The 72,089-nt window shown below is 32.8% G+C and overlaps 5 protein-coding genes across 5 annotated transcripts; 2 read left to right on the top strand and 3 right to left on the bottom strand.

The window, feature by feature from the left end:
- The first annotated feature begins 25,605 nt into the window (after window positions 1-25,605).
- On the top strand, window positions 25,606-28,996 carry LOC107878738 (scarecrow-like protein 21). Its single transcript, XM_016725842.2, has 2 exons — window positions 25,606-25,867; window positions 27,014-28,996. The coding sequence occupies exon 2, from the start codon at window positions 27,101-27,103 to the stop codon at window positions 28,847-28,849; it is 1,749 nt and encodes a 582-aa protein (XP_016581328.1). The 5' UTR covers window positions 25,606-25,867; window positions 27,014-27,100; the 3' UTR covers window positions 28,850-28,996.
- A 7,384-nt stretch (window positions 28,997-36,380) lies between these two features.
- Window positions 36,381-42,080, top strand: LOC107878736 (organic cation/carnitine transporter 4). Its single transcript, XM_016725841.2, has 2 exons — window positions 36,381-36,968; window positions 40,680-42,080. The coding sequence occupies exons 1-2, from the start codon at window positions 36,542-36,544 to the stop codon at window positions 41,849-41,851; spliced, it is 1,599 nt and encodes a 532-aa protein (XP_016581327.1). The 5' UTR covers window positions 36,381-36,541; the 3' UTR covers window positions 41,852-42,080.
- A 4,955-nt stretch (window positions 42,081-47,035) lies between these two features.
- LOC124900134 (organic cation/carnitine transporter 4-like) lies at window positions 47,036-50,255 on the bottom strand. Its single transcript, XM_047415621.1, has 2 exons — window positions 49,689-50,255; window positions 47,036-48,386 (listed from the first exon to the last, which is right to left on the bottom strand). The coding sequence occupies exons 1-2, from the start codon at window positions 50,113-50,115 to the stop codon at window positions 47,230-47,232; spliced, it is 1,584 nt and encodes a 527-aa protein (XP_047271577.1). The 5' UTR covers window positions 50,116-50,255; the 3' UTR covers window positions 47,036-47,229.
- Window positions 50,256-52,683: 2,428 nt separating this feature from the next.
- LOC107878735 (organic cation/carnitine transporter 4) lies at window positions 52,684-58,124 on the bottom strand. The gene is made up of 2 exons (XM_016725839.2): window positions 57,382-58,124; window positions 52,684-54,015 (listed from the first exon to the last, which is right to left on the bottom strand). The coding sequence occupies exons 1-2, from the start codon at window positions 57,815-57,817 to the stop codon at window positions 52,841-52,843; spliced, it is 1,611 nt and encodes a 536-aa protein (XP_016581325.1). The 5' UTR covers window positions 57,818-58,124; the 3' UTR covers window positions 52,684-52,840.
- A 5,896-nt stretch (window positions 58,125-64,020) lies between these two features.
- LOC107878734 lies at window positions 64,021-68,223 on the bottom strand. The gene is made up of 2 exons (XM_016725838.2): window positions 67,834-68,223; window positions 64,021-64,187 (listed from the first exon to the last, which is right to left on the bottom strand). The coding sequence occupies exons 1-2, from the start codon at window positions 68,118-68,120 to the stop codon at window positions 64,130-64,132; spliced, it is 345 nt and encodes a 114-aa protein (XP_016581324.1). The 5' UTR covers window positions 68,121-68,223; the 3' UTR covers window positions 64,021-64,129.
- Window positions 68,224-72,089: the final 3,866 nt, after the last annotated feature.

The raw sequence follows: 72,089 nt of genomic DNA, 5'->3' as shown, positions 1-72,089 counted from the left end.
TTCATAAACTGTCGTCTCATAATGTCTACGAACTAAAAATGAATTGGCCCTCTTTCAACCCATATTATAAAGACCAAAGGCATCGATAGACACTCAAACTTGCTGTCAAAATTTACTTAGACCCCTCAATTAAGGCATGTTCCTATCAAGCCCCTAAATCCCCCACATTTTGTTTCAATTGGACTTTTTTTGACAATCAACTATAAATTTAAAGTGTGTGAATTACACTCGCGGTAATGTGGCAATTTGACAAATAAAATAATGACACGTGGCTATATGAGTATAAAAATTATTTTAGAATATATTAAATTAAAAAAATTATTTTAAATTTAAAAATTTAACTCTTCTTCTCCATCTTCATTCTTTTCTCCATCTTCACTCTTCTTCCCCATTTTCACTCCATTTTCGGGAATATTATTCCGGCAAGTCTCGTTCTTCCTTCTATAGCTAGCAATATGAACACAGATTCAGTTGGGTAATTTCAAAAATGACCCAAGGCTACATAATCTATCAATCCAAAAAAATCACTTTTAACTGAAATTCGACACGTAAAAGTTAGTGTTTAGGCAAATCAGATTTGCGAAATCCATTGATTTTTAGAGTTAGTTTGTGTCTCCCTTTATCATAGTCAACAGTAGCTTGTTTTTTCTTGTCAAGGATTGTAATTTTTTTTGTTTTTGTTGTTGGATTTTTGTTAGTTTAAGTTGTAATGAAATGGGGTTTGAATGTGGAACTTTGTATGGTGGAAGCCATGAAAAAAAAAAAAGCTGAACTGAATTAAAGAAGCTGAACTTTAAAAAAAAAAATTAGTTCGAAGATTCTTGATTATGAGTTTCATAATTGAAAATTGATGAATTAAAGAAGGGAAATTGATTTGCGTTTTGAATGACTTGTAGTGGGATCAAGAAAACGGAGAGGAAGAAGATAAGAAGAAGATGATGACTTTTTTTAAGAAGACGATGGGGGCGGGTGGGTATGAAGAAGACGACGAAGATGGGGGGTTTTCTTTTTTTTAAAAATAATTAAGAAGTTATAATAATTAAAATTAATAAAATAATTTAAATATAAGTTTTTTAATTAAAAAATATTATTTATTCTATTATTAAAAAAAAATTAAACCGTCAGTGCCACTTGGCACGTTTTTATTTGTTATTTAGGCAAAAAATCATGCTTCACGCGCCTCTAGTGAGTGAAAAACACGTGCAATGCCATGTAGGCAAAAAATACCCAATTGGAACAAAATGCGGGGGGTTTAGGGGCCTGATAGGAACATGCCTTAGTTTAGGTATCTAAGTGAATTTTGGCAACAAGTTTGAGTGTCTATCGATGCTTTTGGCCTATTATAAATTTGGTTTAAAATATCACCACTAGATGTACTATACCATTTCAAAAAGGTCAAACCCATCGACAAACCCTCAAACTTGTCCCGAAAATTCACTTAGACCCCTCAACTAAGGTTTGTACCTATCAAGCACCTCAACTGCTTAAATTGATACCTATCAGACACAAAATGCTGATTTGGTAAGGAGAGTGTACACTCTCCTTGGGCGCGTGAGTTGAAGAAAAAATATTATTTTACTTTTTTTTAATTAAAAAACTTATACTTTTATTACTTTATTAATATAATTTTAATTATTATAATTTTTTAATTTTAAAATAAAAAAGAAAAAGAAAAGAACAAACCCCCATCCCCCTCCGTTCATCGTCTTCACTGCCCCCCGCGAGCGTCATCATCTTCACTGCACCCTGCCCCACCCCAGTTCATCATATTCAATCCCCACCCCGTCATTGTCGTCTTGACACACACCTCGTCGTCTTCTTCATAACAAAGAAAAGCAAGATCTAACAATATTTTCAACTAATCCCATCTCCGGAAAATCAAGAAACCCAGAATTGAGAAAACAGCAACACTGCCAATCACGCGATGGTAACGACAAATTCTTCCTGCTATCCGCAGATAGATTATTAACAAAATTTTGTGTCGAATATCTCAAATAACATCCCGTAATTAAAGCTCTGGCGTCTCTGCTCGAAAAACACCCTTTGAAATTTCTACTTGCTTTGTCCAAACATTCTCTGCAACCTTTATTACTCAAAGTTTTTCAACACTGTGTCAATCCATAAACTCCATTCAAATGCATCGATGCATAACCACTGTTCACCACCGTTATCTCCGTCAATTTGTCAATCAAATTTCCAGCTAATGCGTCAATAATCATCTAATTGATTGTTTGTTTGTTGGAATTGGATAAAAATTTATCATCTTCATCTATTTCTCCATTGAAGGTGTCATCTCCATCATCTAACTCCATTGAAGAACAGCAATTGAGTGCTTTGGTTTACTCGTGGCAGAAATTACTATTGAACAAGAATGAAAATGTCGACATTGTTGCTGCGACTATGTGTGTGTGTGAACTCTGTATGTGTGTGTGAACTGTGTGTGCGCGAGGGGGTGTGAAGATAACGACTGTGGAGGAGTGTTGTTGCTACTCTCTATGTGTGTGTGAATTGTGTATGTGCGAGGAGGAGGGGGTGCGAAGATGACGGCTGTGGAGTGGGGAGGGGGGGTCGAAGATGACGACTGTGGAGGGGGGGTTGCGAAGATGACAACTGTTGAGGGGGCGTGTTTTGTTTTTTTTCCTTTTTTTTAATTAAAAAATTATTATTACATAGATATTTAAATAGAAATATTGCTAAATCAGCAATTTCATCTTTTAATTTTTTTTGCCACATGTTTTTTTTCAATTGGCCCTTTTTGTGTGTTGCACACACTTGAGCCTTTTGCTGATTGGGCAAAAAAATGCTCAATTGGAACCAAATTGGGGGGTTTAGGGATTTAATAGGCACAAACCTTAATTTAAGGGCCTAAGTAAATTTTAGGGACAAGTTTGAGGGGCTATCGATGGGTTTGGCCTTTCAAAAACGTTATTATATAATTAAGTACTAGTTTTGTAGCAAGAATTTTGTTGAGAAATTTAAAATAAAAAAAGTAAACAGATGAAAAAATTAAACAAAATTTAATATATAGCATATATGTATACACACACTTTTATTTAAAAAAGTTTGACCTATTCAATAATTTCTTGATTAATATTGCTTAGTCATAATCTTAAGGGGGCCGACGTTTGATTATAGCAATTTTAATGGTACTATTAGAAGTGATAAGAGTGTTTGGTCTGACTTATCAGGACTCTTAATCTGCATTTGCAATTAATATACCATATATTTTTTAAAATGTTTGGAAATGCAATAGATATAAAATAAATAAATTGTAGATATTGATGGTTAATGAGTTTAGAAGAAATATCAATGGCAGTAATCAACCGTCAACCAAACCAACCAAGTTGAATTTGACAGTATTTCCGTTCATCTTTATTTATCCACTTTACTACTGATACAGAGATTAAAAAATTGTAAATGATAAAGGTAATTTTATCATAATACTCATTGAATATAATAAATTTAAATAAATCTCATTTAATGCTAAAAATAAAAGAAATAGAAAGAGATAAATTATTCATTAATTTTATAAACTAAATAAATATTATTAAATATTTAAAATAAAAAAATAAAGATGGACGAAGACCTAGATTAGAAATGAAAGAAAAAAATTAATTTCAAAGACGACAAGATATGGCATCCATTGGACAGCTTCCACACGTTGGACCATGTTTGAGTACGTCTAAGAAGAAAATTAATACTAATATTATTGGAGACTTTATATTTCTTGGATGTGAAAGCTTCATTATTTATTTATTTTTCTTTTTCCAACTATAGACGTCATGTGTGTGTTTAATGGTTGGTTGGAATTTATCTAATCCTAATTGTCTCAAACTTAATTAGAAGTTGACTAGGAGATTACTTTTTAACCTAGAAAAGAAATCCAGAACCAAACATAAGAACCTTTCCGATTACTACTTCCGTTCATCTTTATTTATCCATTTTTCTAAATGAACAAGTAAAGATGGACGAAGCAGGTATATAACTATATGTCAAAATAAGATATATTACCCCATAATGATGCGGTCTAAGTTCTAACACACTAATAGGATAATTGTCATCAATCAGTGACTTCAAATGTGGTTCGTTTTAATCTTCCGCTACACGAAGAGCCTACGAGTTAATTTTAAATATAAATTTAATGCAAAAAAAAAAAACTTAAAATTTGGAGATGAATATATAGTTTTATATATAGTGAATGCATGTGGAATTGTGTATGGAACTTTTTGTATATCTCTTAATTTTAACAATTAGAGAACTGAAGAAAACGTGCATTCAGCTAGGTATGTGTGTGATTGATAATAAAAATCTCTTTGGATCTAAAATCTTAAGACGTGGAGGAAAGTCTTAGTCACATCAAATAACTCATCAAGATTCATGAATTTAGCATCAAGTTCTAAAATTAAATGTGCAATTACAAAATTGCATAAATAAATATAATAATAAATAAATAAATAATGAAATAGACTAAATAAAGAGGTGGGGTATATCAACGTCAACTAATTAAGGAGAACATGCTACCGAACCAGCAGAATGTTGTGACGGGATGTGTCCCTATAAATATATCGATTTGATTTATCATTAAAGCAACAAAAAGGGTCTTACAAGTGCTAACGATAAAGTTATTGTAATCTGATTAGTAGAGATTAGATTATGAATTCGTGTTGTGAATATATACCGTCTATTATAGTGTTCTTTTTTACAATTAGTGTATAGCGAAAATTTAATGCACCAAGTTATCTTAATTATTATTATAATTATTATTAATTTAAAGAAAAACTTTGAATCGTAAAATAATTATCATGTGGGTCAGAAGATCACGAGTTTAAACTTCAAAAATAGCTTCTTATAGACAATTATGCAAGATAAGATTGCATACGATAGTCCCTTGTGGTCCGATTAAATTATGTTACATAAATTAGGCCGAATGAAGTATTTATTAAAAGGACCAGCAAAGAATGTGATGCAACGAATGGGGCTGCTCCTTCCTTAATCAGAGGTCTTGGGTTCGAGCTCTAGGTATGAAAAAATCCTTGGCAAGAAGCATTTTCCTCGAATGGGGCCCTACCCAGTGCGAATTTAAATTAGTTGAATTTCAATACGGATACTGAACACCGAATGAAAAAAAAAGAAATATTTATTAAAAGGAATGGGGTGGGTGGGGGTGTATTGTCATGACTGTTTGATAAAGAGGGGACCAAAGTGAAAGCCAACTGCCCAAAATTCCGCCGCATGCCTTTAAAAGCCGTAACGCGGATTCTTGAACTATTGCAAATTGCGATAAGCTCTTTAACATTAGCTCAAAAGAGTAATTTGTGGTTCAATTCAACAATCCAGTTTTTGAAAAATTATTTTATTTTAATAAAAAAAATAAAAATTAAAGTGTTTGATCATGAAAATTTCAAATACAATTTGAAATTATATTTTAAAATAAATATTTTTTGAAAGAGATAAATCACAAAAAAAATATAAACTATATCAAAATTATTTTTAAAAAAATGAAATACATATCTAAAACTGTTTCAACAAAAAAAAATAATTAAAGCCACATAATACAATTAGATAAAGTCAACTTTTATATGATGAACTATTATATGTCCTCAAAACACAAGTTTGTATAAAGTGTGACTTTTATTTATTTTTTTACTTTTGATTTGAGTATTTAAATATTTACCAATCATATAAATTAGAGATTTAATAAGAAAAAATCATTTTACTTTTTAAACTTTATAGATTTACGCCTAATTTGCACCTTACATTTAGGAGAGCGCCCCATTGCTTAGGCTTACGCCTCAAATTTTGGGGCATTCGCCTTTCGATATTTTCACCTTATGCATCGAGACTTTTTTGGCTAAACCTAACCTCGAGATGACCCCAAACTGCCTTTTAAATCACTGCTAAATATACAAATCAAATTAGATTAGACATGTTGGCTTTATTAATTTTGGTTATATTTTGTTTGTTTCTTATTCCATCCTTGGATATGAGAGGTTGGGTATTTAATAATTGATTCGTTCCCCTTTTTTGTTAACTATACTAAAAATATATTTATACTTTTAGCAGGAAAAATATAAATTTTTATTATTTTTTTATATTTTATCTTTAACGTTAATTACTTATTCTTCATATTATTTTTTAAGACTACATCAACTAATATGGTCTTGGATAAAATACTCATATTAATCATTATTCTATAAGGAGCGTGTAAAGTTCAAAGTACATAAGTAAAAGTAAACTGGGAAGTGTGTGTTACACTGATAATATATATTTTTTTTGGTTAAAAAGAAGATTCATTGAAATTTAAGGTGGGGGGTATGCCCCTTCTAAGCGAAGGAGTTAAAATAGAATTGTTTGGGGCCACATCCCGGCCCTGTAGGAGAATCGAAGTAGTCTTAATTGTACGATGTGAGGGGGTTTCCTCATTGTCTAGTAGTGCATGACTAGTAGCAAAATGTGGCATATGCCAGAAAAGCATGGGTGACTTGATTCTTCTGCACTTAGTACCTTCCTTGGCTAGTATGTCCGCTACTGTATTCGCCTCCCTGAAGATCTTGAGTATAGTGGCCTGTGTTTCCGCCATTAGCAACCTGCACTCATTGAGTAAATTGTGATAGGAGGGATGATCATTGTTAAGCAATTGGAGTATAACAGCAGAGTCTGTTTCTACACAGAGGTTTTGTACATTGTGAGTTTTGGCAATGGTTAGACCATGCCACAAGGCTAACAATTCAGTCATAACAGGAGTAGTGTGAGAGAAGCGCCTATGGTAACCAAGGATCCATAGTCCATTGTGATCCCTTATCACTCCTCCAATCCCCCTAATGCCAAGATTCCTAAGTGTTGAACCATCGATGTTGAGTTTTAGCTATCCACCTGGGGGAGGGATCCATCTAACAAAGATGGATATGAAAGTGATGGTATTGGTGCGGGCCTTTCTAGAAAGTAAGCTGAATTCAGTGGCCAGGGAGATGGCCAAATCAATAGAGATGTGGTTCGTCTTATTGTTGAAGGTGTTGTCATTTCTATTGAGCTAGATGACCCATAGACAGTAGGGTAAAAGAGTACCCCAAGTAAGCCATTTGTTGAAGGGTTTTCCTCTTAAATTTTGCCAAACAACTTCTCAGTTAGCTGCAAGAATATTGGGCCAAATTTGGGTAGGCTTGAATTGGGCATGATTAGAGAGGGATTTTCAGAAACGCTTTACATCTGGACAAAGGAAAAAAATATGGTCAGCATTTTCCTCTTGGTCTTGACATAGAAGGCATTGAGGGTTGATGAGGATACCAATGTGGCTCAGGTAAGAGTTAGTAGGGAGTCTATTGTGAGTGAGAAGCCAGAAGAAGGTTTTTATTTTGTTAGGGGTATTTGCTTTTCAGACAATGCAGAAAAGTCTATTGGTTTGAAGACAATTCCCCTGCTCTCTAGGGAGGTTATACATGCTACCAGTGCTAAAAAGCCCAGTACTGGTCAGCCCCCAAATGGGTTTATCCTCAGCAGTTGAGGCAGAAGGAATGGGAGTGCTAAGAATAATCTCCTTTATGTGCTGAGGTATCGGAAGAGAAATGAGGGAAAAGTCCCAGCTTCCATTATTGTGTATGGCTTAGACAGTGATGTTGGTGTCAGAAATGGTTAAGGCATCAGATATGAGGCTCCTAATGCTACCAAAGTGAGGGATCCAGCTATCTAAAAGGAACTTCACAGTATTCCCATTGTTAACTCTCCAACTCATCCCCTTGCCACAGTAAGTCCAGCCCTTAAGCATATTTTTTGAGGTTCTTGAGGCCAGAGTGATACAGCTGTTATGGTATTTAGAGGTGAGCACTCTACCCCTCAGGCTTGTGGGGTTGTTATAGAGTCTCCAAGCAAGGTTAGCATGCATAGCCTTATTTCTAGTTTCACTCTTATGAAGTCCTAAACCATCCTTTTTCTTGGTACTAGTAAGGGTATCCTAACTAAGGAGGTGAAGTTTTTTTTTTCTCAACACAGCTACCCCAGACAAAGTCTCTTTGCACTTTGTTGATTTGCTTATGGATTTTGGCTGGAAGCTTGATGTATTGCATGAAGTGGGTGAGGATGTTGCTAAGGGTAGATTTAGCCAACACAGTTCATCCTGTCATGTTTAGAAATTTGGTTTTCCAACCAGCAAGCCTAGATTTCATATTATCAAAGATGAACTGGAAATCGTTGTTCTTAGGCTTGCTGTGAAATATTGGAAATCCAAGGAATTTGCCAAAGGAATGGCTAGGCTGAATATGAAGGATTTGGGCACACAGATCAACATTATTTTGGCTGCAATTGTTAGAAAAGATGACTTTGGACTTTGTATTATTGATTATTTGTTCGGATAGGGAGCAGAAAATCTTTAGAATTCTAACAATGGTGTTGCAGTTGGTAGGGTTGGCTCTGGCAAGAAGGGTGAGGTCATCAGCAAAGAAGAAGTGTGAGATCCTAGGTCCACCATTAGTGATGTTAATAGGGTTCCATCTTTTGGCACTAAACTCAGCTTCAATTTTCCTTGATAACCTCTCCATGCAGAGGATAAATAGATAGGGTGTCATGGGGTCTCCCTGTCTAATGTCTCTAGAAGGGTTAAAGTAGTCAGTTCTGGAGCCATTCACAAGTATTACAATGGAAGAGATGGTCACACAGGACATAATCAGCCCAAATAATAGGGGTGTCTTTAATGAAGGACCATTTAATTTTATCAAAGGCTTTTTCGAGGTCAATTTTGAGAAACATATTAGAATTTTCCCCTTTATCTTATTAAAATGAGAGTTATATTCCTGGATGATTAAAGCATGGTTCGAAGTCAACCTATTAGATAGAAAGCTAGCTTGGTTAGGACCAATTAAGGAGGGTAGGTAGGGCTTGATTCTATTGACAATTATTTTGATAACAAGCTTATAGGAAGTTTTACAGAGGCCTATGGGTCTATAGTTCCTCAGACTGGCAGCATTTTTACATTTAGGAATGAGACATACCAGGGTGATATTATTCTCAGAGGGCATTCTGTTAGATGTCAACACTTCTTTACAGAATTGGATGGTCTTACCACCTACCAAATATTTTTAGAAGAAGACAGGGTGAAGGCCATCAGGGCTAGGGGATTTGAGAGGTTTGAATGACTTGATAGCAAGAATGATTTCAGAGTCTCTTAATGGGGAATCAAAAATGGTTCTATCAATCTCAGAGAGAATGTTGTGGTTGTTGTCAGGGACAAATTGGCTATTAGGGCTACTGGTGTGGCTAAAGGTGAAGATGTCCCTGAAGTGGTTAAAGATATGGCTGTGAATATTTACTTCCCCTTTGATATGGTTTCCAGCCTCATCTTCCAGCTCAGAGATCTTATTCCTCATTCTCCTATTGATGGTGGAGGCATGAAAGAAAGAGGTATCGACATCACCATCTGTCAGCCATGTAATTCTGGACTTAGTTTTCCAGTAGTCCTCCTCACATCTGAGTAGTTCTTTATAATCACTGAGGAGCTCATTCTCAAGATTATGGAGGTAGGAACTAAAGTGGTAGTGAGGGGAATTTTGGAGTCCATCTAATCTAGCAAAGATAGTGTTGAGCTTGACAAAGATATTTCCAAAAACGATTTTGTTCCAGTGAGACACAGTGGTATGGAAAGTGGAGATAGTTTGTCTTAAAGAGTTGGGTCCCATGAAGCATTCTTTAACCAAGCCTTGGAAGGATTGGTGATTGCACCATATGGATTCAAATCTGAAAGGTTTTTTGGTAGTCCCCCTGCAGCGACTGGAAAGGGACAGAAGGATGGGGCAGTGATCAGACTTAGTTCTAGGGAGGTAAGTGATAAAAAAGTTAGGGTGGTGGTTTATCCAGGAGGTATTGGCCACATATCTATCTATTCTCTCCTGGATAAGGCATCTCCTATTTCGGTATCTCTTATTGATTCAGGTGCATTTGCACCCACTAAAACCTAGGTCAACCATGCCACAACAATTTAGGCAGTTCCAAAAATTATTAACCCTATTATTATTAATGGGAGTACCACCTAATTTCTCATTGGCCCCAAGGACTTTATTGAAGTCACCACCCATAAGCCAATCACCAGAAAGGTTTTTGGCTATTTTACATAGATCTTCCCAGAGGAGGAGTCTATTGTTAAGGTCAGGACTAGCATAGATAGTAGAGAAGAGGAAAGGGTTCTGACTACCACTCACCTTGACAGTAGTGTGAAGGCCTTGAGGCGAAGTAGAGAAATGTTGCAGTTGAAAGAGATTTTCTTTCCATATAACAACTATACCCCATTTCATACCGACAGCACTGGACTTTAAATAAGCTTCAAAGTGAAGGGATTCTGCAATATGCTTGTGATTAACCATCTTAGTTTCTAAAAGAGCTACCAGAGAAGGGTTGTGAGCTTTGATGAGAGTGTCATATTGACGAATAAAGGAGGTCCTGTTGGCACTTATGGTGTTCTAAATGATAAATTTCATGGACTCAGATAGGTCTGTTAGGGGGTTGGTCATCAACTGCTTCCCATTGTCCCTTTGGGAATTGTTATTGAGGTCCAACTGAGAGACTAGGGCTAGTGCTGTCACCAACTGGTCCATCCCATTCCTCAGTATTAGACTCAGGACCCTTATCATCTTGGAATATAGTGCAATAATAATTGAGCTTGAAGGCTTTTTGAACTCTTTCCGAAGAGGTTTGTCCAGTATGAAGTTTTCTAAGTCTGGTTCCCCAAGTTCCGTCAGAAGGTGCTCCATCTCTACATTGGATTGCCTTAGTTCCTCTAGCACTGTGGTTATTGCTCCTTTTAGGTCTACGCCCTCTTAGGGTATATGCAGATTGGAGTTGGCATTGACCTCCTCCAGAGGGTTCCATGGAATGAAGTTCAGAGTTTCTATCTCTGAGAGGTATGAAGTTGTTGGGTAAAATGGGAGACTCCTGAACATGTGACTCATGAACGAGTTGAGTTCGTTCGAGTTCAGCATGTTCAATGTTCCCATTCTCTGATCCTGGAGAAGTGTTTGGCACCAAACCTGTTGGCCGAGCTCCGACGCTATTTGGTCTACCCATTCCTTTATGATCTGCGCCAGCTAGGCTGAGTCTTGGACCACTAGGACTATCGGTTGGTCCCCTATTATCACACAGTGTGATATTGTCTTCCCCACTAGTGCTAACTCCGCCCATGACGTTATGAAGATGAGTGGTTCATTTAGGAAGGTGTTGCTGCTTGAAGGGTTCTCCATCTGGGTGTTGTGGAATGTTAGAACTCCCCTCAAAGGCCTTAAGAGTATTCAAGATTATGGAGGAGTTAATGGAGGATTTATTGACATGATTGTAGCAGTCACGTCAATCACTGTATGGTGATGATTTTTCCTAGAGGCGATGGTTTCATTCGCTCCAGAAGGCGTAAAGACGGAGGAGACCGATAGAGCTTCCCCATGGGGGGCGTGGTTAGAAACCCCATGAAGGCGTTGAAGAATTAATGGCGGAGGCCTCGAGACAAGGGAAGTTTGGTGGTTGGGATTTAATGCCTTAGTTGGGGAATTATGGATGTTGACCTGGCTAAGCTCAGGTTTCTCAGTGGGTGGTAGGACATGTGGTCCCAAGTGGTCCACCGTGGACTTTCTTTTACCATTTTTCTTGGGGGTTTTAAGGCTGGTCCCCTCTTTTTTATTATTAGAAGTATTACCAGGAATAGAAAAAGATTTTCCATTATTAACCGGGCTATTAGCAATAGGCGTGAAAGGATTTGAGTTTAGGAATTTACCTGTTGCCGCATCAGACTTTTACTTGTAATTTATCGTTACTTACAGAGATTTTTGCTTCTTTGGGACGTTTGGCGTTGGCTTTCTTCTTTGAAAAAGTGATTGTGCACCATTCTTCCGTCGTAGTATGAGGATTATTGGTTGAAGGTGTATCTATACTGGGATCATTACTGGAATGCTTCATATGTTTGTGTGTTTGAAAAGTGCAGTTTGGGATAGTGTGCCCCAGCCTTCCGTAACCGGTACAGAGAACCCCTTCCCCTTCATAGACAAACCCACGATAATGAAAGTTTTAACTGGTTCGTCTAAGGGTACTTGAATGCATATCCTTGCATATCTCCCTCTTAAAGCTGCACTGGTACAAGTATCGATCTTGAGCAATTTTCCCAGTTTATTCCCAATTATTTCCAAGATAATGCGATCATAGTATTCGATTGGGAGTTGGGGGAGCCTATCCTAAATCGCCGTGTGAGTTTGTGTAGCTTACTTAAGAATGAATGCAGGTTCCAATGTCTTACTGATAGGAAGTTACCAGTGACGAACCACGGTCCACCATGGAGGACCTTTTGCATGTTCTCAGGGTGTAGGAATTTGGCGATGAAGAAATCATTTCCAAGATCTATCAGCGTCAAAGGTTTCGATGGCTTCCATAGATCATTCAATTTAATTCTCAAGTAATTGTGTGCCAATTTTTTTTATACACTTTGACAATTACTGAGTGTTGCCATGGAGCATAGATTCTTGCTTTGTCATCCTCGCTTAGGCTTATCGTTTCCTCCGATTCGTTAGGAATCAGTGGCGATTTGCCATTATTAAGACTGAGGTATTGGTAATTTAGGGAGCTCTCTCTATTGAGAGGGATTGACTTGAATGACTCTTTAGGTTGTTCGGTTGTGGTTGCTTCCATTGGATCTGGTGGATCCGATGGTATCGGGGTCGACAGAGGGGGTTCTGGTACATGGGGGTCGGCCATGGAGAGTAAGAGTTAGGAATACGCTGATAATATGTTACTCTCTTTAACTCAATTTATGTGATGCTTTTTTACTTTTTGACTTGAAACAATATAATTTTTACTAATATTTCATAACTTTTTTTTAATCAAATTGACATTAGAAAATTTACAACCTATAATATTTTTCATAGGAAGGCATGGAGTACGCAAATTAGGTTAGAAGGCTAGTGCATGTGGGTGAGTCCTAACCAGTAGTTAGGAGAGCTTTGGGGTAGCCGGTCTAGTAGTCTTAGGGTTGTTTCCATAGGTCGTTGGAGCTGCTAGTGGGAGTGTATGGGTGTAGTGGGTGTCTTTGATTCGTTAGTGTAGGGTATTGCTTTGTGGGTGTCTTATTTCTGTTATTTCATCTCATTTTATGCTTTATTACGACTCTGTTTACTATTCTTTGTCATGAGCCGAGAGTCTATCGAAAACAGTCTTTCTACTTCTCTAGAGATAGTGGTATGGACTGCGTACATTTTATCCTCCCCAGACCCCACTATATGGGAATACATTAATTTTATTGTTGTTGTATAATATTTTTCATATAATTTTCGTACAAGTTATCATATCAAACTTTCTATAAAGAGTGAACTTAAATTAATCCAATAATATTTACTAAAAAAAGGGAAAATAAATAATATTAGGCACAGCTATGCTTTCCCACAGCTCCCATTTCTCCGAAAAAGAACTTTAGTGATCCAAAAAAACATGTTATGGACACATGCAAACACGTGCAATTTTAATCTCTTTTTCTTTTTTCTTCCTTAGTTATTTTTGCTGTATTTTCTCCTTAATTTTCTTTTCTAAATACTTCTACCTACCCTCCATATATAAAACAGTCAGACCTATCCATATATAGGTAATTTAATGTTGTTTAATCTGTTGTACATTTAAATTATATGGTATATTGATAATGTAAATAATTTTGTTGTTTCCGATTAAGTTTAATTGTTTTTGTAGGCTATCTATCATTTCTTTTTGGATAATATTCACAAAAATACCTGAACTTTAATCGAATTTTCAGATGAATATACTGAACTTTGCGGGGCCCTATTACCCCTAGACTTTGTTTTTCCTATTTTAATGGCATATATCTGCCCACTTGGACACGTGTAAATATGAGGTTGGCGCGTGTATTACACCTCCATCTGCCAAAAGATACAAGTGTAAAAATGAGATTGACACGTGTATTACACTGTCAGCCGCCGAAATTAGGTATAGCGTTTTGGGGAGAATTAAATCCACTTTAAAAAGTTTAGGGGAGTAATAGGACCCCCGGAAAGTTCAATGTGCTCAATTGAAAATTCGGTCAAAATTCACATATTTTTCTAAGTATTTTCCTTTTTTTTTTTTTTTTTTTTTTTTTTTTTCATTTGTAGGTTATCTACTGGGACTCACATCGGACAACAAATTTTGAATGTTTGGTTTTGTGTTGTATTCTAAAGGACACTCGAGCGGAATTAGTGTGTGGGCTTTGCCAATTGATTGTAACTTTTGGACTCAAATTGGGCCTTTTCACTTCACCCAAAGCCCAGTATCTTTATGTTGGGCTAACCTACAACAATACAACAATATACCTAGTGTATTCCCACATAGTGGGGTCTGTGGAGGGTAGAGTGTACGCAGACGGCCATGGGCGGAGCCACCTATATCAAAGTGTGATCAGATGCACACCATTCATCGAAAAATTATGCTGTGTATATAAGCTAAATGTTAGCAATTATGAACTTATTTTTAATTTTGCACACTCTTAACACAAATGAAAAGAAAATTTGCTCGCTCTTCGTTAAATTCCTGGCTCAGACATTGCACAATTCGTACCACAATCTCATAAATGAGATAGAAAGGTTGTTTCAATAGACCTTCGGCTCAAGACCATGTATAAATTTTAGGGAGAAGGACAAAAATATCACTTCCGTATAAAATAATTCCACCGAATTAGCCTCTGAATTTGAAATCCCTCTTTTTAGCCTTTTTAACCTTTTTGGCCTGACAACAAGTCTTTTACCTTTTTGGCTGTTCCTTTTTTATAAAAAAAAAAAAAAAAAAAAAAAAAACTTTTTTATTGAATTATCTTTTAAAACAAAAATCACTAGTCCTTTTCATTTTTTTTTTCTTTTTCGCAACTCTTTTTATAAAAGAAAAAAATGCTTTCTGCCACTAATTTACCTTTTTTTCATCCTTTATTTCAAAGAACAATTGTTTTTTTTTAAAAAAAAAAGTTCTATCAAAACAAAAAATAATCAATAATTATAAAAAATGGTTTATTATTGTATAAAAGATTTTTTTTTTTCAAATACATATTTGATATCAAATACATAAATACATATTTTATATAAATATTTATACAACTTATATACACATGTTAACAATAATTGTATAGTTTCTATACACATTCTATACACTATTTAGGTAAAATGTTTATTTAGATACAAACTCTATACAATATTTATGCAGTTTATATACATCCTATAGATATACATATTCTATACAACAATGATACAAATTCTATACAGATCATATATGGAAAATATATTTTATATAATACAGTTTTTATACACATCATATACAAACCTTAAATATACAGTTTTTATACACCTCATATACAAATCTTAAATATACAGTTTTTATACACATCATATACGAACCTTCATTTCTCTGAAATCTTCATAGATAATCAATCGTATGCAACCTCAAATCATAAAACATATTTTTTTTCAAAAACAGTCCATTTCCTTCAAATTTCTTTGTCACATACCTATCCACTATTACTTTAGCTTCAACTCAATAGCCATTTTCTTCCATCCCGATCAACCTCCAGATTTTGCATATATTTTCTTCTTTCATTCCTCTATCTCATTTTTCACCCACCCACATAATTCACAAACTCAATTCAATTTAGATATCCTAAATAAAAAAATTAAGAATTAGAAGAAAAACAAATATGAGTTTTGTTAGGTTCTTAGTAGAAAAAATTAAAAAACTAGAAGAAAAGAGATATGAGTTTTGTTGGGTTCTTAACTATCACAGATTGGAGAAAGAAGAGAAAGAAGAAAGAAGAATGGTTATGGAATTAGAAAAAATCATCAAAATCATCATCATTAACAATGAAATTAGGATCAAAGGTACATCTTTACCAGCCAATTTTGAATCCATAGAAGTTTTTTCCTTTAATTTCATCACAACTAACTTCGAATGAATTGATTAAAATTTAAAAAAAGGACTATTTCGAATGAGAAATCAAAGAAGAGTCACAAAACCCTATTTGGAAACCAACTTTAAAAACGAAAGTGTACTTACCAGTTAGTTTTTTTTTTTTTGGACAAAGGACAGGCTTTTTTTTCCTTTTAGCCTTTGCTAAAATCGTAAAATAGAAGGAACGGGCCTTATTAGACAAATGGCTAATAAATGGTATTTTAAAAGCCCAAAGTACTATTTTTGTTCAAAACGTGAAAGTTATGCTATTTTTTTTTAAAAAAAGGCTACACAATGTCATTTTCCCTAAATTTTACGAATTAACACTGTGTATTCATTTTATGGGCCTAATTTATTGGTGAAGATATTAAAGCCCATTTTTTTTGCTTATATTTGGAGAATATCGTTTTCGAATATCTTATGGGTCGTTTGGTATGAGATAAGGGATAATGATCTCGAGATAAAATGCAAAATTATTTTCTTTTGAATTTGATAAGAGATATTAGTTAATCTTGAGATTATTTATCTCAGTCTTCGTACTAACCTGTCGGAATTAGTTATCCCATATAAATGAATGAAGCGATAATTAATCCCACGACATATTGCAGTTTATGAAATAATTTTGTCATTTCCATTCCCCATACCAAACAGTTACCTTTCCACTAATTTTGAGTATACTATTGGTAAAACATTACACAAAAATTAGACTTGTATCCATGAAAGTAATCTATATATGAACAAATGAAAATTATAGAAAGTTAAAATAAAATAAAATAAAATAAAATAGAGGAGTATTTTTTTACTGGTTAATCAAAAACAGACAACGAATATCTTATTCGTTTACAATCGTTATTTTAAAATGTAGGTGGGAACATAAAAGTGGAGTCTAAATTCTACTTTTATATCTTAGAGGGGCCATGGTGATGCAAAGTGAGAACACATGGTGCTAATTGTAGTTACCGTCTTCTTGTTTCTCACGTGTTCATTGTGCCTTTTTTCCTTATTATTACAATTACAATATTATAACCTTAAACCAAAAAAAAAACAAAAAAAAACACGTATCTTTGTCTGTTTTATAACGAATATTAATTAATTACATGGTCCTAAATCGAAATATAATAATAATACTAGCATTTTACTATAATCTTTTCTAACGCGTAATTGCGTCACTTTCATATTTTTATCAACTAGCAATTCCTAATTCTCTAAATATCTCATTCATCAAGCCTCCATTATAATAGTACCATCACCATTTTTTCTTAAGTTTTTTCAGATGTCGTTGGTGTCCGTTTTGAAAATTTTGATTAATTCAGATTTATGTTGCATAAAATTATATTTTTTTATCAAGATTATTTGTATTTTCATAATTGAACTTGAGACATTTAGAGAAGAAAGAAAAATTCTAACCACTATAACTTTCGATGGTATAACATCATTTACTTATGAAAATATATCTAGTGGCTTCAATGGATGACCTAAGTGAGGTAAACAATCAACATCATCAGAAAATTATCGTGGACAGTATACATAGGTTAAATGTTAGTTGTTATAATTTAATTTTATAAATTCTTAACGTAATTGAAAAGAAAATTTAATTAATTGCACGCTATTTCGCCAAATTTTCGACTCCGCAAATAAGAGATTCAAAATTTAACTTTCTTTTAAAAATTATATCACAAGCATATGGCAAAATGGGGTCTAGGAGAGGGTGCAATGTAAATATACATTACCCCTTGTGTAAGACAAAGAAGTTATTTCATATAGACCATCGGCTCAAGAACAACATGACATATACTTACAAATATAATCCACTATAAAATTCATCTGAATACACAATTTGATTTTCGAACTAAAGGAATTCAATTCACGATCTTTGAACACATGACTCCATGCATACTCATGATTATGTCATGTATACAACAATAACATATTCGCTGTGTTTTCACAAATAGAATCTGAAAAGGGTAAGATGATGTACACTGACATTGCCGCTATGTGGTGTGTGATTAAAAAACAGTTTTCAAAAAACTCTCAGCTCAAAAAATAACAACAAAAGCATATACATACATATGTAATTCATTATAAAATTCATCGATACAATACAATATAATTTTCTAATGAAGAGCATTTGAACACGTGAATCCGCCCATATTAACACGTACATAATGACACGATCATGCGTAGTTCATGTTATATAGTAGTAACTTGTTATTTGCACATGTATAATTACAAACCTAGGTCACTTTCAATATTCCAAAGTCTTGACTGAGAAAAGTTAATTAATTTGAAGTTTATGGTGACTTTTGGAGATTCGTTTCCATGTATATAAGTTGTTAGAAAGTGACATATCAAAAGGGAAATCCATAACAAAGCTTTTTGTGAATGGATAAGGACTCATCTAGATTTGTCCAAGGTAACACTAGAATTTTGTAATGAGAAATTCAACTCGAATTTGTCCATCTCACATGTGATTAACTCATATTTAATCCCTATGAATAAATTTAGATTAATCATCTTTAACCTATAATATTAAGGGCTGAAAATCCATTTTAACTTTGGAGTTAATTACTTCCTATTCCAATTTTTTAAAAATTACTAAACATCACTGATTCAGTCCACACGGATACATCACATTCTTTCAAATACATCACTTAACTTTACACGAATACATCACATTCTTTCACATACATCATTTAATTTTACACGAAAACATCACATTCTTCAGTAATGTATATATCTAAGCTTTTAGTAAAATCAGAAACCTATGTAATTATTTAAAAGGATTAAGATTTTAAGCAGTTCCGATAATTTAAGTTGTTGTACGAGGTTATAAGTTATATTAAATATAGACGGCTATTATGATTCATTTTAATTTAACTCGTTTTTAGTTCATTCAAATTTAATCTAACCCATCCAATTGTAACTGCTAGACTATATAGACCATTGTTCATGAGATAGAAGTGCAAATGCAGTTGTGGATAGGCTAGCAAAGGAGGGCAATAAGTTAGCGCAGGGTAGTTTTTGTAAAGAATGGGCAGTTCTCCCGGTGTTTGTTCGGAACCAATTGGAATTAGACAAGGAAGGAATTTGTTTTGTAAAATGATGTACACCCGTTCCGTTGGATGTTTGTAATCGTACTAATAGTCATGTTAATGTTTGTAGTACTAACAGTCATGTTAATGTCTGTAGTATTAATAATCATGTTAGTGTCTCTAGCATTAGGGGAAATCCCTCCCAAATTAGCCTTATGGTCTTTATGTGTACTGATATTTTGAACTTTTAGTAGTAATGAATAAAAATCTTTTTCTACCAAAAAAAAATAGGTCATTGTTCATGAGCTTTAATTTTCTTTTCAAAATGATGATTAATATTTAATAGGAAAGGAACTTTGAAAAAAAAACTTGTTATGAGGTGATTGAATTTGAGGTCCCACTCTCAAAATCTCACCTTTGCAACACATAAAATAAAACGAGAAAAAAAAATAAAAATTGAAAGTGACCCAACAAAAAAGAAACATGAAAATATATCCTAAAAATTCTAGTTCTTGTTGTATAAATAGATAATATATACTACAAGCAATTGTATACATATAAAATATTCTAGAAAAATTTATTCCCCTAATGTCATGTCACATAATACTTTATTTTTGATGATGACTAGTTAATTAAGGTTTTTTTATGTGGAAATCCAGCAGAATATTTTATTAGATCAACATTAGGAATAATGAAATGTATTTGGTCATAACCAATCAATAAAAAATGCAGAGAGAAGAAAGGGGATGACATAGGGAAGGAAGTTGCCTAAACAATTACCACATAATTGGCTTCTAGTGTAGCTTTCTAAGAGAATCAGATTTCTTTTTTGGTTTCTCATTCTGTATATTTGAAATTTATTTATACGAGGTTTCGATTAAATTTAGATTCACTTTAATTTTTATATTGTGGGTAAAATATTTTCATATTTTACAAAGGATTTAAATTTGAAATTTCTAATTAAGAATAAAAAGATCTTTGATTGAGAATAAAAAATCTCCAATTAAGAATGAAAGAATACTTTTCATTTCAGTAAGTTATTTTATTTTTCCAAGTTCCTAAAAGGGTCTTATTTTGAACACACATAACAGAAAGTATCTTTTAGGTAGCAGCGGAACCTACAGTCGTTGTCCTTCAGATAGGCTCTGCAAATTTACAGCAAAATAATTAATAATTCGTAAATCACACAAGAGGTGTAAGATTGCATTAATAAATCATTGTGCAACAACCTCAATTGAAAAATGAAGAGAAAAGCATCTAGTAACCCCTGAATTATGATCAAATTTGCTACGACACACTTCAATTTTACGGGGGTTTTATTACCCCTTAAATTAAATTTTAGTGTATTTTTGTCAGTCTTTTTAGCTGATGTGACACCTTTGATGTGGATTTCATTTTATGTTATAAAGGTATCACGTCAGCACAAAAAGGTGATAAAAATACCCTTAATTTGAGTTCGGACGGTAATAAAATTTTTATAAAATTAAAATGTATCGTAACAACTTTGATCAAAATTCGAAGGGGTACTCGATGCTTATCTCAAAAATGAAGGTAGTTGATATTGAATTGATGACCCCTCCCTCTATTTGGGAGATCTTCTACTCGACCATCGCAATTACAAACGAAGTGACCATGACAAAAAGTTAAATCATTTCTTTAAAAATTCACCTATTCCTTCATCATAATTATACCCTTTTTTCTGAGTGGAAATCATCATTCACTAACCAAAATAAATCCACTAATTCCTTAGTTACTCGTATTAGTTTCAAAAGTTCGATTAATTATCTTTCCACAAGTTGATCCAAATGCACTTTTAACTTTGGTTCATACCAATCGCATTCGCTTGAGAACCTCGTTGGTCACGACTGACACCCTTCTTAGGTGCAGGCCATCACTCTGAATGGCGATTCCACGCAGAGGTGTGTAAAAATCGAATCGATCGATAAACCGAACCGATTAAAATATTATTGATTTCTTGTTATTGAGTTATTGAGTTGGTTTCTTGTTATTGAGTTAACGGTTTTTTAATGATTTTATCAAAAAAAATTATTGGGTTATTGATGCGGTTCGATTTTTTCTTATTGGATTATTGGGTAAGCCGATAACCCTATAAGTGTATATATATTAATTTCTCTTAATTTCTACAAATTAACAAACCTATTATTTTAATTATACAAACTCTCACTTTCTCCTAACAACGTTTAGTTCAAACTTGAAGGTTCTTGTAAATTAAAACACATCACGTAGGATTTTTGGTGGCAACTAAGATTCATTTTTTTTTCCATGTTAGTTACTACTATTTCTATTTTATGAATATTTTCTTATCGGTTAAACCGAAAATCGAACCGTTAAGGGTTAAAAATCGATAAATCGATAAAAAATATCTTATTGGTTTAGCTTTAGCATATTTAAAAATCAAAAATCGATAAACCGAACCGATGCACACCCCTAGCTCCACGCGTAGATCGATCCTCGTTGGTCACGGCTGACACCCCCCTCATGGGTCCAAGCCACCACTACTGGTGCACAGGCCACCTCTTTGAGTCACGACCCCACGTATGAAACTCTCAATGAAAGCACCAATGTTATAAACCAAACAGGAGAATCCAACCCAAAAGATTAGTGTAATAGATGGGAGAACCCATTTGATTTATCAACTCATTAGCATTTCTCTATTTTTATAATGTGGGATAATTGGTTCACAACAATCAACTCCATGTTTTATTTCTTTTATTTTTTTTCCTTTAAAAAAAAATAATGAAACTAGAATATCGTTAAACACACCATTTATATGACACACATCTTTTCTATTACTTAAGTTTAGATGAATGCAATTTCTTTCTATGAGCTTGATCGAGCTTAATACTTCGATAAAATTAAAATTCTAAACTCTAATTTGAAAAATTATAATATGCTCATTAAACGTATCAAACCTAAATTTTTAATTAACCATTGCATAACATGCCAGTTAACATAGAAAAAGAGAATGAACATACACCGAAGATTTTTTATTTTATTTTTTATAATAAAAAGATATAGAGATAGTAACAATTTTGTCACCTGGAGTGTGTGGGGTCCTTCACAGTAATACCTTATTAGGCGTTTCCCTCAAGATATAATTTTGCTATATTCATTACTCTCTCCCCTCTATCTGACTAGATACAAAATATCTAAAACAAGAAAAAAAAAAAAGAAATACTTTTAAAAGTTATGATTTAAAACAATAATAATGTTAATTTATTTAAAGTAATTTTGTAAGTAAAGTTTGAAAAAAGTAGAGTGTGTACGTATAAATCTTATTTTTATCTTGAAAAATGAAAATAAATTAATTTCTATCGACTCCTTCACCGAATGAAAAACATTTCAAAGAAAAAAAACATGATAAAAAAAGTTATCATTTAAAATAATGTTTAATACTTATGTGACTATACTTCCTGACATTTGGAAGTCTTTCGAGATCATTATCTTTCATGTGATTTTAGATCTATTCTTTTCTTTTAACATCTTTATCTATCTTAATTTCTTACTTCACATATGTGGATCAATGCACCTATAAGTCGATACAAGATATATTCAAATCACCTCAAGCTATCCTCATATTTAGTCTTTAATGTATGTTATTTATATTTTCTAACTTTTTCAATCTTATATAATCACACATTCATCTTTATATTGGTGTGTGTATATATATATATATATATATATATATATTTTATTTTTTAAGTTTTTTATTCGATGTTCGATATCACATCAGAATTCGATTAATTCAAATTCGCACCACGTAGGACCCATTCAGAGAAAACGCTCCCTACTAACAATTTTTCTATATCCAGGACTCGAACCCAAAATCTCTGATTAAGGGAGGAACAACTCCACCCGCTGTACCACATCTTTTGATGGTATATTGGTGTATATTTTCGCAATACATATCTTGTGGATCTACGTGCTATTTTGTAGCAACACTCATTATCATATGACGCACCCGATCATATAGTTATTTTGTAAAATTTACCTTTCATTTTTGATAAATACTTTCTTACATGGTTGAGTTCGGTTTGAGGGGGATTTTCCATAGTGGAGGTCGCAGGTTCGATTCACCCCGAATGTCTTCTTAATCGAGCTCGTCGCACGGAGTTTACCTAATGCGGTTTACATTTCCTATGTGGTTTGCGAGCTATTGCACAGTGAGGGGTTTATCCAATGCGCACACCGTGCTCACCCGAAAGACAAAGGCTGTGACAGAAGGTGTAGCGGCTGCGAGTCTTTCTGGAATTTCCAGAAAAAAAAAAAACACTTCTATTTTGAGATAACGATTAATGAATGCAATAATAATAAACAAGAAAAAAACCAATTTCACATGGAATAGTGCAGTGCGTAATTTTATCCTCTACAATTTTAATGAATCATGATAAAAATTAGTTTAAGTTAGGAGGATTGTTCGAGCTTTATAAAGAAAATCATTCATCTCATTAATTATTAATGCGAGACTTTTTCATTCTTCAACATTTGAGCTCACAACCAAAGCTCTGGTTCATGGGTAATTTTAATTTGAAGGTTCAATATTAATGAAGTGAATTTAATTAAGTTTTGAATTATCAACTACTAAGTAAAACAAATTGTAACTTCATTAAACAAGCATTGAATTTTACATTCTCAATCACCAAAATTTACACAGTAATCCACTGCAAATGTAGTCCATAATTACCTCTATATTTATAGAGGATTTTACACCGTACCGATTCTATCATAACAATCTCACGTGACAATCACATGCTACTCTAACAACTCTTAATTGCATCTAGCATAAATAACAATTTGTCAGCTTGATATTCTCTGTAAGACTGTAACTCAATAGAATTCTACTCTGATATCATGTAAAATTAATTCTTAAATCAAACTTACATCTCAAAATCTAGTTCAAATTTCAAAATCACAAGTCTTATAGTGAGATTATCTATCTCATTAACTACTAACATGAAGCTTCTTCCTTCTTGAATATTTGAAATATCATCAAAACGACTTTTTATTGTTGATTGATAAGTATTGATCTAATTCATTTATGTCAGTTTGAACTTGCCGTATTGTGTGCGTCCAGAAAGAGGTAGGTAAATAGGTAAAGGGGTGGGGGGGAGGGGTTGTCTGTTTTTTTGTAAAATCAAGTGGGGGATTTTCAGGTTTTTGCTGACCTCTACAGAAAGACCCATAATATGAAAGTCAGTTAAAACGCGTAATTTGGTCAAATGTGTATACAAGTCATGAAACAAAAACAAAAAAATAAAATAAAATATATATATATATATATATATATAGGTGTACCCATTGTATTTTAATTGGTCAGTGTGTGTTGGCTGAATTTAACTCTTGGCGAAATTACTCAGCTACATACAAACACACACGTGGGTGGGTGGGCACACATTGTAATGTTGGGGCACACGTGATTGTCACCTCCTATCATCACAACTTGTACCCCCTCTCCTTAACTTTGTTATTTATCCGATATTTGGTATTTATATTAAAATTTAATTATATTTAAGCTCGTATGAAATAGTTGTCACGCATGTCATCAACATGAGCATACGTGATTTTAACTTGTGAGTTATTGAAATTTAATTAAATTGAAATTTATATAAAAAATTTGTTACGCTTTTCATCAATATGGACATATCTAACTTTCAACTTGTAAGTTTATATAAATCTGATTTGAGAATATTAATTAAAAAAAAGTCAATAATTTAAAAGTACTATCAACATGTGATCAAAGAATTTTTTTTATTTTGCTTAAATATAATATATTTATACTCAAAATATTTAATAAATATATACATATATTTAATTATGATTTCAAGTTTGTATACTTTCTCAGCCATATATATATAAAAAATGTAGAGTAGACGATTTTCTTTTTTAAAAAATTATGTTCTAGAATAATATATATATATATATATATATATATATATATATAAAAGATTAAAATGTAAAATTTAAATTAAATTAGTATTAAATATAAAAAAGTTTGATTCTTTATGGAACTAATTGAAAGGAAACAACGTCACATAAATAATAGGACTATTAACTCAAGATCTTAATACATAAACATATTCATTAATTCAGAGTTAGTCTCAGCTATCATGTGTAGCTTTTAATTTTGGGTGTGCATTGATAGATTCTCAAATTATCATAAAATTAAATAAACAAATATACGTGTCTTACATGATAAATTACGTAAAATTTATAGTATAGGACAAATATATCTAGTATTCAATTACTTCCCCCGTTTCATTTTATTTAATCCTTATTAACTTGACATTATTCTTTAAAAAATATTTATCAGATATTTATTTTACTAAATCAGTCTTATTAATTATATTTTAAAAATATAAATTTAAATATTATAGCATTAAAAGACACGGTAAATTTTGTAAAATTTCATAAATAAGACCCTTGAATTAAAATAACTATTTTTAGCAACAAACACAATTATTTGAAATGAGAGCGATTAGTTAATGTGATATAATTATACACATTAAGCATAATTAAAGCGTTGAAATATTTCGCGGAACATTCTGCAATTGTTGAAATTAATGGTCGGCGAAACCTTCCGTTAAATATAAATATTCCGTCACGCCTTCCGTCAAATTCAACCTTCATTCAACTCCGTACCATAACATCAAAGGGTCAGCTCTCCCCCGTTAAAATTCAAACTTCCGTCTCTGACTCTCTTCCTCCTCCCTTTCTTTACTATATAAATATAACCACCAACTTCACATTTTGCTGCTCAATTACTCTTTCTAAAATTAATTAATAATTCTCAAATATTCATACTAATAGAGTCAGCAGTTATTTTTTTCTTGGTGAACAAGCTGAAGGATTTTGAGTTTTGCCTTTTTTGTGATTTTATTTGCCAGGTATTGTTAATTCTTCATTTTCGACTTTTTTTTCTTGAATAGTGTTGATTTTGTTCTCTCTCTCTTTTCTATAAATTGCTGTGGTTAGTTTGCGTGCAGTTCGATTAGATCAACGATACTAAACTACCTGTAGGCTCCCACGAGTAATACGTATTAACTCTATCCACTAAAACTAGGAGTTATCTTACCTAGTATTTTTACTTAGTACTATTTTTGCCTATATTGGAATTTAAGGTTGACACGTTGTGATTCTATACTCATTTTATTGATCACTTAGCCGAACTTGGGTGCTCTGCTAGTCTGATAATTATACCCCTATTATAAACTCTTTTTGATTAGTTTATGACTTATGAATAGTAATAAACTTGTGAATTTGACATGAAAATTTATGGGTTCGGGATTCTAGTTCTTCTAAGTTATTGTGATGTGAACTAAATAATTTGGACATATTTAACGGTATTTCTTAAGAAAAATACAATTTGAACTAAGCTATTTGTTACCTGATTGTAGCTTAAAAAGGTTTCCCTGCTACAAAGGTTTTCTTTTTTAATAGTTTATCATCTTAAGTCATCAAATGAAAATTTTCAGCTGCTTTCCAGTAGTTGCTACTTCAGATTGACCTAGTTTAGTTATAAGATTTACGAAACTTGTGGCTATATACATGTCATGACTTTAAACATGTCATAATATTTGTGTAGCTATATTGTTATCAGAGGTAAATGCGAAGCTCAAGTTAAACAGTTTATAAATTAATTATTTATGTCTTCAAGGAATATAGATGCCCGTTTGTGGGATTACACTGCATGTTGTTGTTGTTAAACGTATCTGTTATGTTTTGAAAATCCTGAAGATCATGGTTGTCCATATTTAGGTTCTATTTGGTAAATCTGGTTGTGAACTTGTGATTTCAATCTAATTGTTGCTACACATAAAAACTGCATCTTGTTTATTGCAAGTGTTGCATACTATTGTTAATATCACATGATAGAGTATCGTTTTTCGCCTGGTAAAATCGTGCAACGAGCAATAACTATGCTTCGTGTGCTTGAATTTGTATTTTTTGTTTCTCTAATTCATTAGAAAACTGTGTTTTCCTATCAATTAAGGGCTGTCAAATTGATTTATGCTTGTTTGTATCTTCTGCAGGTTGATATTTTAACGAATTCTATCTGTTAAAAGTGTGCGTACTGGGAACAATTTGTCGCTTAGAGGAGCTAATGATAGCCATATAGTATGGAATCACACCATTTGTATGGATATGGTGTGACTGGTGCAAATTTGTCATACGCGTACTCTAAGACTACTACTCCTTCGATACCTAATAGGCTGTTGGGAACGTTGAAATTTGATTCGGGATATTCTCCGAATTCTCCATTTGTAAACTATTTTGATCCTGGTACTCCAACCACTTTAAGTGATAGCCTGGAGCAGCACAGCTCTACTGAAAATATTTCAGGAACTAGTTGTTCCAGTAATTCCTCGCTGGATTATAGTCATTATTTCCGTAGGCCTAGCCCCTCTCCAGATTTCCGCCAGAACAGTCTACTGGTTTGTTCCGGTGAAACTTCCTTACTCCAGTATGCAAATCATAGTCACAACGTGAAACATGCTTTGCTGCAATTGGAGACTGCTTTAATGGGTCCAGAAGAAGCTACAACATCCAGTCCCTCAGCAGGGGAAATTCAGCAGCCACAGACATCAGGTCAGAGTTCAGGGATGTGGAGCCAAGATGGCCAGGTTTTGCGTAGAATTGGTTCACAGCCATCACCTGTTCCCATCTTTGGCATATCAGGCAATAGAATTCAAAGTGAGAAGCGGCACAAAGCAATGGAGGATTTTCCCGTGCAGGGAATTCCTTCTGGCAACCTAAAGCAGCTGCTTATTGCGTGTGCCAGAGCTCTTGCTGAGAATAACTTAAATGATTTTGAGCAATTGATTGCCAAGGCAAGAAATGCTGTGTCCATTACTGGAGATCCAATCGAGCGTCTCGGTGCTTACATAGTAGAAGGGCTAGTAGCAAGAAAAGATGGTTCCGGAACCAATATTTACCGGGCTCTAAGATGTAAGGAACCAGCTGGCAGGGACTTGCTTTCCTACATGCATATCCTATATGAGATATGCCCTTATCTAAAGTTCGGTTACATGGCTGCAAATGGTGCAATAGCAGAAGCATGCAGAAATGAAGATCGCATCCACATTATAGACTTCCAAATTGCACAAGGGACTCAATGGATGACTCTTCTTCAAGCTCTTGCTGCCAGGCCTAGCGGTGCCCCTTATGTACGTATTACAGGTATTGACGATCCAGTTTCAAAATATGCCCGGGGAGATGGATTGACAGCAGTGGGGAAACGTCTTGCAGCAATTTCTGCGAAATTCAACATTCCGATTGAGTTTCATGCGGTGCCAGTTTTCGCTTCTGAAGTTACCAGGGATATGCTTGATGTGAGGCCTGGTGAGGCTCTGGCAGTAAACTTCCCTTTGGCACTTCACCACACACCGGATGAGAGCGTTGACGTGACTAACCCAAGGGATGAACTTCTCAGGATGGTGAAATTTTTTTCTCCCAAGGTTGTTACTTTGGTGGAACAAGAATCAAACACAAACACAGCTCCCTTTTTCCCTCGATTTCTAGAAGCTCTAGACTACTATTCTGCAATGTTCGAGTCCATAGATGTGACGTTAGAAAGGGACAGAAAGGAGAGGATCAATGTGGAGCAGCATTGCTTGGCAAGGGATATAGTTAACGTCATAGCATGCGAGGGCAAGGAAAGAGTGGAACGCCATGAACTATTAGGCAAATGGAAGCTGAGGTTAACAATGGCAGGGTTCCATCAGTATCCTCTGAGCTCTTACGTGAATTCGGTGATAAAGAGCCTATTGAGGTGTTACTCAGAGCATTATACACTGGTGGAGAAAGATGGTGCTATGTTGTTGGGATGGAAGGAGAGGAACCTAATCTCAGCATCTGCTTGGCACTGAAAAATGGTGGAGAGCTAGTTCTAGCAAATCACCAGTTGGGAAACAGATGAAATAGCCTTTTGTCTTATCATATAGTTTTAGTGTTCAATAGATAAATTTCATGTATCACAAACTATTTTTGTTTATACACATCTGTCATTGTGTTCATCTGTTGGTCCCTTGGCTTAGAATTTTTCTTGCACAATATTCAGTGAAGACAGTCAGCACCAAATTTTGAACTGAAACAAAAACAAGGTAAGGGTTGTGATATCCTAACCAAATCCTGCTTCGACAGAACATGAGAGATGTTGGGTATATAAGGCAACTCTAACACCAATTAATCCCATTAGTTTTAATAAAGAGTATTTAGATATTGTTTTTATTTTGACCGAAACAAGGATCTATTAATTTGTTAGGGACATGAATCATGATATCTCTAACATAACGTATTACGTATACTATCACTTTTTACTCAAGAGACATTTTCCGGCAGCAAACTATACAATTTAGGCTTTTTACACTATGGTAAGAAGTCAAAAACACGCTCTTTGACACATCAGCAAAAGGTGTTTAATAAGCACAGTTTAGGGATGTTGAAAAAATTACTAAATAGTACAAATTTTAGTTTGGCAAAATTAAAGTATCTAACAAATTTAGGGGGCCAAAATAATACTACTTGTCTATATGGCAAATTGCTTTATAAGACCAAATCCTTTGTAGGGTCCAATTAGAGTAATTTCATTAAGACTTACCAACTCAAAATCTAAAGGAATTAAGATGCATATTACTTCTATTTAGTAAAATTTTCTCCCTTAATAATGATTTTCCTTATTTGTTTATGTCAGATTCTGTTTTAATCCTTAAAAGGAAATTACATTATATTTAATGTGAATTAATCACTTTTCAGTAGAAAAATGAAAGATTTATATAATTACCTCAATCAACTGCTAGATGAGTGTCCAAATACAAACTCTAATCAATGTCATTGTCACTCTAATCAAGATGAGAGAGTTTCTTTTTTCTTCTTTTTTTGTCTTTCTCATAATGCTTTTGAAAATATACGAAGCTACAATTTGTTATAATAATGTTTTTTTTATCTATCAAGGCTTAAAAGAGATGAAAATTTATCATTTTGTTATAAAATAATAAAGAACAAGAAGAAGGGTAGAGAGAATAGAGAGAGCGATTCTTATTTCTTCTCTTGAGAGAGATTATGAGATTGTCAATACAATGGACAAAATCCCTCTATTTATAGGGAAAATTTACTCCTAATCTGAGTAAAAAACGGATGCTTCAAATCCTAATAGATATATGTAAACACCTAATTTTTGACCCAAACCTAATATTTTTTATACCATTTTAATGTTCAATTATTTTTTTTATTTTACTATTTTTAGGCATTTTAAATTTATCTTATTTTTGAGGTTCGTTAAAAATTTTGAAAACTACAAAAAATAGAGTCACATTTTAAAATAAGTTTCTATTTTATCGTTTATTTATTTAAAAAAATTGTTTTTTTTTTCAACTTTAATAAAAAAGGTGATATTAATATTTCTTAGTCATATTCCTAAGACTAGCTAATTAATTTATTTTGTAGTAGATTTTATTATTTTAATTTTTATATTAATAAAAAGAAAAAAAAGAGAAGAAACCTAAACTACCCAAACCACCCCACAAGTCCCACTTTCACAAAACTTCTCCCCCATTATCTGCCAATCTTCCTGTAACACAAACACACACACACGATATAACACACAATATATATTTAAAAAGATGAAAAGGGGGGGGGGGGGGGGAGGAACTCAAAAAACAAAAAGAAAAGTGAGAAAAGAGAGATAGAGGAGAAAGAAACCAAGGGAAACTTACAAAAACCTGAAAAAAAAAAGAAGAAAAGAAAAACAAGAGAAAAAAAAACATCACTGGAGAAGTTTGAATAGAAAAGAGAAAGAAAAGAAGGAGCGAGTTTGAGTTCGAGGCTTGTCGAGTTTCCGGTAACGTAGTTTTTGCTTCTGTATTTGGTTTAGTTTGTCATACGTAATTTGATCTCATCTTGTACTACTTATTTTACAAATTTAGTTGTGAATCAAAGCATGAACAAAACAAATTGCATGATTTCATGTCGATATGAACTGCATTCCAACATATTTACATACGTCTCTGAGATCATTTTAATCCATTTAGTAAGTATGTACGGACATGAATATTGTGGCTTATAAAATGTTAGCATTGATCAATGATCCAAAAAATTTAACGAGATGCTTAGTTGATACTGTATAATTCTTAAATGTGTCATTAATTTTTCTCCAATTTTTCTTTCTTTTAATTTCATTTCGTTAGCATATTGCGTGAATATTCTTCATCCTATATGTGTGCATGTTTGGAAAGTTGCCATTTTTTTTTTAAATATTTCATAGACGAAAATCAAATGAGAAAATAACAACATTTCAATCACTGTTAATACATTTTGAAATATATTAATACATATAATGTTAGGTTTTCAAATTTTGTTTATTTGTTTAAGTAAAAAAAAAATTAAAATTTTGAAGTTTCATTAGGTTTGTAAATCAGTGAGTTGTACAACAAATGGAATCTTAAGATTATGTATACGGACCTCAGGAGACTACAATTTTTTTATTAATTAATCATTCTAGTTTAGATATGAAAAAATTGGTTGTGATGCTTTCGGTAATGGCTGTGTGTTTAAATTTACAATATTTTTCGTTAATGTTAGTTGTAAAATATATATATATATATATATCACATACTCCAGGATTCTGATCTTTAAGTTGAAATATTTTTTCGAATAATATCTAATTGCCACAAGTACTAGTTCATTATATGACATCGAGTCCTCATATTTCAATAATTTGTTTCTGGGAATGAATGTCTTTAACGTTAAACGAACTTTAGGCACATTTTAAAATGTTCATCTCATTTAAGAATGCGGCCTACGAATCGTTTACGAGACATTGAAAAGTTAAGGATACAGTAATGTACCTTGACAAAAAAATTTTAAACTTAATTTTTCACAAATTTAATACAAGAGTTTTAAATAGTTTTAATATACCAGTGAAAATTGACGATGAAGTTGGAAAGCCCTGCTACCGACCATTCGTTATAATTAAATTAATTTACTATTTGAAGACAACTGAATTGGGTTGGGTAGGTTTTAAACCCATTAGGTGCTTATTTAGATTAGGAAAATAGGGACGACTCATAAATGCCATAAAGGCGCGAGAAACGTACCAAAATTTGTGGTGAGGCCGAAAAGTACTACTATCGGTAAGCCACACGTCAATATAATAAATAATTTCAAAATAAACTAAAAGCGGGAGGCAAACAACTTTTAGGTTAACAAATATTATAAATCCAAAAAAAAAAAAAATAATTTAAGCCAGACGTAAGTCATTAAAGCGACCGTGCTAGAACCACGGGACTCGAGGGGTGCCTAACACCTTCCCTCGGTCAACAGAATTCCTTATCCAGATTTCTAGTTCGCAGACGAAAAAAATAAAAAATTGAAGAGTCATTTCCTTTTGAATAGGGATTCAATAAGGTGACTTGGAACACCCAAACTCAATTCCAAGTGGCGACTCTGTAAGTAAAGTAATCCCTTTTCAAAACGTCACTTTAATCGGAAAAAACCGTTTTCTCTAAAACCAACTCCCTAGCGGGGTCGGATGCGGTGGAAAACAGGGGGGTGTGACAATATCAAAGTAGATCTTGATAGAAATTCACTATAATGTAAATACATTTATAACACTCCCCCTTGAATGTCTAATTAGTAGATAATGTGCCTCGTTAAAACCTTACTAGAAAAAACCAGTAGGAAAAAAAATCTAGTGAAGGAAAAAGAGTACACATCTCTAATAATACGCATTTCGGTTGCCTCATTAAAAACCTTTCAAGGTAAACCCAGTGGAACAAAACCTCGTAAGGGAAAAAGAGTACAACGCATATTAACTCCCTTAATGAGAACATCCTTGAACCTTTGCATCCCGATCTTGTGCACCATCTTCTTAAAAGTTGTAATTGGAGAGGACTTGGTGAATAAATCAGTCACATTGTCAGTTGAACGAATCTGTTGCACGTTAATATCACTATTCTTTTGTAGCTCATATATGTAGAAAAGCTTTGGCAAAATGTGTTTCGTTCTATCTCTATTTATGAATCCTCCCTTAAGATGTGCTATGTATACTGAATTATCTCTGTATAAGATTGTGGGTAGATTGTCATATTTCACAACACATTTTTCTCGAATGAGATGTATCATGGACCTCAACCATACACATTCTCGGCTTGCTTCATGAATAGCTATTATCTCAGCATGATTCGATGAAGTGGGGCTACGATAGTCTGTTTTGTATATCTCCAAGATATGACGGTATCCCCACATGTGAACACATTGTATGTTTGAGACCGAGATTTATGCGGGTTAGATGAGTACCCAACACCAGCATGACCAGTAAGATCGGGACTGCAATCTTTAGAATAAAATAAACTCATGTGTCTTATCCTATTTCGATATCTCCTAGTAGGAGTAGAAATATACCTTGCCAACAAATTAAGCAAAAAGCTATATTGGGTCTTGTAGTTTTTGCAAGGTACATGAGTGCATCAATTGTATTAAGATATGATACTTCATAACCAATTCAATTCGATATATTCGGAATTCAGCAAATAATCTATTGCTTTGAAAACTCTCCAAGAGTTCCAATAATGTTTTAAGCAATAAGCTTATACAATATAAGGATTATAAATAAGTTTCCCAAAAACTTTTATATGCTTCAAGCAGTTTGAATCCTTAAATGTTTTCATATAAGTTTTGTCAAATGACAATATTTAACATTTCATGAGTGACATCTTCAAGTGTCTGGACTGCAAATCAAAATAAGTATTACGCTTACCAAAATGCATTCTCTCATATTACTTGATAAATGTTTCTACGTCAGCATGCTTAAATAAACGTAGAATTCAGATCCTCGTAATCTTTCACAATATTGCACCAATATTGTGTCAAAGATATTGATAATATATCTTTTGTATCGGTTCACAATGCGACATAACATTTGAGATCTCATCACTTCATTATTTTCAGGTACATGAACCTCTCATAAGGTTTCATGAAGTGGTATGTCGTAGGCTATTCAAGAGTTCATTGCCTTCTTATTATGATTATTTGCTCCTTATTTTTCAAGGACTATTTCATTTGGAGCCGATCAGTCTACCACGCTTCACGCATGCATAGATTTTGTCCTTTAGGAACACAAAATAAGAGCACTTGCGCTTAATATGAGATGCTTTCAACATTTGACTTGAATTATCTTTCCGATGAGGATATGATGATAATTTCTAACATATTTCACAGCGCTTATAATCTCCCTCTTATTTAGGAAAACTAACATACATCCTTTACTTCTTTGAGGAATCCATCTTTGTACGTTATGGTATATTCATTAATCGTATACCGCACATCAAAATTATTATATGGAATAATTGGTTCCCGACCTTGAACCAATTTAGAGGGAAGAAATAATTATAATTTATTGGTCTAATGCAGACAAATGCTATTGCAATATATCATATTTTAGACCAATACATGAAGTTTTATTCTCATTAATAATGGTTTAGCTATTTATCGAAGGCATTCAATGCCAAACCATCATCATCAAGATAACTTTCTTGATTGCACAATCTGAAAATTATGTTCTTAACTCAATTTTACTGAGCAAACATGTGATCATCTTATTGATGCATCTTTTCAACATATCACAAGATAGATGAACGGGCCCTTATTCACCTTTTATAATTTTCAGATTTGAAGGGATCCAATCCCAATATTAGTTGATCCAACCAACTTATCATGAGAACAAACGACATAAACAATTCTTGAAGAATCTTCTAGTTCTTCAATACATGCACATCTTTGAGATGTCACAATTGTTCATATCAATTTATGAACTTTTATTCTAGTAAACTACAAATTTACCATGACATGTACTTTTTCTTTAGTAAATTTCAGATTTACAATTACATGAATAAATTTCAGATTTACTAATTTAGAAGTCGATTTCAAAATTATTCAACCTCTTTAGGAGGTGAGTTGTGATACAATCACAATCAAGTACCCGTTTGCATTGATAAGCTTCTCATTTACCAAGAATGGAATATAGCAAATCGAGGCATACATATGATGTAGATATTTTTTTTTCTTTAGCATATCTTATAATCATATAAGCGTGTGAAAATATCATCACTTTTGATGATCATTATCATATTGTCCCTTCACGCGTATATTCCTGCATTCAATCACTTGTCTTCTTTCAGACATATTATGCACTGCTACCACATATACCTCAAGAATGAAGTAGGTTGTCATATTTCAGACTTATAAAATATTGCTACTACATCCACTTCATGGAATGGAGTATATTCAATGGATCGAATTTCATGACTTTTCATCAAACACCCATTATTTTGATGGAACTTGAACCCAACATATTATCATCCCTTTTGATAATATTGTTCTTGAGAAATAAATTTAATATATAAATGGTTCCAAACCAATTATTTTTTCCTTAAATCCAATAATAATTATATTAGTAGTAGCAGAAAAAAGATAATATAAAGAATTACTAACCTTGAAATTCTTCAGATTTATAATCTCACCTTGTTTGACAGAGTCTTGTGTTGATAACGTGTTATAAAATAATAAAAACAAAAAGAAAGTAGAGAGATTGAGAGAGTGATTCTTATTTCTCTGGAGAGAAATCATAAGATTGTCAATACAATGAACAAAACCCTCCTAGTCTTAATAGATATCAAAGTAGATCTTGATAGACATTTATTATAATGTAAATACATTTATAACACATTTCTTTTTTTTTTGTTTTTTGCCGTCTTCTAAAATTTGAATCCAAAATCTTATTATTCTTAATCACTTTGTTACACCCCTAAAGTCACACCCATAAGTGTAATATAAATATGTCAATAATATTTAATCAGCATAATAAGATCCTTAGAAATTTAATTTATAGCATGAGCAATATAAAATAAAGAAAATAAAATCATGACGCTCACAACGGAGAATTAGATAAGGATTAACAAACTTTTAGGCTAACAAGCCTTTAAAGCCAAAAGTTTAATGAGTCATAATACAAAGTCACATGATTTGTGCATTTTTGTACCCAATAATAACATATCTTGAAATAAACAATACATATAATCAATTTAAATGATAATAACAAATTACAACGTTGTGAGCTGTGTTGAAATAAATTTTGTTTTATTGAAATAATCTTGTTTCCATTAAAAAAAAGTTCTTTTTACAACCTTAATTTGCAGTTCTTTTTAATATTTCTCAATTTTCAATAACATCTTAGTAAATTATATTTTATATTAATTTTTATTTTTAATAAACCCATTAAAAAGTAAATATAATAGCATGTCAGCCTAAATAATCGAACTGTCCAATAAATAAATAAATAAATAAAATCTTTTTCACAAAACATCCTTAATTAACACCTAACCCTGTCCGAAACATTTTCATAATCATAGTTGTCCTAATCCTAATCCAAAATCAACGATACTATAAATAAAAAAAGATGGCTGCTCCTCTTTCTCCTTCTCATAAACAAAGTGAGAAAAACTCAACGCATATAAATAGCCACCAATCCCTTCAATAATCCCTAACCAAAAAAAAAATTCAAAAAAATGTCAAATTCATCTACCATGTCTCCTAACGGTGACGTTATGTCACCGTTAATCCATCCGCTGGTGCAGAGAGCACCAGCGGATGGATATTCGAAACCAAAAAAAGTAACAATGGATCAAATGTTAGAAAAATATTGTGGTGAATTTGGGTGGTGGCAATTTAGTCATTTCATATTAACAAGTTTAGCTTGGGCATTAGAAGGTATACATACAATGGTTATGATTTTTGCGGACCGTGAACCGGAGTTTCGTTGTTTAACGAACCGGTGTGATTCAACCGTAAAAACTGTATGTGGACTTGAACCGGGTTCATGGGAATGGACCGGTGGAGTTAAAAGTTCGACCGTTTCAGAATTTGGATTAATTTGTGGACACAAATATAAAGTTGGGCTTGTTCAATCCTTATTTTTCGCTGGCTGCATGATAGGTATGTTGTTAATAAATATTTAGAAATTTTTGGTAGATCTCTAGTAGTATTATTTTGTGGTAGCATTGTTCCATTATGATATGTTATTGTGTTATTTTCTTTTGTATCTCGATTACATCTTTTTTCTGGACTGTGGGTTATCTTCAGTCGAGGGTCTATTGAAAACAGACGCTCTACCTCACTTCTAAAGTCGTTGTTCAGACTGCGTACACTCTACTCATGTTCGTGGGTGGTAGGAGTTGAAAAATAATTAAAATTTGGATTTTGATTAGTTTGATAAATTAATGAAGAAGGTTAAATTAACACAGAGTTTAATCAGAAAATAAGGAATTAGCGATGAATAAAATTTTATAGCTAAACAGTAAAAATCTTGTGCTAATTCTATTTAGCTAAGGATTAATAAAAAAGTTAAATGACTAAGAGCTATTTAGTGGTAGATTAACTGGGGATTACCGATAAATTTGAGTAGCTAATTTAATATTTTCTAGTGCAGAATGGTGCATTTTTTTTCTTAGTAGTGACAGTAGTATATGGAGCTGTAGTAATCCTGAAATTGTCTTTTGGCAATTTGTTTAATACTTACTATAGTTTTTTAAGCTATTCTTATTTGATTAAAACTAATTTAAGCTTCATTTTCTGGAAGGAAAAGCACATGCCATTGAACTTGTGGACAATATAATATGCTTCTCAGTAGAGTTTTAAAGTTAATGTATATTGCATGTAAGTAATGATAGATTAATAAAATTTAATTTGTATATATGTTAAATATATACAAATAATTTATTATGTAAAAAAAATTGTGATTCTAATAAACTAAAATTCTGACTAAATATTTACAGTTTTACTTAAAAGTCATCATCTCAATATATGCTTATTTTTGTGACCACATATTATAGAGCTGTAACTAGTACATGTTCTACACCTTCCACAGACATAACTTATTTATTTTGCTAAAACATTTTGGCATGTCTATTTTTATTTACCACACAAATGCATCCGTATCCTGATAACTTTGTCGTTTATTTTGTCAGTTTGTATGTACAAAGTTGACTAGGATGAATAATATTGCTGCCAAATTTTTGTCTGCTTATAACCTATTGTTAATCATAGGTCAAGCTCAATTATTTTAAATTATGAGAAACAAAAAAAAAAAAAGAAGATGAAGATAGAGGACAATGTAAATCAGAAATGTACAATTATTTGACTAGGTCACATGACTTTATCTAATGCAATCTAACTTTTTTTTATATGATTTATATTTTGAGGGCAAATAAAAAGAAATGTCAGGACTGACAGGACAAGTGAAAAATACTAATGGGATACAGTAGTATATATTTTTAGATTTAGAATATCCTTTTTCTTAATTTCAACTAACCCCCAATATAGATATTTAATATTGAAGAATATGCTACCTCGATCCGAATCTCCCGTCTTTCATTATGTGAAATGGAAAATAATAAATCAAATCTAAAAGTGTATGTAAATAATATAAGATCGGAGCTTAATTATCTTGTAAATTATGAATCAGGATGGCAACAACATGAATCAAGATAAATTCTAATCTAATTATCTTTAGAGGTAGTCCATAAAAAGTGAATTATATAAAAAAGATCAAATAATTCATTGTCCATCGACGTGGGGATTAATTTATAATTTATATAGATTATAGGGGGGGTTTAAATAAGCACATAGGTTAAGAAAGAAAATGATTTGCAAAATTTATAAATAAATTATATTGTTAGTGTAATTACTATAATCCATTTATCTATATTTATACTATATTAAAAGTGTGAAGAACCTTAGAAATATTGTTTGAACTTTTTATCCTTTATTAAAAGTCTCTATTTTAAATAAAATTATCTTTTCATTATTTTTCTAATATTTAAGAGTTAAAAAATTAATTAAATAATTATAATAAATTATATATTTTTTATTAATTTAAGAATTATATGATTTTAAGAAAATTTGAATAATTTAAAAATAAATATGAAATTTAAATTTTTTATACTTCATTAAAAATTTTTGTAATAAGTAAAATTATTTAATTTTAAATAATAAAAAATTACACATACGAAATTCTGCTAAATTATTTTTTAAAAAGTTTAAAACGACAACTCTGGAACATGGAGGATTGGAGGTGTTAGGTGGATGGAGTTTGGTTGAATTATCAAGTACTCAAAATAAAATATAGAAAAGCTTAGTCTTGTCATTTTTATTGGTCAGAATCACTTCATCTTCAACTAGTACAGTAAAAAATTAATAATTAAATAGCACTATTATTATTATTATTATTCCAAGACATGAGCAATCCTTATCAAAATTATGATGACGACAAGCGGCTTCTTTTGACTTGCTGTCAATTTTATTTAGATCTACCCTCACTTGTTATGACACGTTGTATATTTTAACATGCATAATGACACGTGCTTATTGTTGTATGATGCACGCACCACCAAATAGTGCTCTTACTAGTTTTTTTTTTCTTCCACCCGGTGTCTTATACCCATTGAAACTCGACTAATACGAATTCATGTGACAAGCAGAGCGAATTTAGGGGGTTGGGTGGGGGTTTCAGTAACTTTCATGCATGTGGATCTTGCATTTATATTGAGAAATCTGATAAATATGTAAGAACTATATATATTGAGAATCCATAAATAAAGTAGGATGTTGGTTTAGTAATGCAGAGGGACTTGTAAAGGTTTCATTGGCCTCTTAGTTGTAGATTTAAATCCCTTTAAGTACTATTTTTATTTCATTTTTGTTTAATGGAAGAAAACCACAAAATTTAAATCTTGAATTCGCCCTCTACCGACAACTCCCATTTTACTCTTAATGATACGTTCATATAGTTATGTACATATGTACACACTAGCTAGTTCTACGATTATCTTTTTAATCCAAGACTCTTTGTTTCTTGCTAATCAAATTACAACTGTAAAAATTAAACGGATAGCATAATCAGGGACGGATTTACCGTTCGTCATACATGTTCGACAAAACTCAATAACATTGCTCAGGCTTTTATTTTTTTGTTTAAAGTTCACTTAATATATATAAACAATTTATACAGAATGAGTAATATATGTCTTTTTCACACTCATAAACTTGAAATTAGGGTAGCTGTTTCATCCTTGTACTAAAATTTACTTCTCTTTAAAAGAAGTGTAGATCGGTAACATAATTTGGTTTGTTTACTATTTTACTGCTACAAATTTGAAAAATTAATGCAAACACTGAGCAAGATCTCCTCACTTTTGTATTGGTAATTATGCTGTTCGAACTCTTCAAAAGTATTGCCGAGTGCCAGAATCTTCAAATGCACTATTTTTGGAGTATTCAATACAAACCCAGTCAATATTTTCGAAGATTCTGAGCAACATAAGATTAGTGATGGTGTTTGACTTGATATGAATAACTTAGAAATGCTTTAGAAAACTTTGTGACACTTCCAAATTAATGCACTACTTTTGATTACTAGCTAGCTTCATGTATTGATTACTATGTTGCTTGAACTCTCTATAAGTATTGTTGCGCCTGTATCAATATCTTCACAATGCACTACTTTTGAAGTATCTAATATGCACTCACCGATATTTTAGAGAGTCCGAGCAACATAGATGAGTGATTGGTTAGTCTTGATATGACTAACTTAGAAATGTTGAGAAAATTTTGTGACACTGACAACTTGTTTTTTTCTTTTCTTTTCAGGTGCTGGAGTATTTGGACATCTATCAGATTCCAAATTGGGAAGAAAAGGCTCTCTCACTATAGTTTGCATTTTGAATGCAGTCTTTGGTTGTTTAACCGCATTTTCTACGGATTATTGGACATATACCTTAATCCGCCTTCTATCCGGTTTCAGCACGGGCGGGACTGGCCTGTGTGCATTTGTTCTTGCTACTGAACCCGTTGGCCAGTCCTGGCGTGGCGTAGCTGGAATGTCCACTTTCTATTTTTTCTCTGCCGGTATAGCAATGCTATCGGCCATTGCTTATTTCTTCCAATCGTGGCGATCTCTCTACATTGCTTCATCAGTTCCATCTGTTATGCTTGTTATCTTAGTACTTCCTTTCCTCCACGAGTCACCTCGTTGGTGCCTGGTGAGAGGGAAAGTGGATGAAGCCATGAAGATCATGCGCACAATCGCTAAATCCAATGGCAAGCACCTCCCTGATGGTGTTGTTCTTGCCCTCGATAATGAAGTGAATGATGATGACTCTCCTGATACTCAATCCGAGTCCAAGGAAGCGCCAAATGGATCCTTACTAGATGTACTGAGGCTTCCTTTGACGAGATTCCGGTTGTTCTTAGCAGTGGCTATTAACTTCTTTTGTTCAGTTGTCTATTACGGGTTAAGTCTGAATGCTGTCAACCTCGGAACCAACCTTTACCTCAACGTTACCCTTAACGCGGTCGCTGAGATGCCTGCCTATTTGATAACAGCACTAGTGTTGGACCGACTTGGTAGAAAGCCGTTAGCAATATGGACAATGTGGTTCAGCGGGATTTTCTGCCTAGCCGGAGCCTTGATGAAGGGTCATGGGACGTGGAAGGTGGTTCGGATGGTATGCGGAGTTTTAGGGATATTTGGCATGGCTGGGACTTACAATTTGTTATTCGTGTACTCGATGGAGTTGTTCCCAACCGTGGTGAGGAATGCTGCGTTGGGATGTGCAACGCAGGCGTCACAAATGGGGGCGATTTTGGCGCCCCTAGTGGTTGTTTTAGGGGGTGGGATACCATTTGCTGTGTTTGCAGTATGTGGGATTGCTGGAGGCTTACTAGTAGTGTACTTGCCAGAGACTTTAAATAGGCCACTATATGATACGATGGCTGGAATGGAAGAAGCTGAAGCGGAGAAACCAAGCATTCTATCTTAATTTGCTGGTTTCTTGAAAATTCTCTAGTTTATTGTTAGTATGTCAATGTAACTTCGATGTTGGGAGAACTATTTATGAGTTGCCCTTAGAGAATTAATTACTTCGGTGTAATATTTATTAATCATCTTATGTTAGGTAGTTGAACGCCCTTTGCGAACAAAATTATGTAGTATGGTCCAATAAGAATCATTTCACCCGGTTATATAATATCATGTTACTTTCTGTATAATTATTGTCGCGTCTTTCAAACGTAATATAACTTGGATAGAAATCAAAATTCCAAATAAAAATATTATGTATGACAAGGGGGAGTTGCTCGATGATAAGTATTGGCACAAAATGATTAACCCCTGTTTAGTTAGTTCAGTTATTAGTTCATTGTTTAGTTCAGTAAATATTATTGTTTCTGCAATCCTACTTTGTTTAGGATACTGCCTTCAATAGTTAGTAGTGTTTGTCTAGGAGTCTTCTTATTTCCCTTTAACTCTATTTAAAACGCTTTCTGCGTTCTTCAATAACAATTTTATCTAGCATTTACTCTGCATTTATATGATATCAAAGCTCTATACTCTCTAACGAGAACGATCCTATTTTTTTTCCCTTCTCTCTTCCTCACGCAGATAGCAGCAATGGCCACCAACAGTGGCAACAATCCCAGAGTTGTCAATGCTGATAACACAACGGGTGCTAACATTATTATTCAATTCAACCCTGCGTCCCAATTACCCATCAAACTCAATGGTGGACACAACTTTGCCACCTGGAAAGCTCAATTCTCCATGCTTATGTATGGTTACAATCTATTTGGCTATCTCGACGGGAGCACTCCTTCCCCTACTCGCACCCTCACTATTGGTAACAACGTATCTCCTAATCTTGCTTTTTTAACTTGGTTCCGTCAGGAAAAACTCATCCAGAATGCCCTCATGGCATCTGTTGAACTCACAATTGCTCCAACCGTTGTTGCAGCCAACTCATCCAAATCGGCTTGGGATGCTCTGCATACCACTTATGCAAACAGATCACAAACCCGCGTCTTCAGCCTACATGATCAACTTGCTCGCATCACTAAGGAATCTCGCTCCATCACCTAATATCTTCACACTATTCGGTCCCTTTCGGATGATTTAGCCACTGCTGGTTCTCCTGTGTCCAATCCTGAGCTCATCGTCAAGATACTCAGTGGTCTAGGTCCTGAATTTCGTGAAATCTCTGCTGCCATATGTGTATGTGATACGGCTGTCTCATATAGGAATTGTTTGAGAAGCTACCTGACTATGAACTCTTCCTTCGTCACGAAGATGTTAAGAAACTTTCCAGTCCTATAACTGTTGCGGTAGCTACTCCCACCAAATCCAATACCAATAACCATAACAATCGTCGGCAGAATGATAATTCTCAACAATGGCACCAGAATTCACGTCCTAACACTACTCCACAGTGGCCCCAGAATTCACATCCTAACACCAAACCGCAATGGCAGTCAAACTCCAATCAAAACATTGTTACTCGATGCCAACTATGCAATAGGATTGGCCACACCGCCAATGACTGTCGTTCGAAGTCTCATAATCACCTAGAAGCCAAAGCCAACTATGCTACTGGATTTACTGCTGCCACCAATCCATGGATAGTCGACTCCGGAGCCACCCATCACATCACAACGGAGCCACATAACCTATAACCATACCACGGTAGCAGGGATGTATCCATGGGTGACGGTAACAAAATTCCCATCTCTCACACTGGTTCTACTCAATTAAATGCATCAAATAATGTTTTTAAGCTAACTCACACTCTTTGTGCCCAATCTATTAAACGCAAGCTTCTCTCTGTTTCAAAATTTTGTCAAGATAATTCTAAGTCCATTGAATTTTTTCCCTTTGATTTTGTTGTGAAGGATCTGAAAACGCGGAAACCACTGGTGCACGGTCGGACCAACAATGGCTTGTATGAGTGGCCTGTTTCATATCCCCAAGCTTACGTGACTGCCACATCCACTCCTCTTACTACTTGGCATCAACGTTTGGGTCATCCTCATTTTAGAGTTCTTAGGTTTATTTTAAATAAATTCTCGCTACCATTTCATGAGCGAGACAAACCTTTTTATTGTAATTCTTGTTTATCTAATAAAGCTCATCGGCACCTTTTTACTCAATTATCGTTGTGCAGCTCTAAACCACTTCAAATAATCTTTAGTGATTTATGGGGTCCATCACCAGTCTTATCTCTTGACAAGAAGTTGTATTATTGTATTTTTGTTGATCAATATACAAAATATACTTGGCTTTATACATTAAAAAATAAAAGTGAGGTTAAAGAGATCTTTCAAAAATTTCATCCTATGATGGAAAAGCACTTTGACACCAAAATTTTGTCACTGTACACTGATGGTGGAGGAGAATATAAAAGTCTTGACCCTTATCTCTCACTTCAAGGCATTGAACACCTCTCTACTCCGTCATATACGCCTCAACGCGTTGCACTTGCAGAACGACGACATCGCCATATCGTCGAAACTGCAAAAACGCTCTTACATGAGGCGTCCCTTCCTCCCCAATTTTGGTCTTATGCGTGTCATCACACCGTCTACCTCATTAACCGTTTGCCCACCTCTCAACTAGATAACCAATCCCCATTCCAGCGTCTAATTGGAAAATCGCCTGAGTATAGCTCCCTGCGAATATTTGGTTGCTTATGCTATCCAAGGCTTAAACCATACTCCAAAAATAAACTTGAACCAAAATCCACCCCATGTGTCTATCTCGGGTTTTCCTTATCTCATCATTGTCACCAATGTTTTGACCCTATTTCCGCAAAGGTATACCTATCTCGGGATGTGCAATTTATTGAGGATGTTTTCCCTTTCAAAACGTTGTTCTCCAGTATTGCCCTCAACTCACCTCACCTAAAATGGGATAGTATCATGATTTCAAATTCTTCGAATCCCACACCCAAACTTTCCATCACTCCAGAGCTTTCAATTCCATTAGAAACAGACGCCCAAACACCTGTAGAGTCTCGCTCAGTATCTTGTCCTTCTCCAGCACAATTACAGGCCAACTCAAACTCACAATCCGACTCCGACAGTGAACCAGCGGTGGACGCAGCTTCTTCTTTTTCAGGTAAATTTCTATCACCCTCGTCTTCTACAATTCCTATGCTCCCAGAATCCTCTTCTCACCCTATTACCCAGAAGATCACACCACCAGACCTCCCTACAAATATATCAACGCACATACCTACAAACTCAAATTGAAGCCCGCGTCCCCTCCTCGTTTATCATCGTAGGAACAAAATTCTACCTACACCCATGGTCCATCAACCAGCTAGTCCTATTCGTGAACCGGATCTTCCTCTCTCACCGCTTAAATGTCCTTCTCCTCATACCCGTGTTGTCACCCGATCCCAAAACAACATCACTAAACCAAAATAAATTTTTGATTACCTAGCCAAAGTGAAGCCCACCATCACACCCACTACTTTTAAACAAGCACAAAAACATCCTGAGTGGCGTGAAGCTATGAAACAGGAACTTGATGCTTTTATTAAGAACCAAACTTTGGAACTTGTTCCTCCTAACCCAACCAAAAATATTATTTCCTGCAAGTGGCTTTTCAGGATTAAAAGGAATGCGGATGGGTCTATTGATAGATATAAAGCGAGGTTAGTTGCGAAAGGATTCACTCAAAGGCTGGGCATTGACTTCCATGCAACTTTCAGTCCAGTCGTAGAGCCTACCACTGTTCGAATCGTCCTCTATGTGGCACTTCACCATAACTGGCAACTTCGTCAGTTGGACGTCAACAATGCATTCCTTCAAAGCAACCTGGAAGAGGAGGTGTATATGGCACAACCTCCGGGATTCACTAATGATGACAAACCAACTCATATATGTAGGCTGCGCAAGGCAAACTATAGCTTGAAACAAGCCCCACAGGCGTGGTACAATGCTCTCACAGGTTATCTCTCATCTATAGGCTTTGATAAAATGAAATCTGATGCCTCACTACTCGTCAGACAAGGTCTAGGTAAGACAATGTTCGTCCTTGTATATGTAGACGACATTATTATTACTGGGAGCAACACTTCAAGTGTCGATCAGGTCATTGCTTCCCTTGCCTCTCAATTCTCAATTAAAGATTTGGGGAATCTTCACTACTTTCTAAGTGTTGAAGTGATACACAGCTCTTATGGTTTAATTCGCACCCAAGCAAACTATGTGAATGAGATCCTGATGACCGACTGCACAAGTGTTTCCACGCCAATGAGTGCAACTGAGTTGTTCACTTTGTTTGATGGTACTCATTTGACTGATGCGACACGCTATCGTCGAGTCTTAGGTAGGCTTCAATACCTATCTTTCACTAGATTGGACATTGCCTATGCAGTGAATAAGTTGTCCCAGTTTATGCAAGCACCGTCAGACCTTCACTGGAAAGCTGTGAAGCGTGTTCTTCGCTACCTGCGTGGCACCATCCAACTAGGCTTACGTGTAACTCCTATTAAGGACTTCAATCTACATGTATACTCTGATGCAGATTGGGGTGGGGACATTGCAGACAGAGTTTCCACATCTAGGTATATCCTGTTCCTTGGTCACAATCCAATTAGCTTGTCATCGAAGAAACAGAATACTGTCTCTCGCTCCTCCACTGAGTCTGAGTATAGGGCAGTGGACAATGCCTTTTCTGAAACCATATGGGTTACCAATCTCCTCACTGAGTTGCGCTTTCCAGTACATCAATTGCCTACTATTTATTGTGACAATCTTGGAGCCACATTCTTGAGCAAAAATCCAGTTCTTCAAAGTCGTTTGAAGCATGCTGCAGTGGATTTTGACTTTGTTCTCCACCATGTCGAGGCCAAAAAGGTTCGGGTTGTTCATATCCATCGTGCCGATCAACTAGCAGATACTCTCACTAAAGCACTGCCTAAACCTGCTTTTCAGCAAAATCTATCCAAGTTAGGCTTAGTGACCCTTCGTCTAACTTGAGGGGGCGTATTGGCACAAAACGATTAACCCCTGTTTAGTTAGTTCAGTTATCAGTTCATAGTTTAGTTCAGTAAATATTATTGTTTCAGCAATCCTACTTTGTTTAGGATACTGCCTTCATTATGTTAGTAGTGTTTGTCTAGGAGTCTTCTTATTTCTCTGTAACTCTATTTAAAACGCTTTCTGCGTTCTTCAATAACAATTTTACCTAGCATTTACTCTGCATTTATAATAAGTACCAAATAATGTTTTACAACTTTTTTTTTTTTACCAAATACATTTAAGAGCTTATTTTCAATTTCACCATTTATAGCTAAACCCAACTATTTATTTTCATAAAAAGTTCAGTTCAAAACACTTAAACAAATGCTTAAAAGTGTACTTATTTTGCTTCAGCTTCTTGTAGTCCATCCATTGTATCATAAAGTGGCTTGTTCAGTGTCTCTGGTAGATACGTTACCAAAAAACCTCCTGCAATTCCACACGCCCCGAACACAGCAAACGGTGCCCCGCCCCCTAAAACCACCACGATGGGTGCCGAAATTGCACCTAGTTGCACGGCTTGTGTTGCGCATCCCAATGCAGCATTTCTCACTACGGTCGGAAACAATTCCATCAAATACACGTACAATATACTGAAAGTACCAGCGATACCAAATATTCCTAGCAGTCCGCATACCATGCGGACTACTTTCCAAGCCTCGTTAGTGCTCTTCACTAAGCTTCCTGCTAAGCAGAAAACTCCGCTGAACCACATTGTCCCAATAGCTACCGGCTTTCGACCAAGCCTGTCCAACACGAATGCTGATAACAAGTAGGCTGGCATTTCAGCAACCGCGTTAAGGGCAACGTTGAGGTACAAATTAGTTCCGAGATTGACAGCGTTTAAACTTAACCCGTAATACACAGCAGAAGAAAAGAAGTTGACAGCCACGCCTAAGAAAAACCGAATCCTCGTGATAGGAGACCTTAGTACATCTAATATTGTTCCTTTTACCGCTTCTTTGGTATCAGATTGAGCATTAGGAACATCTTCGTTCACTTCACTATCGAGAGCAAGAACAATGCCATCAGGAATGTTTGGTTTGCCATTTGATACGGCGATTTTCTGCATAATTTTCATGGCTTCGTCTACCTTCCCTCTAACGAGGTACCAACGAGGTGACTCATGGAGGAAAGGAAGTAGAAAGATAACGAAAATAACCGATGGAATTGAAGAAGCAATGTAGAGAGAGCGCCATGGTTGGATGAAGTAACCAATGGCGGATACAACGGCTATTCCAGTAGAATAAAAATAGAAAGGTGACATTCCGGCTACACCACGCCAGGATTGGCCTACGGGTTCAGTACCAATAACAAAAGCAATAATGCCAGTGCCACCAGCGCTTAAACCAGTGAGAAATCGGAACATGACATAGGTTGAATAATCAGAAGAGAATGCAGTTAGAATACCAAAAATGGTGTTCAAGATGCAAACCATTGCGAGGGAGCCTTTCCTCCCCAGTTTTGAATCTGATAAATGTCCAAATACTCCCGCACCTGAAAATCAATTTTAAAATCGATATTATGGAATCTGAACCATCCAGTCATTTAATTTACAATTATGTACTAAGTGCATTGTTTATGCATACTTGATACTGAACTTATATGTATATTTATTATACATAACATATACACTGATATGTAGTGTGTATATTTCGACCATAGTTCCAGGGAACATGCACCAAACACCCTACATGTGAAAACAAGCACACAATCGAAGACCTCCATTGATGATCTCCGAGGTATGGAGGTGCAAAAGTAGAGAGAGAATTTTATCGATCTAAAAAATGAATACAACTATATACAACAAGAGCATTGCTCAGAGCTTCATAGCCTAATAATCAGAAAATATCTTCTCACATGCTAATTAATCCTCAATAAGTTTTACAACTAACTAATCGAGTAACTAACTAATGGATCAAACAGTACTTGATGAGTACGTAACTAATTTCTGGAATGAACAATGATCAATGTAACAGTGATCAACTGTTTAATCAACTTCTACATTGTGTGTTGATGCATTCGAACACTATATCCCCCTTTATTTAAATTCTTCTTAAAAAGTACAAGAATAAGAGAAGAAAAAATTGAAAGAATGGAAAACAGGTAAAAGTATCTTTCACATTCCACTTTACGACTTTTTTCAAAAAAGAAAAAAAGTACCAGTCAATACTATATATGAAGGTTAATTTCTTCTATAACAACAACAACAGGCCCAGTAAAATTTTATAAGTGAGTCTGAGCAGGACAAAGTGTAGGCAGACTTTATCACTATCTCAGAGAGGTAAAGAGGCTCAAGTGAAGTATATCCAGATAGAAAAGGAAGGGATTTTTTAAAAAGATGTTAAGAGTTGTGACCCGAATTTTGTTGATCCGGCCCTAAAAGTTTCGCGGTAGGACTCATGTTTGTGATTTTCAATGGGATCATTGGTGGTAACGCAGGGATTAGGTTGTGGTGGACCTTTATATTTTTGGGCCTAGGACCTATTTGTACGCACGTATACGTATTATATAAGTGTTTCGTATTATTCAGAAATACACGAAATTGAGACTATCATCTCCAACATTGTACTCTCTCTATTATAGTGAAACCTCCTCTGCCTCTGCCCGTGGTTTTTTCCGCAAGAATTTTCACGTAAATTTGTGTGTTCATATTTTTCCTTTGCTTGTGGTTTGCTTATTTTCTGCCCAATCATAACAAAAATTTGGTAGTAAAATTTCTGAAAGTAATTTTTTTCCGGTTACAACAGCTAAAAGTGACAAATTGTGAAGGGAAAAAAGGAGGAAGGAAGTACGTACCGATCATGCAGCCAGCAAAAAATATAGATTGGACAAGTCCAACCTTAAACTTGTCTCCACATATCAATCCGAATTCCGACATCGTAGAACTTCCCTTTCCACTCGACCATTCCCAAGAGCTAGGCTCGAGGTCACACATACTCCCTGCTGTCGTAGGACAGCGGGGAGTAGTATAACCAGCGTGACTCATCAAACAGTGCCATGCTGGTTCGCGATCTGCAAAGATCATGACCGAAGTATGAATACCTTGTAGCAACCAAGCCAAGCTGCTTAACACTAAGTGTCTCAGCTGCCACAACCCGAACTCTCCGCAGTACTTCTCCAACATATCATCCATCGTTACTTTTTCCGGGATAGCCTCCGGAGAGAGGAGAGGCGACAAGAGGTTGCCGTATAATTGGCTGTTTGAAGACAATTCCGATGACATTTATTATGTTACCTACTAATTGTAATATGTTGTGACCACACAGCCTAGCACTCTGATTCACTTCTTTAGTACTTGTTGCATTGTCTATTCGAACTCTCAACACCTCTTTATTACAGTAGTTTTCAAACGAAATGTGTATCACATGTCACTAGAAAAAGACCGTAGAATTAGGACGGACAATTTTTGTTGCTGAATATTTATTACTCTCAAACGGATGGATTGGACTGAAATTAATTAGCTAAAATTATATTATAATCCAATATAATTCACCAATTCTTACTGCATTATGAAGAAATAACACAATTGCTCACGAGCTAATTACACATTATAACATAATTAGTACGTACGTAGGTAACTTGATGTTGAGTGTAGGGGTGCACGTGCACCCGCTAGCCTTGAGAAAAACTCCGTATATATAATTTGCATATCTATATATATATCAGGGTGTTACGTTAAATATATGTCGTGCACCCATAGAAATACTGATTTGGTTGGTGAGATGATTGGGGTTGCCACTTGAAAGTTGTTCTTTTTGCCTGATTGCTCAGGTTCGAACCCCAACAACAACGTTTTTTTATTTGCTTCTTTTTCCATTTACACCTTTTCTTTTTCCTTTTATGTATTATGGATATTATTGACCTATTTTTTATTTTATTTCAAAATACAAGTTTCTCTCCAACTTCAAAAGGTAGATATTCTCCCTATCTTATACAATATAGTAATATTTATTTTCTTTAATCTTTTGATCATTGAGTTATTTTTTATTTAAAAAATTAACAATTTAAAGTTCGAGATAGGTTTAAATCGAACGTTACCCATTGCAACCATCTGGCAAACAAATCTCTCGAATTTCATATTTTTCAAAAGCTTTCTATTATTGTTCAAAATATGATAGTGCGTTGAATTTAAATACGGTGAATAACACACTTTTGTCATGTTAAATCTAATTAATGATATTCAATAATATTAAAATTTTACTTATAAATTACTATAATTAACAAGTTTTCAAAGAACTGTATGTCGAACTTTGACACAACTAATTATTATATTTAAATATAGAGGTGCATTCGTCAAGTTTAAATCTTGGGTTCGCCTCTCTGTAATCATAATGCAGGAAATTCTTTAGTCCAAAATTAATGCATGCTTTTGTCTAACTTATATTTATTAGTTAGAGAAAAGTCAAGAAGAGGCCTGATTTCTAATATAGTATTTTGATGTTACTGAGTGAGGTCTTTCATGTGATAAAAAATAATTTGTAAAGGAAAGGTGGAGTCAAAGAGGGTTATCAGTTCTTCCTCTTAATCCGTGGTTTTTTCTTTATTTAAAAGGATTTTTATGTAAAATTATTAGTGTCATTATTTTTATTTTATTTCCCTATTATTCTAACACAAATGCTTTTGTTATTATTCGGAATTTATCGAATATGAAGTGCGGTCAATTGAGCATTCTTTGCAGAAGAATTATTACATACTATATTCTAACGAAAATCATTAATTTGTTACTCCCTCTGTTTCATAATAAAAGAATTGTTGGATTTTGACACACAGATTAAGAAAAACATTAAAGACATAAATTTAACACAACTTTCTATTTTTATCCCAAAAAAAAAAAAAGTTGACCTTGTAATACCTTTTCAAAAGTTAATTTGTTGTCAAATCATAAGGGTAAATTTGGAAAAAATGCAATGATTCACTTATTTTGAAACACCAATAAATACCCCCAACAATTCATTTATTCCGAAATAGAGGGAGTATTACCCAAAAAAAAAGAAACATGGGATCGATCATCAGCTTGAAGGTAATTAGGGATCAATAATGAGAATGTTGAACAAAAAAATGCACCCAAACATTAGTAAATGAGGCTAGATTTATGACGCTTAATATAGAACAAACAAGATGTCATAATCTTTAACGTGAAATTAGCACGTTAAATTAATGAAGTGTCTTCGAAACATCAATTAACTTTTGTATAGAAATCAATTTTTCAGCAAACACATCAACAACGCGAATTCAAAGAAAAGAAGCAAGACGACTACTTTCATTCTTCTCCGTTGTTAGAAATCAGGCAGAAATAAAGCAAATCACAAGCAGAAAGAAAACAAGAACATATAGATTTACGTGGAAATCCTTGCGGGAAAAATTATGGGCAGAGGAGGTTTCATTATGAAAGGAGAGGAGTACAATGTGAAGCAACGTAATTTCTGAATAATCAAACCGACCCACTAATTGCACTTATATAATACGTGCATACAAATAAGTCCTAGGCACAAAAACATAAGATCCATATCCCTATGCTATCACCATAGACCCCATTGAAAATCACAACCATGAGTCGCACCGCGAAACTTTTTGGACCGAATCAACAAAATTCGGGTCACAACTCTAACATCCGTAGACTAACAGCACTACGTACAAGAAAATAACCTATCTATTTCTTCAGAAGTAGTGGTATGGATTGTGTACGTTTTACCCTCCCCAAATCCCGTTATATGAAAATACACTGATATTTTGTTGTTGTATTAAGTAGCTAATAAATGTGAATTAGAATAATAGTATCTCACAAAGAAGGTAATTGAATTGCTTAGCTATATTTCAATTCCAACATATTTAGTCAAGTACATAACTAATTGTTTATTTGTTTACAAGTTCATCTCAAAACATTTCAACAAAATGCTTAAAAGATACTTTTATTCAGTCAATCCAAATTAAATTAAACAAACTCCCAATTAAGCTACGAAGCCAGGTTTTGCTTCAGCTTCCTGTAGCCCATCCATTGTGTCATAAAGTGGCTTGTTCAATGTCTCTGGCAGATACGTTACCAAAAAACCTCCTGCAATTCCGCATGCCGCGAACACAGCAAACGGTACAGTGCCCCCTAAAAGCACCACGATCGGCGCTAAAATTGCCCCCAAATGCACGGCCTGGTTCACGCATCCCAATGCTGCATTTCTCACAACAGTCGGAAACAACTCCATCGAATACACGAACAATAAATTGAAAGTACCAGCGATTCCAAATATCCCTAGCAGTCCGCATACCATGCGGACCACTTTCCAAGCCCCGTTAGTACTTGTCAATAAGCTTCCGCCTAAGCAGAAAATTCCACTGAACCACATTGTCCCTATGGCTAATGACTTGCGACCGAACCTGTCCAACACTAATGCAGTTAAAAAATAACCGGGTATTTCAGAGACCGCGTTAAGGGCAACGTTGAGGTATAAATTAGTTCCGAGATTGACAGCATTTAAATTTAACCCGTAATAAACAACAGAACAAAGGAAATTAATAGTCACTGCTAAGAAAAACCAAATCCTGGTGATAGGAGACCTTAGTACATCTAAAATTGATCCATTTACCGCGTCTTTATTGGTATCAGATTGAGAATAAGGAACGCTTTCGTTCACTTCACTATCAAGGGCGAGAATAACATCATCAGGAATGTTACTTTTGCCATTTGATACGGCGATTTTCTGCATAATTTTCATGGCTTCGTCTACTTTTCCTCTAACGAGGCACCAACGTGGTGACTCGTGGAGGAAAGGAAGTATGAAGACTACAAAAATGACCGATGGGATTGAAGAAGCAATGTAGAGAGCGCGCCATGGTTGGATGAAATAAGCAATGGCTGATAGAGCGATTATTCCAATAGAGAAAAAATAGAAAGTGGACATTCCAGCTACGCCACGCCACGATTGGCCAACGGGTTCAGTAGCAAGAACAAAAGCACTAAGTCCAGTACCACCAACGCTTAAACCAGTGAGAAATCGGAACAAGGCATAGGTCGAATAATTTGATGAGAATGCTGTTAGAATACCAAAAATGGCATCCAATATGCAAACCGTTGCAAGGGTGCCTTTCCTCCCCAATTTTGAATCTGATAAATGTCCAAATACCCCACCACCTGAAAAAAAAAATTAAAAGCGTTACCATATTTTCTCAACTCGTCTTAAAGTTTATTGTATCGAAAGTAAAAAATTAAAAGCGTTACCATATTTTCTCAACTCGTCTTAAAGTTTATTGTATCGAAAGTGACAATTATATGTGTCATTCACACATGTTTTGGCTTCATTACTGACTTTGGTGCAAACATTCAATTTTTTGCCCCTGTTTGGGCATGTTTACTTTTCAGCTAAGTTGCACGGGCTCTTCACTTTCCATGCCTTACCAGAATTGGATTCTTTAAAACTACACTACTTTTGGTGAATCCGGCACGCATCCATTAACATTTTTTACGAGTCCGAACAACATAGCTTTTCAGAGTAGGTACAAGATATTGTTTATTGTTTTTTTTAAAAAAAAAAGAATAAAAACTATATCTATCAGATTCAACGACTAGCATAGATAACTTGTAATTTATGGGTTCTCACTGTTGGGAGTCATGTGCATATTTTGCTGTTTACATGAATTATTTTGATGACTGACAAATTTCTTGAGTTTACTCACTCTGTTATCTACACTGTTTTTGAAGTAGTATACTGGTTGGGAATATTCATGCATATCGTAGGTTGTGGTTTTTATTCTCCTGAGAAGGAGGTTTTCCACGAAAACTCTATAGGTCGTTTGATGTGAGGTATAAGGGATAAGTAGTTTCGGGATAACTTATCTCATCATTTACACCATAGTACTGAGTTATCCACATGCATGATGGGATAAGATATCTGGGTAATTTCGGGATAACTAATCCTACGATTAATTATTCCGAGATAACTATTTCCCAACCAAAAGAACCTAAGGAACCTGGATCCTTAAGATAAGGAATTTTTGCTAGTTTCTTCCAATTAATATCAAAGTGGGTCTTTTTCATCACAAGGCTTGTTCCTTGAAAAGGATCCTTGTCGTGGAAGAACAGAATGATGGATCATCTAATAGGTGATAAACATGATCTCTGGAATGTATAGTATTATCCCTGATGAGTACAACTAGATGGCAATTTCAGTTCATATTTATAAAATAATTTTATTTAACTTATATTTATTGAATTGGATTACTCATATTTCAAATGGATAAATATGGACTTCAACTCATTTTAAAAGTTCATACAAATATAGATAAAATGAATAAAATATAGATACCCATTTAAACACATATATCACCACATATGCTTTAAATTTTATTTTTTTCTTCTTTTTTAGTTTCTTTTTTTTTTTCTTTCTGTTTTCTTTTAATTTATTTTTTTTCTTTTGTATTTTGTTTTTTCATTTTTTACTCGTTCTTATAATTTCTTTTTTTCTTTCTCATCTTTTCATCTATTTTTTTTTAAAAAAAATTTTTTGTATTTATTTTTTTTCATCATTCGTATTCGCTTGAGACCTACATGAGTTAATAAATATAAATTTTTAATTATCCCATTTAGTCTATACAATTCATATCATCTCTTATCAATTAAATATAATCTATATATAGTCTCTCCCCTTTATTATTATTTTTTTCTATCTTTTATTTCTCTTTTTTCCTTTAATTTACTATTTTTTCTTTCTTTTTTCCTTTAATTTGCTTTTTTTCGTTTTCATTTTTTTTTTATTTTTTTCCACTTATTTTTTACTCGTTTCTTACACTTTTTTTCTTTCTTATTTTTCATCAATTTTTTTTCTTTTTCATTTTTTGTTGTATTTCCATTTCCACCTTTTTCATTCTTGGTTCGTCATTTTTGTCATTTTTCTTCTTTTTTATATTCTTTTCCTCAACTTTTTTTTTATCATTTCATTTTATATTTTATAAATTTTTTTACTTTAAACTTATTTGTATCATACTATATATTTCAAATAAATTTATTATTTGTATTGTTCAATTTATATCAATAAAATATAATTTGTATCAATATATATAAAATATAAGTGTGAATTATATAAAATATATATGACGGTGCAAACTATAAAATACAAATATGAGCTTGAAGTCTAAAAAACTAATACAAATATACAATTGTATTAAGTAAGCTCGGTCCATCTTTATTCCATTTCTTATATGGCTAAGGATCCACATAGCCTTCGATTTATGGGAAATTCCAGCTTCAAATCCGACTTATAACTCCCTCATCTTAGAGTTCTCGTTAGAGCAGAAGTAAGGCACGAAGCGAGGAGCTCAAGGTAAGGCAAGGCAAGAAGTACGTAGAAACCTTGATTTTTGTACTTCTTGCGACTGCTAAAGATATTTGGTTTGGCGAATGTAATTCCAAGATCTTTCTGGATACTATCTCTGTATTTTGTTCATTAGGTGGAGTCCACTTGAGTGTACTTATAAAAATTATAAATGTTCGGCGAATATAAACCAATATGCGCTTATGGTATTTTCGTTATCATTAAAAAAAAAAAGAAGAAAACCAAAAATAAAAAAAACAATAAAGAAAAAAAAAAGAGGTAGAAGTTAGAGATAGAATAGAGATAAAAATCGTAAAGAAAAAATTGAAGAAAAAAATACAAAAAAAATTAGAAAGAAAAAAATAATGAAAAAGGAAAAAGAAAAAAAATGATGATGAATACAAATATTCTGAATGGTTATGATATCTCAGTCATCATTCATAATTTGTACTCGACTTAATCATGTTCTTTGAAAATAAAAAAAATATAAAATATAAAAAAAAGAAACAAATGATAGAAATAGAAGAGAGAGAAAGAAAAAGAAAATGAAAAAAAAAAGAAAAAAAAAAGAAAACTAGAGGCTATATATAGAAGAGAGAGAAAAAAAATTAAAAAGAAAAAACTTTAAAAAAATGGGAAAAAAGTCAAATTGTTATGATATAGAAGTTTTAAGTTTTTTATTTTAGGAGATAAAGTGGGTTAGAAGCATTTTTACTCAATTCATATCTGACCAAATGTGTATGAAAAAACTTTATTATATATGCCTAGGAGGATTCGAACCTTTATCAAAAGGGGTAACAAAGCTCGAGCAAATACCAGTTCTACCACTGTTCATGAGACTACTTTATTATTGTTGGGTTGGGTTCCCTACACATGATCTATGTGAAAGTTAATGAATTTTGGAGAACCGCCTAAATTCTTTTCTAAAGAGAGAGAAATAAGAAAACAAATAATTCAAAGACAAGTTATAAATCAAACGGGAGAGCACAATTTAAAATACTAATCTAATAGGAGGGAGAACTTATTTGACTTATAATTCCCTTAGCATTTCTCTATTATTTTTCTAATGTGGAACAATTGATTCATAATAATATCATTCACTTTTCGACTATATGAAAGTGGCTATATTCAATTACATCGACTGAAAATTAAGTGGCAGTGTACGAAAAGAAAAAGGAAGAAGTACGTACCGATCATGCAGCCAGCAAAAAATATAGACTGGACAAGTCCAACCTTAAACTTGTCTCCACATACCAATCCGAATTCCGACCTCGTAGAACTTCCCTTTCCACCCAACCATTCCCACGAGCTAGGCTCGAGGCCACACATACTCCCTGCTGTCGAGCAAGGAGTATAACCAGCATGGCTCGTCAAACAGCGCCATGCTGGTTCGCGATCCGCGAACAGCATGACCATGACATGAACACCTTGCAGAAACCAAGCCAAGCTGGCTAACACTAAGTGTCTCAACTGCCACAACCCGAAATCCCCGCAATACTTCTCCAACATTTCATCCATTGTTATTTTTTTTGGGTTCGAATAATTATACTCATTCAATGCCGGAGAGACGAGTGGTGACCGAAGGTCACCACCGTCTAACTGGCGGTTCAATAACAACGTCGACATTTATTATTTTACCTACTAATGATATTATATAGTAGCACAGCTAGAAACTGTGAAGTTCGCAAATATGAGAATGTGTTAAACCCTTAACACCTCTTTAATAGAGTTTTCAAACAAATTGTGGGCTACAATACATCACTACAAAAATACTGTAGATATAATGACAAACAACTTTTGATCTAAATTTTTGTGGCTAAACAATTACTTATTTAAAATAATCACCATTTATACCTTTTAAAATTTTTGAAACCAACAAAATTTTTTTAAAAGCCCCCCCCCCCCCCCCCCCCCCCCCCCCCCTTATTCCTTTGTTAATCTTTTTTAAAAGCTGCTTATGTTTAATTATTACAATCAACATCACAAATCAATATATACTTACTGTAGGACATTTAATTTCTTCTTTATAAGTCAACTTTTTGGCCCACGATTGATTCTTACCGCTAATAATATCGGGTACTACTGATCAACCAAATATAGTAGTAATAACTTTTTGAGACTAATAAAGGTATCTCAACGGCTACTTGGAAAAGAAAATACACATATACGTATGCTTTCAATTCAAAATTACATATATTTAATCATTATTTATCTTAGTTTTTAAAACTTTTAACTGTCCTTTAAGTATTGGTTATATTATTTTGTTCGTAATATTATGTTTTAATATGTAGGATTAAAACGATGTGAATTAAACTTGGAGAAAATTGGGGCAAAAAATAAATACAAAAAGGACATGATATTAAATAAAGAATTCAATAATTGAATCTTGATTTTGTAATGATTACACAAGTGGATGAACAAAAAAGACAAAGCAAATAAAAAGCTAAGCTAAGCTCAGCTCAGCTCAGAAAAGGCAAGTTGCGAAAACAAATGAGTTGTCGTTGGCAATGGCCCCCACGGCAAGTCAAATCGCGACTTGATTTTTCTTGTTTTGTTATTTGCGTCACATTGTTTCTATATCTCTAAGTAGTTCATAAATATGACTTTTCTTTACAATTATTGAATTACGAAGAGATAGGAGTTATCGTGAAAGCCGTAGAAAAATGATTTTATCATTTCTTCTTTATATTTATTTAGTTTTGCATTTTTTTTGGATGATCGCTTGTAATTTTTTTATCATTATATGAAGCGAAACTTGTCCTTCTAGGATTATGTAGTTATATGATTGTTGTTGTATGTATTTAAATGGCCATTGACTTGTTAAAATAGTTATCGTGGTAATAATATAACTCGTCTGGTTACTTATTGTATGAATCGTGATTTTGTAATTATTACGCGAGTAAATGAACAAAAAGGGCAAAGCAAAATAGCAAATAGAAAGCTCAACAATGGCAAGTAGCGAAAACAAGTGAGTTGTCGTTGGGGTCTCGCGGCCCACGACAACTCTAAATCGGACCTGATTTTTCCTATTTTGTTATTCGTGTGTGACTTTTTTTCTATATCTATAAATAGTTAATAAATATGACTTTTACCACAATTATTGAACTACGAAGAGGTAGGAGCCATCGTGAAATCCATAGAAAATTGATTTTATCATTTCTTCTTTATATTTATTAATTAGTTTTGCGTTCTCTTTGGATGATCGCTTGTAATTTTTTCATAATTATATGAAGCTAAAATTGTCCTTCTAGTATTATGGTTGTTATATGATTGTTGTTGTATGTATTTTAGGGGTGTGCATCGGTCGGTTCGGTTCGATTTTACATATTATCGATTCGATTTTCGGTTTTTAAATATGCTAAACAAATAACAAATCAATAGATTTTTTTATCGATTTATCGGTTTTTAGTCCTTAACGGTTGATTTTCGGTTTAACCGATAAGAAAATACTCATAAAATAGAAATAGTATTAACTAACATGAAAAAAAAAAAACGAATCTTAGTTGCAAACAAAAATCCTATATAATGTGTTTTAATTTACAAGAATCTTCAAACTAAATGTTGTTAGGAGAAATTAAGAGTTGTATAATTGAAATAATAGGTTTGTTAATTTATAGAGAAACATGTAATAAGTCATATATATATATATATATTCTTATTGGGTTACCGGTTTACCCAATAACTCAATAATTTTTTTTATAAAACCATTAAAAATCCGTTAACCCAATAACCCAATAACAATAAACTAATAACATTTTTCTCGATTCGATTTATCGGTCGGTTCGGTTTTTGCATACCCCTAATGTATTTAAATTGACTTGTTAAAATAGTTATCGTGATAATACTATAGCTCGTCTGGTTACTTATTGTATGAATCGTGATTTTCTAATCATTATGCCAAAAAGGGCAAAGCAAATAGAAAGCTCAACAAAGGCAAGTAGCGAAAACAAGTGAGTTGTCGTTGGGGTCTTGCGGCCCACGGCAACTCGAAGCACGACCTGATTTTTCCTATTTTGTTATTCGTGTGCGACTTTTTTTCTATATCTATAAATAGTTCATAAATATGACTTTTACCACAATTATTGAACTACGAAGAGGTAGGAGCCATCGTGAAAGCCGTAGAATATTGATTTTTATCATTTCTTCTTTATATTTATTAATTAGTTTTGCATTTTCTTTGGATGATCGCTTGTAATTTTTTCATAATTATATGAAGCTAAACTTGTTCTTCTAGGATTATGGTAGTTATATGATTGTTGTTGTATGTATTTAAATTGACTTGTTAAAATAGTTATTGTGATAATACTATAGCTCGTCTGGTTATTTATTGTATGAATCGTGATTTTCTAATCATTACGCGAGTAAATGAAAAAAAAAAAAAAAAGGCAAAGCAAATAGAAAGCTCAGCAAAGGCAAATGGCAAAAAAATAATGCATGTATTATTTAATGAGTACTATTAGCATCTTATTTGGTATATTGTTTTAGTCTATATATAACTAATACTTGCATTAATTATACGTTCATTGTGTCTTGATCTAGGGGAGAAATCACATGAAATCGAGAGTGTTCATCCGAACCTCCTCACTCGAAAAATTATGCTATATATAGGTGTCGAATTTACAGTTTATGTATATATATGGGTGGATCCAAGATTTGAAGGTTGTGGGTGCTCGTTTTCTTTAAGAAAAAAAAAAGTGTTGCTATCAGAAATCAAACCCACACTACTTCAAGTATCAAGGTGCTTAAGTTTCACACCCAAGCCAAATCACCCAACAATCATTTTTGTTTATAGATGCTTAACAATATATTATAACCAATTTCGCTATATATTTTATATAAATATATAAAAAATTTATCTAAGTCATCAATGAGTGTTCAAGCACCTGGAATAGATTATGTGGATCCGCGTAAGATCTGAGATTGAATATTGATAGATGAGTTATTTATTTGATCATTTTGGCTTCACGCAAGCAAGCTTTATTTATTTATTGTCATTTTGTATAGCTTTGTTGTCTCGAAGCTTTATTTATTTTATCATTTTAGCTCCAAGCTTTGTTGGCTTCGGAAAGGTTTACGTATAAATATTAAATATTAAATATTAAAATCACTCAAACCACTGATAAAGTTGTTGCCATGTGACCAGGAGGTCACGGGTTTAAGCCTTGGAAACAGCCTCTGGCAGAAATGTAAGGTAAAGCTGCGTACGATACATCACTTGTGATGGGCCCTTCCCTGAATACCGCATATAGCGATAGCTTTAGTGCATCGGGCAACCTTTTTTTAAAACCACTCAAGGCAACAGTGGACAGTGCAGCAGGTAAGGAGATTGAGTTTTGGTAAATGAATTTATTTATTTTGTCATTTTGGCTTCAGAAAAACTTTGTTTACTAATGTCACTTCATATTGACATTATCTAGTATTAATTTACGGGTTTCTATTCTATAAAATATTAACTTAATATATAGTTGTAATTTAATAGGAAAATTGATCTTAAAATAAATAATATAATGTATTTAATAATTTTTTTAATAAAACTTATTTAATTTAGATTAAAATTATTGAATTTTAGCTCACTCGATCATATATGGTCCAATTTGTTCATATAAAATTTAATTTAATTCGCTAATTTGCCAATGCTATAAACATGCTTACTATTTTTCAACCCTCGTGGATGGAAATCCTGCGCATGTCACTGTATTGATCTATATATTACTAATACCGTCATTTTCATGTATTGGTACTACAAAAAAATATCAACACATGCATTAACTTAGTAAATGACATAATTATTCTTATAATGTTCTAGATATTTCCACGATTCTATTCCTCACGATAGTTAGCCTCACTTTCTCTGTATTTTGCCTCTTTCTTTTCTATACCTCGCCATAGAAAACAGAGGCGGACCCACAGGTGTCAGTGGGAGTACACGTGCACCCCTTAATGTCGAAAAAATTATATATATATATGTGTATATACCTTCAGAAATTGAGATATACTTAATAGTGCACGCAAAAATGGATGCTAGTGCACCTTGGTGCACTGGCTGAAGCCATTGTATATCCGTCCACGCGACTAGGGATAAATCCCTGGTCGCACAATATTTTCTCTTTTATTTTCAATCTTCATATTAATTGCTTAGTACTACATTAAATTGAATGCTAGTGCACCTTGATATGTTGGTTGAAGCCAAAGGTTTTGTCCAAGCAACCAGAGATCGATCCATGGGTCGCATAATTCTTTTTCTCTTTTATTTTCATCTTCATATTAATTGCTTTGTACTACATTAAATTGAATGTTAGTGCACCTTGATATGTTGATTGAAGCCAAAACTGTTTTCCACGCGACCAGAGATTTAAAGGCGATTGATCACTGGGTCGCACAATTCTTTTTAAATTTATAACATCAAAACGCTGGACTGGGGAGTCGAACCTGCGACCATCCCATAAAATGAATCCCCTTGACCATTGAGCTGCTACAACTATTTATTTAAACATATTAAAAGTAAACTGTGAAAGTAAAGTTATTAGCTTAGAACTCATACTTATTCTATATATTTATTTTTTCAGTATTGTTCATGTCTTTGGCGAACAATTGAATATGATAATAACTCTTAATCGATACTGAAAGTTTTTCTAATGTCTTAAGATAATATTGTGTACCACTGTATTATCAAAAGCAACAAATGTAAAAAAGCTTCACGGTCTATTGTGTTTAAGCACAAAATATAAATAAAGCATGAGATTTAACCAAAAAAAAAAGCATAAAGAGAAAAATATAAATGTATGTCTAGTCCAAGACTAATAATATAAGCATGAATGACAAATATATGAAAAAAAAAATTATTATAAAGTGAAATAGTCCGTCTCTTAAGAAAACCTTATTGACTGATAAGGGAAAGTATGTATTAGAAATTAGAACCTAAGTTGCACATTAAGTGAGATGAGCGCTCAACACATTTTGAGTCTTGCTTTGTAGCTTATGTGTGTTATTAACAACACCAGTGCACCCACGAACTTCAAATCCTGGATTCGCCTACTCTGATGAAAAAGCAAGGGTAATCCTCTCCGATACTTTGCCTCTTTCTTTACTCAGACCCATGTGGACAGGTGGACAAGACTTTATGAACGATGGTCTTTAATTTGACCACAAGCCTGGGTAGACTAATCTGCCGATGCACTAAGTCGAAGGGCCAAGTTGGCATTCAACAAGTTAGAATTAAAACAGATAGCATCAATGAGGGTTGGAAAAAGGGAGTATAGTGATTGTCACATTGACCTATTTCATAAAAACGAATCGGAGTGACAAAGACCTAATTAATTATATTTCACCTTTAAAATAATCTGACGAATTAAATTTGGTTTCATAAATCAATTATTTGTCAACTAATTTCACTCTCCTGGTGATCTAAATTATATTTTGGAACTTCTTTGCTATAGATTTAATTCTTGAGTTTGTCCTCAAATTCTATATTTTAACAAGAGTATGAAAATTGATTTTACTTAATTTTTAGCAATTAGTCCTCAACCTTAAATTGGATTGTAGAGTACTAATAATATTTTTGCTTTAATTTAATATTACGTAAGGTTCAATAAACGCTCCTCTATGGCTTAACTCCGCCCCTTCCTTTTCTTTGGTTAGTATGAACTTTTCATCTTATCGACTTCAATTTGTTAGAGTTATCTTATTGATTTTACGTTGCATATATTGTAGCTTCAATTGCATCATCGTATACTTAAATATTTTTTTTATATGCAATTTTTTATATTAATGTGCTAAAAAAAGCACATGCCCTAAACTAGTTTACCCAAAAAGGGAAAGACAAATGGGAATTACGAAGACAAACAGATAAGATAAAAATATATACAGGACATGTATACATGATACATGTTCATTACAACTGCAAGACCCCCAAATAAAGGATTGTTGAGCAGTCCACAATTAAAATAAAAAAGGAGATGGGGAGAAAGCTGGCGCCAAAGCTGAAATAGGAATTCTCCTGCAAAAGTATTAGTCAAAGAAAATAGAAATTGTGAGCGACGAAATCAGAATTTTCGTTAAGGAAATTCAAAATATAAAAAATAAAATATACGATGAAGAAATAAAGAGGATTCAACATCTGCCATATATAAATAAAAAGATATTTTTGACCCAAACATAAGATATTATTTTCCCATCCATGAAAGTATATAAAGACAACTTGAAATAGAACATAGAATTTGATGTAGTATCGAATACTCTATTGCATAGCAACATTTTGCTTAAGAAAAATATGCGAAGAAATGCTAGAAATGTCATTCAAAGCGAGATACTTGACTAAAACCTAAATTGGACAAACCATCTGCTATCCGCAATAGAGACCACCAAAATTTCCTCTGTTAGTTTACTCCACAAGTTGAATATTTATGGAAATTATTGCAACAAATTATTTTCTACCAGTCTGGTGGACCAAGCATGTATTTCCATTAGTGTTGAATAATCCTTACTTCGTGACCTAACTTTTCTGATTAAATTAGGCACAAAATTCATTTTTTTAAAAACATAAGCATATGGTATCTTTAAACGCAAAAATTCACATATAGTCTCATTAGAGTATCTATAACTAGCTTCCTAGTGTAAATTTCATATTTACAATTTATAAACAAAATAAATGGCAGTTTTATGTATATATATACAAAAAAGAAGGAAAGGTCCATAACAACAAAAAGAGATAAAAAAAGAAATTTTAATGTAATAAATGTCCTTAATCTTTTCTAACTTTCCATTTATTTTTATGATATAACAGATCAATAAATATGAATTTATGCGTTAATTACTCCCTCAAAAGTTGATAATTTTTTATTTTTTTTTTTTTAAAAAATGTGATCTACAAGAGAAAGTTGGTAATTCGTGCATATAAAATTCTGGTATATAGGATTTACGCAAATTATTTTTTTACTTGAATTTAATTACTGAAATCCTTTTTTGAATCTAATACGCAATAAAAATTGATTCAATCTCAACATAATGAAAATCGATTTTATTATTGGTTTGAATCAGATTTTCGAAATTGAATGCACAATATAAACTTCAAACACTTTCAAATTGTCAATTTTGTAATTACTATTATTTTTGTATACAATAACTTTAATTGTAATTTCGTGTTTCAATTTTTGTATTCAATTTTTATTTTCGTAATTTTAAATTTTTTTTTCACAGAAGTTGTTAAAAGGTTATAATCCTTGTTTGTGTTAGTTTTTTTTTTCTTTTCTAAATCCCATTTGTAATTGCAATTTGTGTGATATATTCATTCATTACTCTACTGCATATTTCATACTATACATATTGACAGTCTTTTAATATTTTTTTATGTCTATCTATTAATAGTATATTTGAATTTCTGTATATCTGTTAACATAAGTGTATAATTGTATTTGTATATCTGTTTTAAAGGTTACAAAGATTGTTTTTATTATTTGTATATCTATTGTTTGTATATCTGTATATTAGTTTACATCAATTTGATATTTGTATATTGTTGTTTGTATATCTATATATACATATATGCAAATGAAGTATACGTATATTCAAATCAAAACTGTTTTTTATTATTTGTATATCTGTATATACAAATTTGAATGTTGTTTGTAAACGATATTGCAAATGAAATATACATATATTCAAATCAAAATTGTTGTTTATTATATTGTTGTTTATTATTTATGTATCTGTTGTTTGTATATCTGTATATAAAAATTTTAATGTTGTTTGTAAACGAAATATACATGGAAACGAAATATACATATTTGTATATCTGTATATACATATGTGCAAACGAAATACACATATACATATATGTTTATTATTTGTATATCTGTATATACAAATTTGAATGTTTAAACAATAACAAATTTGAATGTAAATACATATATGCACTCTAAAACTGTATATATCTGCATATGCATTATTCTTCAAAATGTATATGTGAAAGTTAACTGTATATATATATGTGTGTAAATTGTATATACATATATCAAAAATACAAACTGTATACATATACATACACTCTAACTCTCTCTCTCTCTCTCTCTATATATATATATATGCATGTACTATTCTACAAAAAAAAATATATACATATCTATATATATTGAAACAAAAATCTATATTGACCAACAATTCTATTTCATGAGAATATATACAAAAAAACCCTCGTAATCATTGTCAACTTCATTGCTCCCCTTTTAGATTTAGATTCCTTAAAATATTTTTTCCTTTCCGCCTTGCTAGAAGATGCAAAATTCTTTTTTTTTTTTTTTTGATAAATTATCCATAGAAAAAACTGGGGGAGTGACTTACATAGTATATATAAAAATTTATATTATAAAATAAAAATCCGCCAAAATGAAAAAATTATAAAAACGGGGGAGTGCTCCCCCTTTTCTATTTTTTGGTAAAATATATGAACAACGAAGAAATTTAACGACTAACTGACATAATATATAAAAATTTTAAAAAAATTAAATCTAATGTCAATAAATATCCTAAACTGATTTTCTGTGGTGAAAAATCCGCAAAAACGATTTATCACAGAAAAATCAAGGCTTATATTTTGTGATATTAGAGTGACTTTGAGAGAAAAATAAGGAGAAAAAAGTTGAAGAAGATCTCTTGAATAATCGTGTATTATGATGTTGCCAATGTTGTCGTTTTTTTAATTTAAAGTCAAGGATATTAGAGTGATTTTGAGAAAAAATTAAAAAAAAAAATAGTTGAAGAAGATATCATAAAAAATCTTGCACTTTGATATTCCATTATTGTGTTTTTTTTTAGTTAATAGGATAGAGAGAGAATAGAAAGAAAATACCAAAAATAAATATATGAGGGAGAAAATTGATATATACAAATTTTAATATATTTGTATACAGGGCCCACAAAAAAAGATGACTTTTAACTATCAAATGACTATGAATTATAATTTCTTAAAATTTTAACCATATCATGTAATTAATATAGTATTTTTCCATCTTTTTAAATCTCATGATATTAGAGTAGCTAGAAGTTGTTGAAACAAATTTCGCAATCAACCATTATTGTTTATGAATCAGACCCAGCCCAATACAGTTACCATTGAGGGTGTCCCACAAATAGATTTTGGGCTGAGAAGTAATAATAAGGCTAGGCCAGTAGGCCCTGGTGGACATGAAACAGTAATCTTTATTTTACATAATTGCAAATAGCAATTTGTCTCTTATCACGTCACTCAATCACCTGAGCTAACCGACCGGTCTAAGGGCATGATATATAGTAAAGCTCTGCACTCTTAATAGGTTATCGTGGATTATGTGCTAAGACAATTCTATGTTTCTCTAGTATCTCATCCCCGTTCTCCAATCTATCTTCTCATTTCCTTCTGGTACTTATCCTTAGTTACTTTACTTTTATGCAATATCGATTGTAATCATGATATTTTGATTGTAATCGCACTTCAAGTTTTATTAATACCCATTGATAGATGGCTGCGGTTTCATTGAATTTGCGTAATGTTACAATTATCATCACAAAAGAGTTTTCACATGATAAAAAATATCGATAAATAAATAAAGTATGTCATTTCTTATACAAAAGATGATCTCATAGTTCTCTCTAACAATTTAAACTTTTACCTGGTGTCTTCGTGACGGTGACGTGGCTGACTGGCCGGCGGGGATTCAGGTAAGACTTTTCTCTTGACATTCCTAGGTGGTAGAGCGTTGTCTTCAGAAATGACCGAAAGAGATGGCCTCCAATTATTAGCACCATAACTCATCGGCGTACCTCTACCTCTCCTCCTCCTTCGGTTCTTACGGTTAGCGGGCTGGGCCGGGCCTGGAACGAGAGGCCCAATGTCTTCAGCTGGGGGTAAACGAGAAGAACAGCCACAGCAAGCCATAAGTTCCAGTAGGAACTTCATGTTTTTTTTTTTTTTTTTTTTGGTAAACAAGAGAGTTAGGAATATTAGATTAAGCTTTGTATTTAAAGCTGCCACTGTTTTGTTGTGTTGGTGGTTGGGTCCAAAGAGAGTGCCAGCACTAATGGATTGGAGTTATAACATTGGGACCCCAAGGTAGTTGGTTGTTATTGTATTGTATCAACTTCCACCTCTATTCTTCTTTACTCCTTCTGTGTCAATTTATGTGATCATATTTGAATGGATACGAAATATCAAGGCTAGTCACTCGGCACTCGGGGTCAAGAAAGCAAAAGGAAAATGAGTAGGACACGCTCGAAGTATAATATACTCAATGTAATTTCATAAGTGGTGGTGTGTATTCAGTCTCACCCTTTAACCTTATCTTATGAAGATAAAGAGATTGTTTTTGATAGATACTCAGCTCAAGTTATACATATCAAGACCTAAGTATGTAAAGGAAGTACAATAATGAAGAAATCAGACGAAAAAAAATAAAATAACAACAACAGTAATATATACGATAACCGAAACTCGAGGTCAACTCCTTCAAAAGAGATCCAACGCTCTTTCGTTTAGCGCTTGTTTGTTCTATATTACTTCTTGGTGAAGGAATTAGAACTTCTATAAAATCAGCATCTTTCTCTTTAACAACAAGCTCAACCATATGAACTTATAGTTTAAAATGAATTATTAATATTCATGTGACCATAAATCATCATAATAAAGATAAAATAAATAGTTTAAAGCAGTATTTTTATACAACAATATATAAAGATGACGAATGTGAAAGTTTGCAAAGCAAGTGTTAGAGAGTGGATATCCATGTTATTGCTCAAACATGCAAAAATAAATGATTGAATTTAATCCAAGAATGTCATAATGATACCTCCAACACTTCTAGAAATACAATATAATATATGGTAGGTAAGTTAACTAACTAGTTGATTAAAAGATTGGATACTTGCCAACAGAATTATCCTAACCACGTAGAAACAAATATACACATATACTTTAATTATTCAAAATCAACAACAATATGCATCCTATTGTTTAACGTGGATCAAATTCCCTCAGATACATGCAATAACAATGTTACATGAATAATTAAATAAATGTGCTCCACCTTTATTTTAACAGTAGATATGTTTTCTAAGATTCATCCGGAATCTAGCATGAGTTCAACATATGTTATTTTAATATGTATTTAGATAATTTAAGTTGTTAACTATTGTAATCTGTAATATTTTTTATGTAATTTTCAAATTAACATACGTTACTTTTCTTGTCCAAAATTTTAGTGGCATTGATAGTCAATTATGTTTTTAAAATAATTTAAGTTTTTAATTATTGTGATTTATGATACTTTTCTTCTATTCCAATTTTAGTGACACTAACATAATTTTAAGAGCCGACCAAATATTTTATATCTTTTAAATTTTTTAAGTTGTTAATTATTGTGATTTCTAGTATTTTTCATGTAATTTTTTAAAAATATATAACATATTAAATTATTTTAAAATATTTTAAGTTGTTAACTATTGTAATTTATAATACTTTTTATGTAATTTTTTAATAATATATGCTACTCTCCTTGTCCAGAGTTTTGTGTCGACGATAGCCAATAATATTTTTCTAAATAATTTAAATTTTTTATAATTGTGATTTATAATATTTTTCCTATTTCAACTTATGTGGCACAATGCTTAAATGACCATAATAATTAATTAGGGGTGATATAGTAAAATGTAATTATTATTATTTATTATTTTTATTATGTGTATGTGTTGATTCAAGGAGAATTTTGAAACATTTAGAAATGTGTTGAATGTTACAAATGTTAATAATCTATTTGGTGCTTCTTGATTTCTCTACATTTATCTCTTGTGTGTTTTTACTCTTTTGCCTTTGAGTATATGTAGTAATTTTTATTTTTATTTTAAAATATCATGAAAATTTCTATTCATAGTATATATATATATATATAGTAAAATCGTGGATTCAATATTATTAATTTTTCAATACATAAGTGACTTATAATAATTAATTGTGGGTGATATATTAAAATTACGATTGAAGCAGCAAAAATTAGTCAATTTTTAAATTAGTTTTTTAATTATTGTTATTTACAGTACTTTTTATTTCATTTTTAAATAATATATGTTGCTTTATATCTTCTTCTGTCTCGTCCCAATTTATGTGACACTAATATAATTTTGATAGTCAATCAAATATTTTATGTTGACATATCATTTTGTTATTCTTATTTTTCTAATACATAAATGACTTATAATAAAGAGTGATATAGTAAAATCATCGTTCGAAAGACGAAAATTTAATTTAAAACATTAAGAGTTAATTTCGTTTTTTATGTCTATTTTATTTTTCATTAAATATTATTTATTTTCTTAATACCTATATGACTCATAATAATTAATTAAAAGCGATTGATTATGTTATTACTATAAAAATTAATATAATTTTATCATATTCAATAGTATTCATCGATAATTCACCAAAATAGTATATTAATTAAATACGGAATGCCATATTTGCATATGCAAAATTTAATATTATTAAATATTATTGGGCAGTGCATTATATTTATCTTTCACAATAATAAAATTTTACTATATATTTTTCTTTATTTCTTTTTAACTTGATACGTATTGACCCAATAAAAATTCTAAGAAATTATTCATTAGGAATTTATTTTATTAAATTAAATTTATTAATTTTGTACTTTAAAAATTTAAAGTTAAGTTTAAATATTAGTATTTCTATACAAGAAAAAAATAATTTTAAAATTTAAATTTACTAAAATAAATTAATTAATTAATTAATTTTATATATAAAATTCAATTAAAATAATAAAATTGATTTATTCTAAATATTTAGTTGTAATTAATTAAGATAATTTTTTATTTTGTCATGATTTATGGTGCACCGATAAAATTGTGAGAGTTGAATAGAATTTTTATCTATTTTTAAAAAAGTATTTAAACTTGTTAATTATTGTAATTTATAATAATTTTTACGTAATTATCAAATAATATATTTACTCCTTGTGTTCCAATTTGTGTGGCTTCGATACAATTTTGAGAATCAATTAAAAATTTTTTATATCTTTTAAATATTTTAAGTTGTTAATTATTAAGATTTGCAGTACTTTTTCTTTTATCTCATTTTATGTGGCATTGCTAATGTAATGAGAGTCAATAAAATTTCTATATGTTTTTTAAATATTTTAAGTTATTAATTATTGTGATTCATGGTAACAAATTAGTTTTGAATATGATAGCCAATTAAATAAATAAAAAAATTTACTTCCAATGTGTAGTTATAGTTAATTAATATAAATTAATAGAATATATTAAATATTTAAACCATTATGATGAAACAGTGAAATTATTATATATTGGGGCATGGTATGTAATTAAGTGAGAGTGGAGGGATTTTTTGGTAATTGCATGTGAGGTGGTCGAAATCACATCTTCCATATAATAGAAATGCTTCTTTTATTATTTTTACTCGCTCAGTTTCAATTGTGCACCTATAATTTCGAGAGTTAATTAAATTATTAATCAATCAAAAATTTTTGTATTTAAAATTGTTAATTAGTAATTTATAATAATATTCCCGTATTATTTAAATATATAAATTATATTCAAAAAAACTTAAAGCTTTTACCATCTGAAAGAAAATTTAACTGTACCACATAAATTGTTGTGGACATGTCGCTAGGGGTGAGCATCTGTTGGTTCGGTTCGGTTTTACATGTTATTGGTTCGATTTATCGCTAGGGGTGACGGTTTTATCGATTTTCGATTTTTAAATATGTAAAATCAATAATCAACCAATAAGATATTTTCTTATCGGTTTCGATTAATCGGTTTTTGGTTCTTAACGGTTCGGTTTCCGGTTTAACCAATAAGAAAATACTTATAAAATAGAGATAGTAACAACTGACAT

This window comes from Capsicum annuum, chromosome 7 (genome assembly GCF_002878395.1).
Source record: "Capsicum annuum cultivar UCD-10X-F1 chromosome 7, UCD10Xv1.1, whole genome shotgun sequence".
NCBI classification, from domain to species: Eukaryota; Viridiplantae; Streptophyta; class Magnoliopsida; order Solanales; family Solanaceae; genus Capsicum; species Capsicum annuum.
This window is presented reverse-complemented; position numbering and strand designations above follow the sequence as displayed.

What these genes read in the sequence shown, in the direction of transcription:
- LOC107878738 (XM_016725842.2), top strand. Translation starts at nt 27,101, where the DNA reads ATGGAATCACACCATTTGTATGGATATGGTGTGACTGGTGCAAATTTG.
- LOC107878736 (XM_016725841.2), top strand. Translation starts at nt 36,542, where the DNA reads ATGTCAAATTCATCTACCATGTCTCCTAACGGTGACGTTATGTCACCG. An exon ending in TTTCGCTGGCTGCATGATAG is followed by an intron (nt 36,969 to 40,679) that starts GTATGTTGTTAA and finishes TTTTCTTTTCAG; the next exon opens with GTGCTGGAGTATTTGGACAT.
- LOC124900134 (XM_047415621.1), bottom strand. Translation starts at nt 50,115, where the DNA reads ATGTCATCGGAATTGTCTTCAAACAGCCAATTATACGGCAACCTCTTG. An exon ending in TTTTGCTGGCTGCATGATCG is followed by an intron (nt 48,387 to 49,688) that starts GTACGTACTTCC and finishes ATTGATTTTCAG; the next exon opens with GTGCGGGAGTATTTGGACAT.
- LOC107878735 (XM_016725839.2), bottom strand. Translation starts at nt 57,817, where the DNA reads ATGTCGACGTTGTTATTGAACCGCCAGTTAGACGGTGGTGACCTTCGG. An exon ending in TTTTGCTGGCTGCATGATCG is followed by an intron (nt 54,016 to 57,381) that starts GTACGTACTTCT and finishes TTTTTTTTTCAG; the next exon opens with GTGGTGGGGTATTTGGACAT.
- LOC107878734 (XM_016725838.2), bottom strand. Translation starts at nt 68,120, where the DNA reads ATGAAGTTCCTACTGGAACTTATGGCTTGCTGTGGCTGTTCTTCTCGT. An exon ending in CACCGTCACGAAGACACCAG is followed by an intron (nt 64,188 to 67,833) that starts GTAAAAGTTTAA and finishes ATACTTTTGCAG; the next exon opens with GAGAATTCCTATTTCAGCTT.